At 45.5% G+C, this 72,089-nt stretch overlaps 2 protein-coding genes across 2 annotated transcripts in view; both read left to right on the plus strand.

The window, feature by feature from the left end:
* Positions 1-29,491: 29,491 nt before the first annotated feature.
* sem1 (SEM1 26S proteasome subunit) lies at positions 29,492-37,945 on the plus strand. Its single transcript, XM_046327589.1, has 3 exons — positions 29,492-29,650; positions 30,092-30,185; positions 37,693-37,945. The coding sequence occupies exons 1-3, from the start codon at positions 29,575-29,577 to the stop codon at positions 37,736-37,738; spliced, it is 216 nt and encodes a 71-aa protein (XP_046183545.1). The 5' UTR covers positions 29,492-29,574; the 3' UTR covers positions 37,739-37,945.
* A 21,852-nt stretch (positions 37,946-59,797) lies between these two features.
* The window catches only part of LOC124012837 (calcium-binding mitochondrial carrier protein Aralar2), an 89,750-nt gene continuing 77,458 nt past the window's right edge, over positions 59,798-72,089 (plus strand). Inside the window, exons 1-3 of the mRNA XM_046326830.1 lie at positions 59,798-59,924; positions 67,800-67,847; positions 68,460-68,602. Coding sequence (XP_046182786.1) covers positions 59,835-59,924; positions 67,800-67,847; positions 68,460-68,602 — 281 coding nt within the window. The 5' untranslated portion in view covers positions 59,798-59,834. The remainder of the gene's footprint in view (positions 59,925-67,799; positions 67,848-68,459; positions 68,603-72,089) is intronic.

Genomic DNA, 72,089 nt, shown 5'->3' on the forward strand with positions numbered 1-72,089 from the left:
TCTCATGACTACTACTACCCCTCTCCCCTCTCATGACTACTACTACCCCTCTCCCCTCTCACGACTACTACTACCCCTCTCCCCTCTCACGACTACTACTACCCCTCTCCCCTCTCATGACTACTACTACCCCTCTCCCCTCTCTCTCACCCCTCCACGACTACTACTACCCCTCTCCCCTCTCTCTCACCCCTCACGACTACTACTACCCCTCTCCCCTCTCTCTCACCCCTCACGACTACTACTACCCCTCTCCCCTCTCTCTCACCCCTCACGACTACTACTACCCCTCTCCCTCTCTCTCACCCCTCACGACTACTACTACCCCTCTCCCTCTCTCTCACCCCTCACGACTACTACTACCCCTCTCCCTCTCTCTCACCCCTCACGACTACTACTACCCCTCTCCCCTCTCATGACTACTACTACCCCTCTCCGGACTGTCTCACCCCTCACGAATACTACTAGCCCTCTCCCCTCTCTCTCACCCCTCACGACTACTACTACCCCTCTCCCCTCTCTCTCACCCCTCACGACTACTACTACCCCCTCTCTCACCCCTCACAACTACTAACCCTCTCGCCTCTCTCTCACCCCTCACAAATACTACTACCCCTATCCCCTCTCTCTCATGACGACTACTACCCCTCTCCCCTCTCTCTCACCCCTCACGACTACTACCCCTCTCCGCTCTCTCTTCCCCCTCACGACTACTACTCCCCCTCTCTCTCCCCCTCACGACTACTACTACCCCTCTCCCCTCTCACGACTACTACTACCCCTCTCCCTCTCTCTCACCCCTCACGACTACTACTACCCCTCTCCCCTCTCTCTCACCCCTCACGACTACTACTACCCCTCTCCGCTCTCTCTCACCCCTCACGACTACTACTCCTCTCCCCTCTCTCCCCTCTCACGACTACTACTACCCTCTCCCCTCTCTCTCACGACTACTACTACCCCTCTCTGCTCTCCCACCCCTCTCGACTACTATTACCCCTCTCCGCTCTCTCTTCCTCCTCACGACTACTACTCCCCTCTCTCTCCCCCTCACGACTACTACTACCCCTCTCCCCTCTCACGACTACTACTACCCCTCTCCGGACTGTCTCACCCCTCACGACTACTACTACCCCTCTCCCCTCTCTCTCACCCCTCACGACTACTACTACCCCTCTCCCCTCTCTCTCACCCCTCACGACTACTACTACCCCTCTCCCCTCTCATGACTACTACTACCCCTCTCCCCTCTCTTACCTCTCACGACTACTACTACCCTCTCCCCTCTCATGACTACTACTACCCCTCTCCCCTCTCATGACTACTACTACCCCTCTCCCCTCTCACGACTACTACTACCCCTCTCCCCTCTCACGACTACTACTACCCCTCTCCCCTCTCATGACTACTACTACCCCTCTCCCCTCTCTCTCACCCCTCACGACTACTACTACCCCTCTCCCCTCTCTCTCACCCCTCACGACTACTACTACCCCTCTCCCCTCTCTCTCACCCCTCACGACTACTACTACCCCTCCCCTCTCTCTCACCCCTCACGACTACTACTACCCCTCTCCCCTCTCTCTCACCCCTCACGACTACTACTACCCCTCTCCCCTCTCTCTCACCCCTCACGACTACTACTACCCTCTCCCCTCTCTCTCACCCCTCACGACTACTACTACCCCTCTCCCCTCTCTCACCCCTCACGACTACTACTACCCCTCTCCCCTCTCTCTCACCCCTCACGACTACTACTACCCCTCTCCCCTCTCATGACTACTACTACCCCTCTCCGGACTGTCTCACCCCTCACGAATACTACTAGCCCTCTCCCCTCTCTCTCACCCCTCACGACTACTACTACCCCTCTCCCTCTCTCTCACCCCTCACGACTACTACTACCCCCTCTCTCACCCCTCACAACTACTAACCCTCTCGCCTCTCTCTCACCCCTCACAAATACTACTACCCCTATCCCCTCTCTCTCATGACGACTACTACCCCTCTCCCTCTCTCTCACCCCTCACGACTACTACCCCTCTCCCTCTCTCTCACCTCTCACGACTACTACCCCTCTCCCTCACCCCTCACGACTACTACTACCCCTCTACCCTCTCTCTCCCCTCTCACGACTACTACTACCCCTCTCCGGACTGTCTCACCCCTCACGACTACTACTACCCCTCTCCTCTCTCTCACCCCTCACGACTACTACTACCCCTCTCCCCTCTCTCTCACCCCTCACGACTACTACTACCCCTCCCTCTCATGACTACTACTACCCCTCTCCCTCTCTTACCTCTCACGACTACTACTACCCCTCTCCCCTCTCATGACTACTACTACCCCTCTCCCCTCTCATGACTACTACTACCCCACTCCCCTCTCACGACTACTACTACCCCTCTCCCCTCTCGACTACTACTACCCCTCTCCCCTCTCATGACTACTACTACCCCTCTCCCCTCTCTCTCACCCCTCACGACTACTACTACCCCTCTCCCCTCTCTCTCACCCCTCACGACTACTACTACCCCTCTCCCCTCTCTCTCACCCCTCACGACTACTACTACCCCTCTCCCCTCTCTCTCACCCCTCACGACTACTACTACCCCTCTCCCCTCTCTCTCACCCCTCACGACTACTACTACCCCTCTCCCCTCTCTCTCACCCCTCACGACTACTACTACCCCTCTCCCCTCTCTCTCACCCCTCACGACTACTACTACCCCTCTCCCCTCTCTCTCACCCCTCACGACTACTACTACCCCTCTCCCCTCTCTCTCACCCCTCACGACTACTACTACCCCTCTCCCCTCTCATGACTACTACTACCCCTCTCCGGACTGTCTCACCCCTCACGACTACTACTACCCCTCTCCCCTCTCTCTCTCACCCCTCACGACTACTACTACCCCTCTCCCCTCTCTCTCACCCCTCACGACTACTACTACCGCTCTCCCCTCTCTCTCACCCCTCACGACTACTACTACCCCTCTCCCCTCTCACGACTACTACTACCCCTCTCCCCTCTCACGACTACTACTACCCCTCTCCCCTCTCACGACTACTACTACCCCTCTCCCCTCTCTTACCTCTCTTACCTCTCACGACTACTACTACCCCTCTCCCCTCTCACGACTACTACTACCCCTCTCCCCTCTCTCTCACCCCTCACGACTACTACTACCCCTCTCCCCTCTCTCTCACCCCTCACGACTACTACTCTCCCCTCTCACGACTACTACTACCCCTCTCCCCTCTCACGACTACTACTACCCCTCTCCCTCTCTCTCACCCCTCACGACTACTACTACCCCTCTCCCCTCTCTCTCTCACCCCTCACGACTACTACTACCCCTCTCCCCTCTCATGACTACTACTACCCCTCTCCGGACTGTCTCACCCCTCACGAATACTACTAGCCCTCTCCCCTCTCTCACCCCTCACGACTACTACTACCGCTCTCCCCTCTTTCTCACCCCTCACGACTACTACTACCCCTCTCCCCTCTCACGACTACTACTACCCCTCTCCCCTCTCACGACTACTACTACCCCTCTCCCCTCTCACGACTACTACTACCCCTCTCCCCTCTCTTACCTCTCTTACCTCTCACGACTACTACTACCCCTCTCCCCTCTCACGACTACTACTACCCCTCTCCCCTCTCTCTCACCCCTCACGACTACTACTACCCCTCTCCCCTCTCACGACTACTACTACCCCTCTCCCCTCTCTTACCTCTCACGACTACTACTACCCCTCTCCCCTCTCACGACTACTACTACCCCTCTCCCCTCTCACGACTACTACTACCCCTCTCCCCTCTCACGACTACTACTACCCCTCTCCCTCTCTCTCACCCCTCACGACTACTACTACCCCTCTCCCCTATCTCTCACCCCTCACGACTACTACTACCCCTCTCCCCTCTCATGACTACTACTACCCCTCTCCCCTCTCTCTCACCCCTCACGACTACTACTACCCCTCTCCCCTCTCACGACTACTACTCTCCCTCTCATGACTACTACTACCCTCTCCCCTCTCTCTCACCCCTCACGACTACTACTACCCTCTCCTCTCTCTCACCCCTCACGACTACTACTACCCCTCTCCCCTCTCACGACTACTACTACCCCTCTCCCCTCTCACGACTACTACTACCCCTCTCCCCTCTCACGACTACTACTACCCCTCTCCCCTCTCTCTCACCCCTCACGACTACTACTACCCCTCTCCCCTATCTCTCACCCCTCACGACTACTACTACCCCTCTCCCCTCTCATGACTACTACTACCCCTCTCCCCTCTCTCTCACCCCTCACGACTACTACTACCCCTCTCCCCTCTCACGACTACTACTCTCCCCTCTCATGACTACTACTACCCCTCTCCTCTCTCTCACCCCTCACGACTACTACTCTCCCCTCTCATGACTACTACTACCCTCTCCCTCTCTCTCACCCCTCACGACTACTACTACCCTCTCCCCTCTCTCTCACCCTCACGACTACTACTACCCCTCTCCCCTCTCACGACTACTACTACCCCTCTCCCCTCTCACGACTACTACTACCCCTCTCCCCTCTCACAACTACTACTACCCCTCTCTCCCTCTCTCTCACCCCTCACGACTACTACTACCCCTCTCCCTATCTCTCACCCCTCACGACTACTACTACCCCTCTCCCCTCTCATGACTACTACTACCCCTCTCCCTCTCTCTCACCCTCACGACTACTACTACCCCTCTCCCCTCTCACGACTACTACTCTCCCCTCTCATGACTACTACTACCCTCTCCCCTCTCTCTCACCCCTCCACGACTACTACTACCCTCTCCCCTCTCTCTCACCCCTCACGACTACTACTACCCTCTCCCCTCTCACGACTACTACTACCCCTCTCCCCTCTCACGACTACCTCTCTCCCCTCTCACTACTACTACCCCTCTCCCCTCTCATGACTACTACTACCCCTCTCCCCTCTCTCTCACCCCTCACGACTACTACTACCCCTCTCCCTCTCTCTCACCCCTCACGACTACTACTACCCCTCTCCCCTCTCTCTCACCCCTCACGACTACTACTACCCCTCTCCCCTCTCTCTCACCCCTCACGACTACTACTACCCCTCTCCCCTCTCTCTCACCCCTCACGACTACTACTACCCCTCTCCCCTCTCTCTCACCCCTCACGACTACTACTACCCCTCTCCCCTCTCTCTCACCCCTCACGACTACTACTACCCCTCTCCCCTCTCTCTCACCCCTCACGACTACTACTACCCCTCTCCCCTCTCTCTCACCCCTCACGACTACTACTACCCCTCTCCCCTCTCATGACTACTACTACCCCTCTCCGGACTGTCTCACCCCTCACGAATACTACTAGCCCTCTCCCCTCTCTCTCACCCCTCACGACTACTACTACCCCTCTCCCTCTCTCTCACCCCTCACGACTACTACTACCGCTCTCCCCTCTCTCTCACCCCTCACGACTACTACTACCCCTCTCCCCTCTCACGACTACTACTACCCCTCTCCCCTCTCACGACTACTACTACCCCTCTCCCCTCTCACGACTACTACTACCCCTCTCCCTCTCTTACCTCTCTTACCTCTCACGACTACTACTACCCCTCTCCCCTCTCACGACTACTACTACCCCTCTCCCTCTCTCTCACCCCTCACGACTACTACTACCCCTCTCCCTCTCTCTCACCCCTCACGACTACTACTCTCCCCTCTCACGACTACTACTACCCCTCTCCCCTCTCACGACTACTACTACCCCTCTCCCCTCTCTCTCACCCCTCACGACTACTACTACCCCTCTCCCTCTCTCTCTCACCCCTCACGACTACTACTACCCCTCTCCCCTCTCATGACTACTACTACCCCTCTCCGGACTGTCTCACCCCTCACGAATACTACTAGCCCTCTCCCCTCTCTCTCACCCCTCACGACTACTACTACCGCTCTCCCCTCTCTCTCACCCCTCACGACTACTACTACCCCTCTCCCCTCTCACGACTACTACTACCCCTCTCCCCTCTCACGACTACTACTACCCCCTCTCCCCTCTCACGACTACTACTACCCCTCTCCCCTCTCTTACCTCTCTTACCTCTCACGACTACTACTACCCCTCTCCCCTCTCACGACTACTACTACCCCTCTCCCCTCTCTCTCACCCCTCACGACTACTACTACCCCTCTCCCCTCTCACGACTACTACTACCCCTCTCCCCTCTCTTACCTCTCACGACTACTACTACCCCTCTCCCTCTCACGACTACTACTACCCCTCTCCCCTCTCACGACTACTACTACCCCTCTCCCCTCTCACGACTACTACTACCCCTCTCCCCTCTCTCTCACCCCTCACGACTACTACTACCCCTCTCCCCTATCTCTCACCCCTCACGACTACTACTACCCCTCTCCCCTCTCATGACTACTACTACCCCTCTCCCCTCTCTCTCACCCCTCACGACTACTACTACCCCTCTCCCCTCTCACGACTACTACTCTCCCTCTCATGACTACTACTACCCTCTCCCCTCTCTCTCACCCTCACGACTACTACTACCCTCTCCTCTCTCTCACCCCTCACGACTACTACTACCCCTCTCCCCTCTCACGACTACTACTACCCCTCTCCCCTCTCACGACTACTACTACCCTCTCCCCTCTCACGACTACTACTACCCCTCTCCCCTCTCTCTCACCCCTCACGACTACTACTACCCCTCTCCCCTATCTCTCACCCCTCACGACTACTACTACCCCTCTCCCCTCTCATGACTACTACTACCCCTCTCCCTCTCTCTCACCCCTCACGACTACTACTACCCCTCTCCCCTCTCACGACTACTACTCTCCCCTCTCATGACTACTACTACCCCTCTCCCTCTCTCTCACCCCTCACGACTACTACTCTCCCCTCTCATGACTACTACTACCCTCTCCCCTCTCTCTCACCCCTCACGACTACTACTACCCTCTCCCCTCTCTCTCACCCCTCACGACTACTACTACCCCTCTCCCCTCTCACGACTACTACTACCCCTCTCCCCTCTCACGACTACTACTACCCCTCTCCCCTCTCACGACTACTACTACCCCTCTCCCTCTCTCTCACCCCTCACGACTACTACTACCCCTCTCCCCTATCTCTCACCCCTCACGACTACTACTACCCCTCTCCCCTCTCATGACTACTACTACCCCTCTCCCCTCTCTCTCACCCCTCACGACTACTACTACCCCTCTCCCTCTCACGACTACTACTCTCCCTCTCATGACTACTACTACCCTCTCCCCTCTCTCACCCCTCACGACTACTACTACCCTCTCCCCTCTCTCTCACCCCTCACGACTACTACTACCCTCTCCCCTCTCACGACTACTACTACCCCTCTCCCCTCTCACGACTACTACTACCCCTCTCCCCTCTCACGACTACTACTACCCCTCTCCCCTCTCTTACCCCTCTCCCCTCTCACGACTACTACTACCCCTCTCCCTCTCACGACTACTACTACCCCTCTCCCCTCTCTCTCCCCTCACGACTACTACTACCCCTCTCCCCTCTCTCTCACCCCTCACGACTACTACTCCCCTCTCATGACTACTACTACCCCTCTCCCTCTCTCTCACCCCTCACGACTACTACTACCCCTCTCCCCTCTCATGACTACTACTACCCCTCTCCCTCTCTCTCACCCTCACGACTACTACTACCGCTCTCCCCTCTCTCTCACCCCTCACGACTACTACTACCCCTCTCCCCTCTCACGACTACTACTACCCCTCTCCCTCTCACGACTACTACTACCCCTCTCCCCTCTCTTACTACTACCCCTCTCCCCTCTCTTACCTCTCTTACCTCTCACGACTACTACTACCCCTCTCCCCTCTCACGACTACTACTACCCTCTCCCCCTCTCTCTCACCCTCACGACTACTACTACCCCTCTCCCCTCTCTCTCACCCCTCACGACTACTACTCTCCCCTCTTATGACTACTACTACCCCTCTCCCCTCTCTCTCACCCCTCACGACTACTACTACCCCTCTCCCCTCTCATGACTACTACTACCCCTCTCCGGACTGTCTCACCCCTCACGAATACTACTAGCCCTCTCCCCTCTCTCTCACCCCTCACGACTACTACTACCGCTCTCTCCCCTCTCTCTCACCCCTCACGACTACTACTACCCCTCTCCCCTCTCACGACTACTACTACCCCTCTCCCCTCTCACGACTACTACTACCCCTCTCCCCTCTCACGACTACTACTACCCCTCTCCCTCTCACGACTCTTACCCCTCTCCCCTCTCACGACTACCCCTCTCTCCCTCTCTCACCCCTCTCACGACTACTACTACCCCTCTCCCCTCACGACTACTACTCACCCCTCTCCCCTCTCTTACCTCTCACGACTACTACTACCCCTCTCCCCTCTCACGACTACTACTACCCCTCTCCCCTCTCTACTACCCCTCTCCTCTCACGACTACTACTACCCCTCTCCTCCCCTCCTCTCACGACTACTACTACCCTCTCTCCCTCTCTACCCCTCTCCCCTCTCTCTCACCCCTCATGACTACTACTACCCCTCTCCCCTCTCACGACTACTACTACCCCTCTCCCTCTCTCTCACACCTCACGACTACTACTACCCCTCTCCCTCTCTCACCCTCACGACTACTACTACCCCTCTCCCCTCTCACGACTACTACTACCCCTCTCCCCTCTCTCTCACCCCTCACGACTACTACTACCCCTCTCCCCTCTCTCTCACCCCTCACGACTACTACTACCCCTCTCCCCTCTCACGACTACTACTACCCCTCTCCCTCACGACTACTACCCCTCTCCCCTCTCTTACCTCTCACGACTACTACTACCCCTCTCCTCTCACGACTACTACTACCCCTCTCCCTCTCCGACTACTACTCCCCCTCTCTCACCCCTCACGACTACTACTACCCCTCTCCCTCTCTCACCCCTCACGACTACTACTACCCCTCTCCCCTCTCTCTCACCCCTCACGACTACTACTACCCTCTCCCCTCTCTACTACTCCCTCTCTCTCTCACCCCTCACGACTACTACTACCCCTCTCCCTCTCTCTCCCTCACGACTATTACTCCCCTCTCTCTCACGACTACTACTCCCTCTCTCACCCCTCATGACTACTACTACCCCTCTCCCCTCTCTCTCACCCCCTCACCCCTCTCACGACTACTACTACCCCTCTCCTCTCTCTCACCCCTCCCCTCTCTCTCACGACTACTACTACCCCTCTCCCCTCCTCTCACCCCTCACGACTACTACTCTCCCCCTCACGACCCCTCTCCCCTCTCTCTTACCCCTCACGACTACTACTACCCCCTCTCCCTCTCACGACTACTACTACCCCTCTCCCCTCTCACGACTACTACTACCCCACTCCCATCTCACGACTACTACTACCCCTCTCCCCTCTCACGACTACTACTCCCCCTCTCTCTCACCCCTCACGACTACTACTACCCCTCTCCCCTCTCACGACTACTACTCCCCCTCTCTCTCACCCTCACGACTACTACTACCCTCTCCCCTCTCACGACTACTACTACCCCTCTCCCTCTCACGACTACTACTACCCCTCTCCCCTCTCACGACTACTACTACCCCTCTCCCTCTCTCTCACCCCTCACGACTACTACTACCCCTCTCCCCTATCTCTCACCCCTCACGACTACTACTACCCCTCTCCCCTCTCATGACTACTACTACCCCTCTCCCTCTCTCTCACCCCTCACGACTACTACTACCCCTCTCCCCTCTCACGACTACTACTCTCCCTCTCATGACTACTACTACCCCTCTCCCTCTCTCTCACCCTCACGACTACTACTCTCCCCTCTCATGACTACTACTACCCTCTCCCCTCTCTCTCACCCCTCACGACTACTACTACCCTCTCCCCTCTCTCTCACCCCTCACGACTACTACTACCCCTCTCCCCTCTCACGACTACTACTACCCCTCTCCTCTCACGACTACTACTACCCCTCTCCCCTCTCACGACTACTACTACCCCTCTCCCTCTCTCTCACCCCTCACGACTACTACTACCCCTCTCCCTATCTCTCACCCCTCACGACTACTACTACCCCTCTCCCCTCTCATGACTACTACTACCCCTCCCCTCTCTCTCACCCCTCACGACTACTACTACCCCTCTCCCTCTCACGACTACTACTCTCCCCTCTCATGACTACTACTACCCTCTCCTCTCTCTCACCCCTCACGACTACTACTACCCTCTCCCTCTCTCTCACCCCCTCACGACTACTACTACCCCTCTCCCCCTCTCACGACTACTACTACCCCTCTCCCCTCTCACGACTACTACTACCCCTCTCCCTCTCACGACTACTACTACCCTCTCCCCTCTCTTACCCCTCTCCCTCTCACGACTACTACTACCCCTCTCCCCTCTCACGACTACTACTACCCCTCTCCCCTCTCTCTCACCCCTCACGACTACTACTACCCCTCTCCCTCTCTCTCACCCCTCACGACTACTACTCTCCCCTCTCATGACTACTACTACCCCTCTCCCCTCTCTCTCACCCCTCACGACTACTACTACCCCTCTCCCCTCTCATGACTACTACTACCCCTCTCCCCTCTCTCTCACCCCTCACGACTACTACTACCGCTCTCCCCTCTCTCTCACCCCTCACGACTACTACTACCCCTCTCCCCTCTCACGACTACTACTACCCCTCTCCCTCTCACGACTACTACTACCCCTCTCCCCTCTCACGACTACTACTACCCCTCTCCCCTCTCTTACCTCTCTTACCTCTCACGACTACTACTACCCCTCTCCCCTCTCACGACTACTACTACCCCTCTCCCCTCTCTCTCACCCCTCACGACTACTACTACCCCTCTCCCTCTCTCTCACCCCTCACGACTACTACTCTCCCCTCTTATGACTACTACTACCCCTCTCCCTCTCTCTCACCCCTCACGACTACTACTACCCCTCTCCCCTCTCATGACTACTACTACCCCTCTCCGGACTGTCTCACCCCTCACGAATACTACTAGCCCTCTCCCTCTCTCTCACCCCTCACGACTACTACTACCGCTCTCCCTCTCTCTCACCCCTCACGACTACTACTACCCCTCTCCCCTCTCACGACTACTACTACCCCTCTCCCCTCTCACGACTACTACTACCCCTCTCCCCTCTCACGACTACTACTACCCCTCTCCCTCTCTTACCTCTCTTACCTCTCACGACTACTACTACCCTCTCCCCTCTCACGACTACTACTACCCCTCTCCCCTCTCTCTCACCCCTCACGACTACTACTACCCCTCTCCCCTCTCACGACTACTACTACCCCTCTCCCTCTCTTACCTCTCACGACTACTACTACCCCTCTCCCCTCTCACGACTACTACTACCCCTCTCCCCTCTCACGACTACTACTACCCCTCTCCCCTCTCACGACTACTACTACCCCTCTCCCTCTCTCTCACACCTCACGACTACTACTACCCCTCTCCCCTCTCTCTCACCCCTCATGACTACTACTACCCCTCTCCCTCTCACGACTACTACTACCGCTCTCCCTCTCTCTCACACCTCACGACTACTACTACCCCTCTCCCCTCTCTCTCACCCCTCACGACTACTACTACCCCTCTCCCCTCTCACGACTACTACTACCCCTCTCCCCTCTCTCTCACCCTCACGACTACTACTACCCCTCTCCCCTCTCTCACCCCTCACGACTACTACTACCCCTCTCCCCTCTCACGACTACTACTACCCCTCTCCCCTCTCACGACTACTACTACCCCTCTCCCTCTCTCTTACCTCTCACGACTACTACTACCCCTCTCCCCTCTCACGACTACTACTACCCCTCTCCCTCTCACGACTACTACTCCCCCTCTCTCTCACCCCTCACGACTACTACTACCCCTCTCCCTCTCTCTCACCCCTCACGACTACTACTACCCCTCTCCCCTCTCTCTCACCCCTCACGACTACTACTACCCCTCTCCCCTCTCACGACTACTACTCCCCCTCTCTCTCACCCCTCACGACTACTACTACCCCTCTCCCTCTCTCTCCCTCTCACGACTATTACTCCCCCTCTCTCACCCCTCACGACTACTACTCCCCTCTCTCTCACCCCTCATGACTACTACTACCCCTCTCCCCTCTCTCTCACCCCTCACGACTACTACTACCCTCTCCCTCTCTCTCACCCCTCACGACTACTACTACCCCTCTCCTCTCACGACTACTACTACCCCTCTCCCCTCTCTCTTACCCCTCACGACTACTACTACCCCTCTCCCTCTCACGACTACTACTACCCCTCTCTCCTCTCACGACTACTACTACCCCACTCCCATCTCACGACTACTACTACCCCTCTCCCTCTCACGACTACTACTCCCCCTCTCTCTCACCCTCACGACTACTACTACCCCTCTCCCCTCTCACGACTACTACTCCCCCTCTCTCTCACCCCTCACGACTACTACTACCCCTCTCCCTCTCACGACTACTACTACCCTCTCCCCCTCTCACGACTACTACTACCCCTCTCCCCTCTCACGACTACTACTACCCCTCTCCCCTCTCTCTCACACCTCACGACTACTACTACCCCTCTCCCCTCTCTCTCACCCCTCATGACTACTACTACCCCTCTCCCTCTCACGACTACTACTACCCCTCTCCCTCTCTCTCACACCTCACGACTACTACTACCCCTCTCCCCTCTCACGACTACTACTACCCCTCTCCCTCTCTCTCACCCCTCACGACTACTACTACCCCTCTCCCCTCTCACGACTACTACTACCCCTCTCCCTCTCTCTCACCCCTCACGACTACTACTACCCCTCTCCCTCTCTCTCACCCCTCACGACTACTACTACCCCTCTCCCCTCTCACGACTACTACTACCCCTCTCCCCTCTCACGACTACTACTACCCCTCTCCCCTCTCACGACTACTACTACCCCTCTCCCCCTCTCTTACCTCTCACGACTACTACTACCCCTCTCCCCTCTCACGACTACTACTACCCCTCTCCCTCTCACGACTACTACTACCCCTCTCCCCTCACGACTACTACTACCCCTCTCCCCTCTCACAACTACTACTACCCCTCTCCCTCTCTTACCTCTCACGACTACTACTACCCCTCTCCCCTCTCACGACTACTACTACCCCTCTCCCTCTCTCTCACCCCTCACGACTACTACTACCCCTCTCCCTCTCACGACTACTACTACCCCTCTCCCTCTCTCTTACCTCTCACGACTACTACTACCCCTCTCCCCTCTCACGACTACTACTACCCCTCTCCCCTCTCTCACCCCTCACGACTACTACTACCCCTCTCCCCTCTCACGACTACTACTACCCCTCTCCCCTCTCACGACTACTACTACCCCTCTCCCTCTCACGACTACTACTCCCCTCTCTCTCACCCCTCACGACTACTACTACCCCTCTCCCCTCTCTCTCACCCCTCACGACTACTACTACCCCTCTCCCTCTCTCTCACCCCTCACGACTACTACTACCCCTCTCCCCTCTCACGACTACTACTCCCCTCTCTCTCACCCCTCACGACTACTACTACCCCTCTCCCTCTCTCTCCCCTCTCACGACTATTACTCCCCCTCTCTCACCCCTCACGACTACTACTACCCCTCTCCCCTCTCTCTCACCCCTCACGACTACTACTACCCCTCTCCCCTCTCTCTCACCCCTCACGACTACTACTACCCTCTCCCCTCTCACGACTACTACTACCCCTCTCCCTCTCCCCCCTCTACTACTTCCCCTCTCACGACTACTACTACCCCTCTCCCCTCTCACGACTACTACTACCCCACTCCCATCTCACGACTACTACTACCCCTCTCCCCTCTCACGACTACTACTCCCCCTCTCTCTCACCCCTCACGACTACTACTACCCCTCTCCCCTCTCACGACTACTACTCCCCCTCTCTCTCACCCCTCACGACTACTACTACCCCTCTCCCCTCTCACGACTACTACTACCCCTCTCCCCTCTCACGACTACTACTACCCCTCTCCCCTCTCACGACTACTACTACCACTCTCCGGACTGTCTCACCCCTCACAACAACTACCCCCCCTTCCCTTTCCCCTCTGCCTCACCAAGTCAACTATCCCAGTAATGGCCGTAGTACTGCCCCTACGGAAGGAGATGATTGTATGGACACACTTAACAAAACATAGACTACTGCTTTTCTCTTGTGGCTCTCTGTCTAAGCTGAGAAAAAGAGGCACTCCACTTTTTGTCTTCCACAGTGTCTCTCTGCGCCTCTGTCTGCTTGTGCCCAGGACGTTGAAAATATACTAAAGAAAAATATAAACGCAACATGCAACAATCTCAATGATTTCACTAAGTTACAGTTCACGTAAAGAAATCAGTCAATTGAAATAAATTCATTAGGGCCTAATCTATGGATTTCAGGGGCACAGCCATGGGTGGGCGCAGCCAATCAGAATGAGTTTTTCCCCACTAAAGCATTTTATTACAGACAGAAATACTCCTCAGTTTCATCAGCGTTTGGGTGGCTGGTCTCAGATGATCCCACATGTGAAGAAGCCTGATGGGGAGGTCCTGGGCTGGCGTGGTTACACGTGGTCTGCAGTTGTGAGGCCTGATGGGGAGGTCCTGGGCTGGCGTGGTTACACGTGGTCTGCAGTTGTGAGGCCTGATGGGGAGGTCCTGGGCTGGCGTGGTTACACGTGGTCTGCAGTTGTGAGGCCTGATGGGGAGGTCCTGGGCTGGCGTGGTTACACGTGGTCTGCAGTTGTGAGGCCTGATGGGGAGGTCCTGGGCTGGCGTGGTTACACGTGGTCTGCAGTTGTGAGGCCTGATGGGGAGGTCCTGGGCTGGCGTGGTTACACGTGGTCTGCAGTTGTGAGGCCTGATGGGGAGGTCCTGGGCTGGCGTGGTTACACGTGGTCTGCAGTTGTGAGGCCTGATGGGGAGGTCCTGGGCTGGCGTGGTTACACGTGGTCTGCAGTTGTGAGGCCTGATGGGGAGGTCCTGGGCTGGCGTGGTTACACGTGGTCTGCAGTTGTGAGGCCTGATGGGGAGGTCCTGGGCTGGCGTGGTTACACGTGGTCTGCATTTGTGAAGCCTGATGGGGAGGTCCTGGGCTGGCGTGGTTACACGTGGTCTGCATTTGTGAGGCCTGATGGGGAGGTCCTGGGTTGGCGTGGTTACACGTGGTCTGCAGTTGTGAAGCCTGATGGGGACGTCCTGGGCTGGCGTGGTTACACGTGGTCTGCAGTTGTGAGGCCTGATGGGGAGGTCCTGGGCTGGCGTGGTTACACGTGGTCTGCAGTTGTGAAGCCTGATGGGGAGGTCCTGGGCTGGCGTGGTTACACGTGGTCTGCAGTTGTGAGGCCTGATGGGGAGGTCCTGGGCTGGCGTGGTTACACGTGGTCTGCAGTTGTGAAGCCTGATGGGGAGGTCCTGGGCTGGCGTGGTTACACGTGGTCTGCAGTTGTGAGGCCTGATGGGGAGGTCCTGGGCTGGTGTGGTTACACGTGGTCTGCGGTTGTGAAGCCTGATGGGGAGGTCCTGGGCTGGCATGGTTACACGTGGTCTGCAGTTGTGAGGCCGGTTGGACATACAGTACTGCCAAATTCACTAAAACTATGTTGGAGGTGGCTTATTCAATTCTCTGGCAACAGGCTCTGGTGAACATTCCTGGAGTTAGTATGTTAATTACAAGCTCCCTTAAAACATGAGACATCTGTGGCATTGTGTTGTGTGACAAAACCACACATTTTAGAGTGGCCTTTTATTGTCATCAGCACAAGGTGCAACTGTGTAATGATCATGCTGTTTAATCAGCTTCGTGATATGCCACACCTGTCAGGTGGATGGATTACAGTATCTTGGCAAAAGAGAAATGCTCAAGAACAGGGATGTAATAACAATTTCTTTGCACAACATTTGAGAGAAATAAACTTTTTGTACGTATGGAACATTTCTGGGATCTTTCATTTCAGCTCATGAAACATGGAACCAACACTTTACATGTTGCGTCAATAATTTTGCTCAGTACAGTTCCCTTTTCCTTTCTTTGTTTGCTGTTGTTGTGGGTCATTATACACAAAACAACACGATGTTGCCTACAAATAAACACTTAACAGAGAAACTATGAGTCATAGTCACAGGTCCATAAAACACTCTCTAAGACGGTTACCACACTCATATAAAGTAAACACAAATATTTGTGTTTATGGATGTTCCAGGAAATAAAGTGAGACTATTTCTACTTTTAGACCACATACACTCTAATTCTAGACTAGAATGAAGTTTATATGTCAATAACAACTATGGACATGGTCAATAAAGAGCTAAGGTTTGTCATAAACTGACAACTCAGGAGCATTATGCTGTAGTTACTAAATGTCACCAATTCTATCTAGCACACAATCGTCAAGCCTGTTGTATTCATGACTACGTCAAAGCAAGCTCGGAAACTGCATTCAATCAGAACTACCTTTTAAATATCACTGCACAATTAATAGAACTACGAGGAGAGCAACTGTAGCTAACAAAAACACAGCATGAAGTGCTTTACACTCATATAGGGTGGTGCAGAACCCCCGCAGGAATTATCACTGTGAATCATTGTACTGTTTGTTTGTGTCAAATCATAAGAGATGGGGTTTCCAACTGGCGATTTGTAACGGAAATCAAATATAATTCATTCATTCACACACACAGAAAGCCCATCAATGTCAAAACAAAACGTCTGATGTCATGGATGGATGGAAGTGTCATCAATTTCCCCCTTGACCCCCATGTAGGGCCTAGGATGCATCCCAAATGACACACTATATGACAAGGGCCCATAGGGTAGTAGTGCACTATATAAAGAATAGGCTGCCATTTGGGAAGCAGGCATGGTGTTCTACAGGACCTTCCTCCTCGTCCCTCTACAGCCAGCTAAGAGGAGCTGCCCTGCCCAGGGGGCAGAAAGGACATATTTGTACAAACACCCCAAATGAAAGTCTAGGCTTGTTCCTCTGCCTTCTGCTCCGCCTTGGAAACAAGTGAAGCACAGTGCTGGGAGTGTGTCTTTTGGACCAGACTGGTCACGCTATCTCCTCCAAGCCCCGACAGACACAGTCCCAGCTCCCCAGACAGCCAGCTGCAGAACTGCCTGGGGTATACAATCAAGAGAGGGTCAACATCATAGAGGCCAATAAGGATATAAGTGGACGTGTGTGTGTGTGTGTGTGTGTGTGTGTGTGTGTGTGTGTGTGTGTGTGTGTGTGTGTGTGTGTGTGTGTGTGTGTGTGTGTGTGTGTGTGTGTGTGTGTGTGTGTGCGTGTGCGTGTGTGAGAGAGAGAGAGAGATAAGAGCTTGGACACTAGAGAAAATGCCACTCTGTTACAGGACTGTTTTGCTAACACAGACTGGAATATGTTCCGGGATTCCTCCCCTGCCCTATTGAGGAGTACACCACATCAGCTAACGGCTAGAGCTGCCTCTTCAAGGAGCGGGACTCTAACCCGGAAGTTTATAAGAAATCCCGTATCGCCCTCAGATGAACCGTCAAACAGGCAAAGTGTCAATACAGGATTAATATCAAATCGTACTACACCGGCTCTGATGCTCGTTGGATGTGGCAGAGCTTGCTAACCGTTACAAACTACAAAAGGGAAGCACAGCTGAGAGCTTCCCAGTAACACGAGCCTACGAGACGAGCTAAACTACTTCTATGCTCGCTTCGAGGCAAATAACACTGAAACATAAATGAGAGCTCCAGTTGTTCCGGAAGACTGTGATCACGCTCTCCACAGCCGATGTGAGTAAGAGATTTAAACAGGTCAACATTCACAAGGCCACAGGGCCAGACGGATTACCAGCACGTGTACTGCGAGCATGTGCTGACCAACTGGCAAGTGTCTTCACTGACATTTTCAACCTCTTCCTGTCCGAGTCTGTAATACCAACATGTTTTAAGCAGAACACCATAGAATACTAAGGCAACCTGCCTAAATGACTACCGACCCGTAGGACACACGTCTGTAGCCATGAAATGCTTTGAAAGGCTGGTCATGACTCACATCAACACTATTATCCCAGAAACCCTACACCCATTTAAATTTGCATACTGCCCTAACAGATCCACAGATGATGCAATCTCTATTGCACTTCACACTGCCCTCTCCCACCTGGACAAAATGTGAGAATGCTATTCATTGACTACAGCTCAGCATTCAACAACATAGTGCCCTCAATTACACAATATCAGAATTGGCATTTTAATATTTTAAATTCAAATGGATTCAACCGCTAAGCAGAACAATTTCCACAACTTCGACCACTTGGTCTCACGCAACTTTATTTGCCCAAAAATAATTTTATAACATCCCATTCAAAAAGTAAAATGTTTGATTCCAAATGGTTTAATAGAACATGTTTCACACAGCCTCGGAAGCCAAAACAAACGATTACCTGGCAGACAGACAGAATAAGCCCCCCACACACACACTGTATTACAGAACTCAACACCAGCATTCATTTAAAGCCAGAATAGATGACTAGCGTAAAGGACAACAGCTGCCAGGTATACAGTACAACAGCATGAGAAAAATTAAAGAAATAATGTGCCCAAATAAATGAAGCTCTTCCAAATGGGACTCTGCTCAGTCGATTTAACTACAGTTAACAAAGGCAAGCCTTTCATAGGCCTATTAAGGTATAATAAAAATAAAATGTGTTTGTTTTGGAGAATATGATTGATATCTTATTTTCTAAATCAGTTTAGAATTTGCCCTTTTGATGTACTTTTTGTCAAATATACAAAAACATTGAACATCTAACCTCCAATTGTGTATTTGTTAGCATTCAGTTAAACAATGAGAGAAGTAGCCTGAGTCAAGACTTATTTTCAGAGTGGGAAGAAAACAATTATAATAAGCATAAATTGGACCCTTGGCATTCTCCTTTCTTTGAAAAGTCTTAATGACAAATAACCACTTTCCTTCCATCTCCTAGTGTTTCAGCTGCAGTCTACCCAGGGTGCTCGGGCCTGCCTAAACGCTTGTCATTGGCTGAGCCGTTTAAGCTTCGCCTTCGGCCATATTCAAAAAATGATTCTTGGTTTCTTACCCTGGACTTTCATGCACACAAGTGGGGCTTGGTACTCCCCCTCTGTTATCAATCTGAGAAACCAGACAGAGCCGTTTCCACAGTTTAGGTCTATGTGGGCTGTAGTAGGTTCTGCAGCGATGGAGGGGTTGGTTCAGTGTTACTAATGTCTGTGCACACAATCTGGCCAACACAATTAATCATAAACTTTCCACCTTCACTGGGTTGCAGTGTGAGAGAAATCATAATTCTCAGCCTTAAAAATAAACATTAATAGCTGTACATTGCAGGTCATAATAATATGAATATTATAATGGTGTCAGAGAGGATGGCTGCAGTTTTACGGTCTCCTAACCAACGGTGCTATTTTGTGTGTTTTTTTCGCATTGTTTGTGACTTATTTTGTACATAATGTTAATGCTACCGTCTCATACGAACGAAAAGAGATTATGGATATCAGAACAGCGATTACTCACCTCGAACTGGACAAAGACTTTTTCTTTAATGAGTCCGAAGCGAAGGATATACTGCTTCTCTGAGATCAGGCCCAAATCCCCTTAATTCGCGTGAAGAAAATAAGGTAATACAGGGGGAGGAGATCGGGGTGCCTTGTGAGAATTCGTCAGCGAGTGAGTAACCCGCCTCTACCATCCGTTTTATTGGCCAACGTGCAATCACTGGAGAATAAACTGGATGATGTCCGTTCAAGACTATTCTACGAACGGGACATTAACAACTTTAATATCTTATGTTTCACCGATTCGTGGCTGAACGGCGACATGGATAATATACAGTTGGCTGGGTTTTCAGTGCATCGGCAGGACAGAACAACTACGTCTGGTAAGACGAGGGGTGGTTGTGTGTGTCTATTTGTCAATTACAGTCGGTGCACGATGTCGAACATTAAGGAGTTCTCGAGGTATTGCTCGCCTGAGGTAGAATACCTCATGATTAAACAATGTTATACTTAACAAGGCAAGTCAGTTAAGAACAAATTCTCATTTACAATGACAGCCTACCCTGGCCAAACCCGGACGATGCTGGGCCAATTGTGCGCCGCCCTATAGCTGTAGACCACACTATATATTTTGTAGATGTCTATTTACCACCACAAACCGATGCTGGCATTAAGACAGCACTCAAAGAGCTGTATTAGGCCATAAGCAAACAAGAAAATGGTCATCCAGAAACAGTGCTCCTAGTGGTCGGGGAATTTAATGCAGGCAAATTTAAATCCGTTTTACCAAATTTCTATCAGAATGTCACCTGTGCAACCAGAGGAAAAAAAACTGTAGACTACCTTTACTTCACACAGAGACACATACAAAGCTCTCTCTCGCCATCCATTTGGCAAATCAGACCATAATTCTATCCTCCTGATTCCTGCTTACAAGCAAAAACTAAAGCAGGAAGTACCAGAGACCCACTCATTGCAGTAGTGGTCAGATGACGCGGATGCTATGCTACAGGACTTGCTAGCAGAGACTGAAATATGTTCCGGGATTCATCCAATGGCATTGAGGAGTATACCACTTCAGTCACAGGCTTCATCAATAAGTGCATCGACGACGTCGTCCCCACAGTGACCGTACGTACATATACCAACCAGAAGCCATGGATTACAGGTAACATCCGCACCAGGCTAAAGGCTAGAGCTTCCGCTTTCAAGGAGCGGGACACTAATCCGGACGCTTGTAAGAAATCCCGCTATGCCCTGAGACGAACCATCAAACAGGGAAAGTGTCAATACAGGATTAAGATTGAACCCTACTACGCCGGCTCTTATGCTCGTCGGATTTGGCAGGGCTTGAAAACTGTTACAGACTACAAACGGAAACCCAGCCATAAGCTGCCCAGTGACGCGAGCATATCAGACGAGTGAAATGCCTTTTATTTCTTCGCTTCAAGGCAAGCAACACTGAAGCATGCATGAGAGCACCAGCTGTTCCGGACGACTGTGTGATCACACTCTCCGTCGCCGATGTGAGCAAGACCTTTGAACAGATCAACATTCACAAGGCCACTGGGTCAGACCGATTACCAGGACGTGTACACAGAGCATGCGTGGACCAACTGGCAAGTGTCTTCACTGACATTTTCAACCTCTCCCTGACTGAGTCTGTAATACCTACATGTTTCAAGCAGACCACCATAGTCCCTGTGTCCAAGAAAGCGACGGTAACCTGTCTAAATGACTACCGCCCCGTAGCACACACGTCGGTAGCCATGAAATGCTTTGAAAGGCTCACATAAACACCATCATCCCAGAAACCTTAGACCTATTCCAATTCGCATACTGCCCCAACAGATCCACAGATGATGCAATCTCAAATCGCACTCCACACAGACCTTTCCCACCTGAACAAAAGGAACACCTATGTGAGAATGCTGTTCATTGACTACAGCTCAGCGTTCAACACCATAGCGCCCACAAAGATCATTACTATGCTAAGGATCCTGGGACTAAACACCTCCCTCTGCAACTGGATCCTGGACTTCCTGACGGGCCTCCCACCGGTGGTATGCTGATCCTCAACAAGGGGGCTCCTCGGGGATTCAAGCTTAGTCCCCATCGTTGTACTCCCTGTTCACCCACGACTGCGTGGCCAAGCACGACTCCAACCCCATCATTAAGTTTACTGATGACACAATAGTGGTAGGCCTGATCACTGACAACAATGAGACAGCTTATAGGGAGGAGGTCAGAGACCAGGCTGTGTGGTGCCAGGACAACAACCTCTCCCTCAAGGTGAGAAAAACAAAGGAACTGATTGTGGACTACAGGAAAAGGAGGGCCGAACACGCCCCCATTCACATCTACAGGGCTGCAGTGGAGCGGGTCGAGAGTTTCAAGTTCCTTGAGGTCCACATCACCAACAAATGATCATAGTCCAAACACACCAGGACAGTCATGAAGAGGGCACGACAACACTTTTTCCCCCTCAGGAGACTGAAAAGATTTGGCATGGGTCCCCAGATCCTCAAAAAGTTCTACAGCTGCCCCATCGAGAGCATCCTGACTTGTTGCATCACCGCCTGGTATGGCAACTGCTCGGCATCCGACAGTATGACGCTACAGAGGGTGGTGCATATGGCCCAGTACATCACTGGGACCAAGCTTCCTGCCATCCAGGACCTACATACTAGGCGGTGTCAGAGGAAGGACCAAAATATTCTCAAAGACTCCAGTCACCCAAGCCATGGACTGTTCTCTCTGCTACCGCATGGCAAGAGGTACTGGAGCGCCAAGTCTAAGTCCAAAAGGCTAATTTCAAAGCTTCTACCCCCAAGTCATAAGACTGCTGAATAATGAATCAAATGGCCACCCGGACTATTTACATTGACCCCCTCCTTTGTTTTTACACTGCTGCTACTTGCTGTTTATTATCTATGCATAGTCACTTTACCCCTACCTACATGTACAAATGACCTTGGCTAACCTGCACATTGACTAGGTACCGGTACCCCCTGTATAGGCTGCTGCCTACACTGAGACCCAATCACTGGACACGTTAATAAATGGATCTCTAGTCACTTTAAAAAATGCCACTTTAAATAATGCGACTTTAATAATGTTACATTTCCTAAATTACTCATATCACATGTATATACTGTATTGAGACCCAATCACTGGACACTTAAATAAGTGGATCACTAGTCACTTTAAACAATGCCACTTTAATAGTGTTTACATATCTTACATTTCTCATGTCAGGTAGTTGTTGGGGAATTGTTAGATTACTTGTTAGATATTACTGCACTGTTGTAACTAGTAGCACAAACATTTCGCTACACTCAAATTAACATCTGCTAACCATGTGTATGTGGCTAATAAAATTTGATTTGATGAAGCCTCTATTGTTATTTTATTGTGTTACTTAAATTTTAAAAAATCACCTAATTTATTCAGCATGTGACAAATAAAATTTGATTTGATAATATGAATCTGAAAGTTAATTCTATTCTCCACACTTAAAGACACACACAGCGCATCTTGGCGCAGAAACTCAATGAAGGAGAAGAAATAATTATTGAGCAGTAATGACCTTGCTGCGCTGGGAGAAGCTCCTTCTGTGCATGCCTACTCTTGCATACTTCCTATTATTTTTAACATTAACCACCACAATGCAAATAACCATAATTGTGAGGTGAATCCAAATTGATATGTTAAACTTTGACAATTGACATATTGTTTGCAACATACAAATCTAGAGGTAAACACACTACTTGCGTTCACTCGATGCCTGCAGACCGCCCTCAACAACATACAATACCTGCAAGTACTCTAGAGGGACAGGGATAAAAGTACATTGGTGACATGGAGAGGTGTAAAATACTAATAATTACAACTCTGTAAATAACCCATCCAAGCTGTGAAAACAGAGAAAATGAAGAAGAGAAGAGACAAGACTAGAATCCGACCAATGGGATCTGGATGCTGGGGCAAACCCGAACCCAGGTGATCACCACCATCAGTCTCTGCACCCTCTGCCCTCTCGCCGTCTAGTGGGTCTAACTACTTAATAAGTAGCTGTTAGAGGTTTCCTGGACATAGTCCAGACCCCATAGAGGCCCTCAGAACTGTTGCAGACCCCCAAGAACATAAGGAGAGCTTCATTTATCAATCAGACCAATCAGGAGGCCACTTCCTGGGTTAGGGACGAATGGGACGGCCACATGTTGGGGATTATGCCTGAATTCCATACTGATGTAAAACCACCTGATTAACACTAACAGTTACAAAGTTATTGATTAGAAGCCAGAGTTGCATCGAAGTTAGCTATTAAAACACAGTATATATATATATTTCATGCCACGACTAAAGCCAGCAACATAAAATGCTTGAAATGTTTAAAATATTTGACATCATATTCAAATGAGGGATTGTCTGAAGTATGGCTAATGGGATAATAATGATGTTAACACTGTAGGCTGATGGGTGAATCCTCTCACGCTGGTGACAAGTCAACGTAGGTAAAAGAGGGTACATCCCAAATAGCACCCTATTCACCATTTAGTGCACTACGTTTGACCAGGGTCCCATGGTAGTGCACTATGTAGGGAATAGGTGCCATTTAGGACACATTCGATACATAGCAAAGAGAGCAGTCACCTGAAGCATGTTGTGTCATTCATCCTTATTTTTCCCCTGCGATGACAAATGACAGGTAGGAGGGTAGCATGGTAGAGGGTAGAAGCAAGTGTTAGAGCCAAGCAGCTTGTCACCCCTTCACTGGGCCCCATGCTGAGGGACGACCTCTTTACACGGTCATACCAGGTCATATACCAGGACCCAATAGGAGAGAGAGAGAGAGAGAGAGAGAGAGCGAGCGAATGTGTGTGTGACAGTGAGAGGGAGAGATTCTCCACAGTCATGAGCACTAGACCACAGGAAGAATTGTCGTATCCAGGTAGCCAGGGCTTCTCCATAGACATGTGACACGTCACCACACACACAGCACCATTGTACTGGTGACCATGGGACATGTCATCTTACAACTGATAGACTTCTGTCTGAGATCAATGCTGTCTGAGTAGAGGGAGAATAAAATCATTTTACCATTATTTTTTGTTTGACCACTCTTTAGAGGAATAGTGGCAAAATAGTCAATTAGATAAGACTTTTCAGTTTAAAAAAAAAGTCATATATATTTTCATAATTCAATAAATCTTTTTTATTGTGCACGTGATTTCATACAAAATATTGCCTCTCTACTCTCTTTATAGAGTAGGATCTAATGCATTTCAAATGTAACATTCATATTTGCATGGACATGAACCAAAACCCAGGGAATGCCTCTAGAACAGTACGAGAACCTGTTGCTTAATGGGTACACTCACTGAGAGCACCGCTCACAGAAGGTAAGATGGTAAGAGTGTCCAAGTGCTTTTCACATATTCCAGAGCAGACTTGTCTGGGATCATAGGATAGCAGTATGGATGTAAAGTCAATGTGAAACTACAGGCTATTAGTAGTTTCTCATTCATCATTGGAATAAATAGCATTTTGTAATGTTGGAGACACCATATCATGGTGATTGAATTGACAAAAACAGTAACAAATGGGATGTAATGAGAAACCATTGTTATTTAAAAAGTAAATACGTAATATAGGTCCACACGTGTATTTGTATAAATGTTGAATGTAATTAATGTGCTGTCGTAAACATCCCATTTTTTCACATTTATTTTAATCAATATTATTAAAACACTAATCACATGAACTGTACAAGATGTGAATTGTAAACTGCATATTGTCTCGGTACTAACACATTGGAAAAGGGAACCCCCTGTGATAGAGGTGTCATTGTTCCCCCTGTGTTCACAGATCTGAAACAAGGAACCGGGGGTATTCCTGTACCTCTGTCTGTTTTTGGAACTCGAGATAGACGACCCCGCCCCCACAACATATTTAATTTCTACCTTGCTGATAGTATTTATCAGCGACGTCCTGATAAAAACAAAATATGCAATTTAAGCCTGAGCAGGGCTAAGCCGCCTAGGAGGACAGGATTACTTGGGGGCTGGTTGGGACAGACATCAGATTGTATTGTCATAAAGGGGCCATTGGCCTCTTGGCAAACTGTACCTCAAGCCCCAGATGACAGACCTTTTCAAGGCAGACAGTGGGAGAAAATATGAAACTTAAATTCTCCATGACAGACAAATTAATGAGTCACAAAATAAGAGAATAAAACAGAGAAAACTAACATTTATGTTAACCTCTCTCGCATACATTTATTCAAATTGATATTTTTGTTCCTTATTTGATCATCGTATTCATATTTCCCTTCAAAATAACTGGTCTTTTCTTTTATTAATGGAGAGAGGGTTCACCATACAAAACACAATGGCCCAGACATAGTGACTGGATGGGATTAAGTTTAATACCAAATCTTGACAGACATATCCTGGAAGCATATAAATCCCATCCAATTTTGGAAGAGAGCAAAGCTGACATGTTTTTCTGGGATTTACCTTATTAATTGGATGGTTAAGTCCATCTAATCCACTCTGATCGCTTACTTTGTCTCAGGGCTTTTTTTCTTCATTTTATATTCTACTGATTTTTTGCCACATTTAGGCTACCACATATCTAGGAACGTCTAAACAAAAAAATATATGATTCAACTGAATCGATATTGCAACAAATCTGTTATTTTATTTACACAAAAGACAGATGGAAATGAAAGAGAAATGACTTCATATGCAGACAAGGCAAAAACAAGTCAGAAGTCCCCCCGGCATTTTCCTACTCAGCTTTGAGTTGGTCTATTCTATGGGAAGAGGAGTATTTCTGGCATGTGGCACAATGCATGTCTGCAATGTCTGAATGACTGGAGGGGATGGAGTGATGGTCAGACAAAGGGCCCCGGGACAGGTCGACTAGACTGCTTCATCATCCTGTGTCGTCACTTTCCCTGGCATGGAAGAAGAGGTCTTGTCTGTCCCTAATCTGAAAGGGTGATCAGTCAGGTGAGAGCTGGGGGGGGACGGGGGGGGACGGTAGAGTAGGTGATGATGGTCTAGACTCTCTATGCACACCCTCAGGGCCATATAGTGATCTGGGTCAGGATAAAGGTCCAGGCAGCGACAGAGACAGACTGCCAGACTGGCTGGGCAGGCAGGGTTGGAGTCAGACTCCTCTGTCTCTGTGAAGACTTAGGGCCAGCCAGTCTGTCCTGAAGGGCTGTACGAAAGTCATGTATTTTCAGAGACGCAACACAGAGGAGAAAGTCTTGGAGTCTGGGCAACCCTTCAACCCTCTCTCCCTCCCTCTCTCCCATACCTGGGAGACTCCAGGCGCCACAGTGTAACTGCAGTCTCAGGTATGCTGCTGCAGGACACTACTACACTATCTTTCCAGGGTTCTATAGCCTGCCTGGAATCAGAAGAGTCATCCTTCTAGTGCATTCCATTCGATTCCTCTAATCTATTATATTCATTGTATGTGGTGTATGACGGTTTTTGGAAAAGCATTTTTTGATGGTTTTTCCCCAATCCCGATGCAGTATTCTCACATCAAACAAGAATTATCACATCAAATCTAACATGAAAGTATTTCCTCCAACTTGTTGCTGTGTAGTACAGCAGTGGCCTCTTCTTTTCCTTGTTCTGTTCTCCCTCCCTCTAATCCCCTTCCTCTTAATGTTGTGGCATTGTCATCATGTGTAAGGATTTAGGATGATTACAAAATAATTTGAAAATAGAATAAGTGAGCAGCCTACGTTGAGGTTCATCGTCTGTCAGCATGGTGACATCTGCAGGGGCAATTTTCATTGTGGTGAGTGTGGTTTTGTGGTCGATGTGCTCTCATTTATCTAAACTACATACTAAGCTGTGGCTGCTGGTTCATTATTCAAACAGGCAACATGGACAAGAATGCACATTTGTTCCTCAATGAAAAATATTCACTTAAATTTGGGTGATTTCTGTGTATTTTTTTGTGGGACCGAAGGACTGCGCAGGGCTTTGTGTTTTAAGTAAGAAGGATTTGAGTGTGATTATGCTTTGACAATGCTGCATTTACTTTTTCACAAATCATAAGTTTGACTGACTGATATTAAATAGTCTGAATTAGTTTAATTTTTACATGATTGTGAGCTACAGTTGACAAGATCATTTACCTGGTCCTTGCCTAAAAAATGACACAGTCTGGAACAAAGTACTGCAAAACAACCTGGAATGTTTCTTTCCAAGCCAGAATGTTGAATACGATTACATTTGAACTTACTCTCCACTCTACCAGTTGTCTGTGCGGTAGGTCCGTCAGATGGTCGACATTTTTTACAAAATATCCACAGGAAAGTATTAATTAGGCCACTTTTTAATAATAATAATATAATAACACATTTTATTTAGCGGACACATTTCAAGGTACTCAAGGACATCTTACATTAACAGTAGGCCTACATGATTGGTAAATAATGTATTGTGTCATTTTGGAGTCACTTTTTCACTAAATAAGAATAGAATACATTTGTTAACACTTCTACATTAATTATCCATGATTTCAGATAATCCTGAATGAATCGTGAATAATGATTAGTGTGAAAGTTACAGACACAAAAATATCATACCCTGAAGACATGCAAACCTCTCACCATTACAATAACAGGGGAGGTTAGCTTTTTTTGGGGGAGGGGGTGATATTTGTGAGTCTATCATTTTTTCAGTCATCATTATTCACGATTCATCCAGTAACATCTGTAATCATGGTAGCACCCACATTCATGTAGAAGTGTTTAGAAATATATTATATTCTTATTTACAATGAAAGTTACCCCAAAATTAGACATTACATTATTTACCATTCCTTTCTATTAGGCACAAAAATAATCTGAAACACACAGCAAACGGATCCAGCACATGTGGTGAGTCACAAGCTTGACATAGTAATTTCATGCAATGATTATGGAACCAAATACAAATCATTGTTTAATACACATGAACGTTTGTCCCAATACGTTTAATTTCAAATCTGTATGTACAGTATACTGAGAAGACACAGAAGGGGGGTAGGCCAGTAAATCATAGACCATAGGCTATAGATTATAGGCATCCTTGAAGAGGTGTGGGGGGGGCATTTCAGTTTCCTGGTGGCAGAGCAGCTGAAGGCCAGGACACCCACGGCGGAGAGGCGGAATGGGGGAGTGACAAGGAGACCATCAGAGTTGAAGCGGAGGGGGCAGGAGGGGGGATAGGCTGGGAGAAGGTCAGAGAGGTAGGTGCGTGGTTGGTTGTGGAGGGCTTTGTAGGTGATGAAAGGTCGCTGGTTGGAATATCCGAGTCGATGTATCAATGTGCCCTTGATGCCAAACTCTAACAATTGTTCGTTCTGATATTTATTTATGTATTTTTACCTTTGGATTATGTGTGTATTGTTTCGTTTTCTAGATATTATTCCTACACTGTTGGAGATAGAAACACCAGCGATAACATCTGCAAATCTGTGTACGCGACAAATAACCTGATTTGATTTGAGCACTTAAACCCTATTTTATCCCAGGGGTGCAGTACTACTATGGCTGACCCTGTAAAACAAACAACACATTTCACTGCACCTATCCGGTGTATGTGAAAATCAAAATAAATAAAACATGGTCTATTTTAGCCTATGCAAAAAACAGACACGAAAAATAACTCAACATAGCTACACATCAACATACAGTATGCTGATTTAAATTGTTTACCGTCGTGCAGAATCAGGAGCACCGTGTGACATGGGATTCTGTTGGCAGAGCAGTCTGCTCATGAGCAACCAGCCTTCTCTTGAACCTCCACTATCCCATAAACCCTTTCGCTGGAAGTCCATTTGTTCACGATAGACCCGCGCAACGAAAAGGCAGTGAACATGTCTGACAAGAAACAGACCGTAGATTTGGGATTATTAGAGGAGGACGATGAGTTTGAAGAATTCCCAGCCGAGGGTAAATTAATTCTAGTTCTATATGTTACTAATGTTAACCCGTTTTCACTGAATTTTTTTAATTTAGCGACTACTTCTCAGACTGGGCCCAACAGTGACTCGGCTAGCTAGTTTAGCAAGCTTGCTAGTTATGCTAACATGTAACTAGCTAGTGTGCTAGCAGCTAACCAGCTAGCTAGACACTTATGTTCACTGATAGCTTATTAGCGATTGTACTGGCGACAACTTTACATATTTAAACGTTAGCAAACTAAGGTCAACTATAAAGTAAACAGCACATAACATATAAAAGCCAGTTAATTAACTGTAACGCTAGTTAGCGTGCTACGTTGGCTAACTAGCTAGCGTAGTAACTAGTTGAGTAAGAGTTACTTGTTCGGTAGTTGCTTGTCAACTAACGTTTTATAATTTGTAATTCTCATAATTGTATTTATGTGTTCAGATTGGACTGGGTTGGATGAGGATGAAGATGCCCACGTGTGGGAAGACAACTGGGATGATGACAATGTAGAGGACGACTTCTCTAATCAACTAAGGTAAGCCACCTCCTTTTACTACCTTTTACTTATGACAAATCATTGTACCCCACTCAGCATCTCATCCCTAGAAATGAGAAGTACCACTCCGTTTAAGGGACACGATGCTTTGATTTTTGAGTAGACCTATATGATTTGACATTATATGGCAATGGTATCTAAAACAGTAAAAATGGTTATGCTAAATGTTTAGCCACAGCAGATTTCATCAGGCTTTAGATGGAGAGTCTGGGAGGAGAGGAGAGTACTTGGTAGTTGTAGGGTGTCCAATAAAAAATGCATGTTTTGACCAATGGGTAAAATAATGTTAATTGTGTAGATAATCCTCTAAGAAAACCAATGTTCCAAACCCTGCACCATTGAGAGCATATTGACTGTGTATCACAGCATGGTATGGCAACTGCTACAGAGGGTAGTACGTACATCACTGTGGCCGAGCTCCCTGCCCTAAAATGGTCAGATTCCAGTAGGGCGGTCCAAAACGTTAAAAAATTGTCTGTTCTTTTGACCAATCGATTGGTCTAAATGTTAAAACGTGTATTTTTCCTTATGTGTTTTAATCAAATCAACTATATTAACTGAGCTTGTGTGATGCTTTAAGCACACTGTTTGATTAAATATTTTAGACACACAAATGAAGAGGGAGCCTGACCGGTAATTGATTTGATTGTGCCAGGTGGGGCTCAGACTTACTGCACTGTGTAAGTGACTGTGACTAGCATCAGTTGCCTCTGTCCTCCCTGCTGCAGTGACCATCAGTGTTAATTGTGCTGTACGTGTTGCTGAATCTGCAACATAATTACAGCCATTTCTGACTTATTGAAAACTTTCCCTATTCCCTCAACCCTTGCTCTCAATAGGGCCTGACCTATAGCATATCATAATCACTACAATAAATTAGTTATAACTAACTCTGAACACCGTAACATAGAAATGGATGCAGGGGGCGTGACAAATAAACTCGAAACGGGGGAATGTTTATGCTACTGGTTGAGGTAAAGGGGAAGTCAGATATGTGTAATACATTTGACTAGTTGTGGATAATACTGGAGATCAAGAAAAATAAGGCAAGGAGCAAGCGCTGTGTGCATATTATATGCCAAACAGGTGCTGTTAGATTACAATATCAATTTCTGACCGTTTGGAACAATGTAAACAACACTAAATACATTTGAAATCGTACCAGAGGTTTTTATGTTCAGCTTTTATTATAGTATAATGACGACAATTGATCACATTCATTCGTGAATGCAATTTCCAAATGGGAAATGTTTTATTTATAATTTAAGCTAATCAGTGGTAAGTCATCATTCAGGGCAGGTAGGGCAGAGCTCATATTTTTTGTACATAAAAAAAATTGCCTGGGGGGTTGCTGGTTTTGCATGTAATTTTGGTATTAATACGTGTCACATATCAGTTTGCAAACAATGTGAAGATGTATATATATATATATATATTATATGAAATCATTGAGTTAATAAAGCCTCCATAAAAACATGGTCTTTTTTTTTGTAAGGCAGGTGTTTCAGCCTAGCTCGATCCTGACTAGTCTCCCAGTCCCTGCCTCAAATAAACATCCCAACAGCATGATGCTTCCACCACCATGCTTCACCGTAGGAATGGTGCCAGGTTTCCTCCAGACGCTTTGCATTCAAGCCAAAGAGTTCAATCTTGGTTTCATCAGACAATAATCTTGTTTCTCATGGTCTGAGAGTCCTTTAGGTGAAAGTTATTTGTTTCTGGCCATTTTGAGCCTGTAATCGAACCTGCAAATGCTAATGCTCCAGATAGTCAACTAGTCTAAAGACTAGTTTTATTGCTTCTTTAATTAGAACAACCGTTTTCAGTTGTGCTAACATAATTGCAAAAGGGGTTTCTAATGATCAATTAGCCTTTAAAATTATAAACTTGGATTAGCTAACACAACGTGCCATTAGAACACAGGAGTGATGGTTGCTGATAATGGGCCTCTGTATGCCTATGTAGATATTCCATTAAAAAAATCAGCCGTTTCCAGTTATAATAGTCATTTACAACATTAACAATGTCTACACTGTATTTCAGATCAATTTGATGTTATTTTAATGGACAAAACAATGTGCCTTTCTTTCAAAAACAAGGACATTTCTAAGTGACCCCAAACTTTTGAACGGTGGTGTATATATTTTTTTCTATTGCACGACTAAAGATGTCTCGGTGGACCCAACAGCCCGTCGACTAAATGGGGTCAGCCCTAGACTCAAGCCACCCTAGTCATAGACTGTTCTCTCTGCTACTGCATGACAAGCGCTATCGATGCACCAAGTCTGGAACCAACGGGACCCTGAACAGCTTCTACCTCGATGCCGTAAGACTGCTAAATAGTTAGTCCCGGTAGCTATTGGTTATCTGGATTGACCCTTTTTATATATATTTTGAGTCCTCATACACTGCTGCTACTGTTTATTATCTCTCCTGTTTCCTCGTCAGTTACCCATATGTACATATCTACTTCAATTACCTCGTACCCCTGCACATCGACTTGGTACTGGTACCCTGTGTAAATAGCCAAATATCCTTATTCATTCTATATTTCGTTGTCTTTTTTACTCTGCTTTGTTGGAAAGGTAAGCATATCACTGTTAGTCTACACCAGTGGTCACCAACCTTTTCTGAGTCAAGATCACTTTCGCAGTCAAAAAGAAAGCTGAGATCTACCGCACAGATTCAAATAAAAAATAAACATCTTAAGTATAACCTAATAACAGTTCTGTAGGAAGGAGGTTTGTGCAGTAGGCCTCGTACATTATTACAGCATATTGGCTATCTGCCTGGCCTGCCAATATTGTTCTTTTCAAACTCGATTAGATTTCAAAACTCAAGCTTTGATAAGAAAATAGATCAGTTGGTGTATCACTTCCGAGGTACAGCTGAGACTAAATTGAAGTAATTTTCAAATTGGCTTTTTTATTTTTCCTGTGCTGATGGTACCTGCATCTGATGGTCATGGTGTTTTCAAGACAACTGGGAACTCGCAAGCTCAACAAAGATGCCAGAGTTTTCGACTTGGAATTCTGAGTTGGAGGACGTTCAGAACGAATTTTCCCAGTCTGATCAATTTTTTATTTGACTTCCCAGTTGTCTTTAACACTTGGAAGTTGAAGATTTCCGAGTTCTCACTTGTTTTGAGCACTACGTTAGTAGTAGAGGTCGACCGATTAATCGGAATGGCCGAATAATTAGGGCCGATTTCAAGTTTTCATAACAATTGGAAATCAGCGTTTTTGCACACCGATTTGGCCAATTAAAAAATAAGTATTATATATATATTTTTTTACACCTTTTATTTAATCTTTATTTAACTAGGAAAGTCAGTTAATAAGAACACATTCTTATTTTCAATGACGTCCTAGGAACGGTGGGTTAACTTCCTTGTTCAGGGGCAGAACGACAGATTTTTACCTTGTCAGCTCGGGGATTCAATCTTGCAACCTTACAGTTAACTAGTCCAACACTCTAACCACCTGCCTCTCATTGCACTCCACGAGGAGGCTGCCTGTTACGCAAATGCAGTAAGCCAAGGTAAGTTGCTAGCTAGCATTAAACTTATCTTATAAAAAACAATCAATCAATCATAATCACTAGTTAACTACACATGGTTGATGATCTTACTAGTTTATCTAGCTTGTCCTGCGTTGCATATAATCGATGCGGTGCGTATTCGTTAAAAAGGACTGTCCTTTCTTCAATGTGTACCTAACCATAAACATCAATGCCTTTCTTAAAATCAATACACAGAAGTATATCTTTTTAAACCTGCATATTTCGCTAAAATAAATCCAGGTTAGCAGGCAATATTAACCAGGTTTAATTGTGTCACTTCTCTTGTGTTCATTGCACGCAGAGTCAGGGTATATGCAACACTTTGGGCCACCTAATTTGCCAGAATTTTACGTAATTATGACATAACATTGAAGGTTGTGCAATGTAATAGGAATATTTAGACTTATGGATGCCACATGTTATATAAAATACAGAAAGGTTCCGTATTTCACTGAACGAATAAACGTCTTGTTTTCGAGATGATAGTTTCCGGATTCGACCATATTAATGACCTAAGGCTTGTATTTCTGTGTGTTATTATGTTATAATTAAGTCTATGATTTGATAGAGCAGTCTGACTGAGCGATGGTAGGCACTACCATCGTTTTGCCAGCAGCTCTTCGCAATGCCGTTTATGACTTCAAGCCTATCAACTCCCGAGATTAGGCTGGTGTAACCGATGTGAAATGGCTAGCTAGTTAGCGGGCTGCGTGCTAATAGCGTTTCAAACGTCACTCGCTCTGAGACTTGGAGTAGTTATTCCCCTTGCTCTGCATGGGTAATGCTGCTTCGAGGGTAGCTGTTGTCGATGTGTTCCTGGTTCGAGCCCAGGTAGGGGCGAGGAGAGGGAGGGAAGCTATACTGTTACACTGGCAATACTAAAGTGCCTATAAGAACATCCAATAGTCAAAGGTATATGAAATACAAATGGTATAGAGAGAAATAGTCCTATAATTCCTATAATAACTACAACCTAAAACTTCTTACCTGGGAATATTGAAGACTCATGTTAAAAGGAACGACCAGCTTTCATATGTTCTGAGCAAGGAACGTGAACGTTAGCTTTCTTACATCCCACATTGCACTTTTACTTTCTTCTCCCACACTTTGTTTTTGCATTATTTTAACCAAATTGAACATGATTTATTTGAGGCTAAATTGATTTTATTGATGTATTATATTAAGTTAAAATAAGTGTTCATTCAGTATTGTTGTAATTGTCATTATTACAAATAAATAAAAAATGTCAGATTAATCGGTATCAGCTTTTTTTTTGGTCCTCCAATAATCGGTATCGGCATTGAAAAATCATAATTAGTAGTGTCTTTCACAGTCTCTGCTCTCTCCTTCCTTTCCTCCAGTGAGACTGACCAGAGAGAGGGGACACTGTCTTCCACCTGATGGTGGAATTCTCGTCGCACCGAACCAGCCTCAGGCACAAATTCATGTTGTTCCTATTACCAGAGAAAGGGAAATATTCCTCCATATTAAAATGAACACGTCAAGCTGTTAATATTTATAAAAGCGCAGGGCTATCGATACACTTGGCTACTCAGTCATTGCAGCTGCAGCGCAAGTTTTATGCTTTGTAATAGTGTTGAACTAAAACAATGACTGCTTTTAACTTGAACTCACTCATAGAAACAGCAGCTCTTTGCGGTATTCATTGACAGTCTCTCTGGTCATGGTTATAAAAGTTAGGAAATCTCACGTAGGCTAGTAATCAAACTTCTGTGGCCATGGTCGTCGAAGCTGTAGGAACGATGATTTGAGCTATCCGATTGGCCAGCGCAGTAGGCGAATTAGATTTAGCCACAGCTCTCCTGGTCCATTGGGCAGACAGTTATTTATTTACATTTTTTTCATACAAATTATGTTTCCAAAATAGAACACTTTGTGCCTACCCGGTGCGCAGGGCTTCTGAATCAACTTCACTTACTGCCAACAGAGGAAAAAACTAAAGGAGTGCAAGCCTTTGACTTTTCTACAGAAATGTTTGGTGATTGACTAGGAATGCCTTGAAGATCAACCACTGATCTACACCTTTTACAACCTTTTTTTAATGTCTATCATAATCCATTCAAAAGTTTTGGGAGTTTTTGCCCTTGTATGATGGTCAGAATTAGGGTGACTAAATCAAAAAAGAGGTTAAAAACCCTGGAAAACTGCATCGCATCAGCTGGGCTGGATTCTGTGCAAGAATTAAGGCTGCTGGCTACCTGACAGGCTCACTTCCCTGTTGAACTCGTCATATTTCTTATCCAATCAGCTGGACATAACAATATAGAGGCAAGATAGATATCAATTTTGAGACATGGCATAGTATTTTCATATTACAAAATGCTTTTCATATTTGAAATTCTTGTTATTTTTCAAAGATTTCTCACGCTTGTTTTTGTATCTCTGAAATGTCAATGAGCACTGAGCATATACCAAGCTTTTACATTTAATTCAGCTCGTTTCATGCTAATTCTGTTTTTTGCGACCCGCGGTAACAACTTTGACGTGGACGGCCACAAAATGTGAAATCCTCAAAAGTTGTTAAGAGAAACCTGCACCGCTATGTCAACCGAGCTCAGTGTTTATTATCTAATGTATTAGTTTACGAAATCTGACATTTAGGGCATAATGTTAATGTTACGTCAGAGAAAATCCCCACTGAATCATTCAGAACATAAAGAATCACATTTGTCTTGGTAAAATGTATTTTATGACATAAGGGAGTGAAATTTCATCACCAAAATGTGTTTTCATGTAGTCTTTTTATCAATGCTTCATGAATGGTGAGTGGTGATCTGATTCTTGAGTTGATAGCATCCAAGCGTACCAGGACCATTCAATCGGACACTCTCGTAGAAATTCGACTTCCCGAGTCGGAAATAGCCGAAACCTCTATAAATGACCCTCCTAAATCAGAGTTCTAAGTGGGAAACTCAAACCAGAATGATGATACCAGAGTTCACGAGTTGTGACGTTTCATCACTGAGCTTTCACCTTCCTTTCCAAGAAGATGGTAAAACGCAGCCATTTACAACCTTGATGATATAGCCTACTTAATTTGATCCATCCAATCTATTGTTTGACATACTGTCAAAGTAAGCAAGCCAATTGAATAACATTAGCCATCCTATTCGTCTAGCTAAATTCAAGATTAAATCTCATTTGGTAGAAGTTGTTCCGATTTCAAAAGAACCTCTGATGCTTTCGTGACATGTTTCAGAGTTCACCAACTGAGCGTTAGGAGAATGCATCGTTTCAGGTGGATGAGGCATTCTGTTGTCTGGATAAGCCTGATGAAGGCTCCTGCTTCCAGCTGTTCATCTTCGTGGTGTCTCTTTTCTTACATAGAGAGACATTTGTCAGCATAATTGCGTGTAATTTGTTAATGATTATGCAGGCTTTGAATAATACAGACAGTCTACAATGTGTGCTTCTCGAGTAATTGTCAGCAATATGTGTTTTTATTTATGGACATGTTTAGGCTACTCTTGTTGAATATTCAACTGTTGTATTGACTTGAAGTGGCCAGTCTGTTTTCATTTTTGAGTGTAAGCTACTTCAGACAATTATATTGCATTGTTTTATTCAAACCTTTGATGGCTGCTATTAAGACATTTATAGAAGACCTCATATATGATTATGTTATAAGTCTATAACCTAAGTACAAGTAGGCCGTAGTTGCCTGCGTTGTATTTCTTCAGTTGTATATTAAGAACTCTTTTCTCAATCAACATAGATGGCCACTTGTACTTTAACCTCCGGCACTGCTTAGATGTGTTCCAAATGGTATCCCTTTCCTTACTTTTGATCAGGGCCCATAGGGTTCTGGTTAAAAGTAGTGCACTAATTGGGGAATAGTGGGCCATTTGGGACATAACCCTTGTAATCACCTCAATTGGCTGATCCTTTTTTTTTCTCTCTGCAGAGCGGAGCTGGAGAAACATGGGTACAAGATGGAGACGTCGCAGTAGCCGCTGAGTCCACACGGCTGTTGAGATTGGATAGGGATGGACTTGATGTTTTTTATATTTATAACATCATACTTCAAATGGAGCATGTTTAACATGCTAAACTCGCACACATTTTTGTACGAAACCTTAGCAAGAATAAGGTGTTTCACGAGTAAATCCCCCCCCCCTCAGAGTTATGTACACATTAAAGATGGTTCTGTTCAAGTACCCGTTCGTTCACATACTCTTATTTATGCACATTTTCCATCTCTTTATATATAATCAGCTGGTCAGTTACTGCTTTAATATAAATCCATATTTTACAGTGTTATGTTTTTACTATAAAGACCACTTTGGTCCAGGGCTTTGGTTTAACATCCATTTAAATACCACTTTTTGTTAGAGCCATTGATTTAAAATGTAGCTTTACTGCCTGCGCAACACTTAACCTACGTTTTAATGGTCCAGTAATTATTGGCCTGTGTGACACACTCCATCTATTTTAATCCACAATATGAATGTTGCATGATGTTAGTAAAGAGTCAAGTGCTGCACTGCACATTTTTCCATTGTAATGCTCTTAGTTTGAAAACTACCACCCATTTTTCACATGGTCACTCTCCAATATTAAACCATTCAATGAACAGGTGTGTGTCAGTCAGAAGTGGATGGAGAGACACACACACACACATGCAGTGAGATTTGTGCATAAATTGTGTGCACAGTGTGTGGGTGGGTGTGTGTAGGATGATCCACACACAGGGATGCGTGTTCCCCTCTGCTGTCTACATGCCCTTTGAGCTCATGGCGTTGGGCTGGGTCTCAGTCTCAAGGAGAGATTATCCACTGCCGTGTTTGTCAGGGGCAGGGAGGTGGTCTCAGCATGGGGGCCCCTGCCCTGCCTGGGCCTGCCCTACTCCCGACCAGGCCCTGCTTTTCTGGCTCCGTGCAGCAGGGACCCCCGCACTGAGCCGGAGGACAATTTAGCCCAGCCACACTCGCCCCAGCAAAATGATTTCGCTGCATTTGTGGACTCTCAGTCCCACAGTCTTAATGAGAAGAAATGGATGTCAATATAACCTGCTGCCTGCCAGCCTGCTGTGGAGTGGAGAGCTGCTTCCTCTCCTCCAGTGTTGCTCCCTCTGCTCTTTATATGTTGCTGGTAGACCTGCGATAGCTTGTTAGAATAGCCATTAGGAAAGTCTTTTACACATACTGTTTTCCAGTGTTTCTCTACATATTATTGATTATGGTTGTATTATTAGATACAGTCCTGATTTCCTGTTCAAACCAAAATGGGTTAATTTATCTAATCTATCCTCCACCACTGTAGGCAAAACAGACCATCCTGTTCCCTGTCTTTGCCAGATGATTTTACATCTGATCTATTGCTCATGGCTGCTGTTTGTAATGGCGTGTCTCTTTTTACGGTATGTTCTCTGATATTTGTGAAGTTGCACAGGTGTAAGTCCTCAAGATGAGAGGGTATCTCCCCAGAGGTTATAGCTCCCTCTTCACCAGTGATTATGCCAAACACTCGTCTGCAGACCACAATCCAACCGCTCCCTTGTGTGTAAAGCCCTTATGACACTTTCTGATTTCGCCAACTGTTCAGAATGGAATTTCAATTAGTCCAAAATTAACATTTGCTGTCTTTAGACTTTATAGACCCCATTTGAACTTGCAGTTGTGGGTACTACTAGTGCAATATAAAATGTATACATTTTTTAATTTAGGATGTAGGACTAAGATTGACACATTACAAAGATGCTCACGTTTACTTCTGCATTTAAGCTAAGTGCCAAGAGCCGGATCATTATTTTAATTGTTGGAAAGGCAACGGAGTGAGAGAATCGGTAAGTGCGAGAAATGGAGAACACAGCCATTTTGTTTGTGCTGAGAGTGGCAGGTTGTCTCACTGTGTTGGGGTTTGAGCAGGGCCTCTGCCCCTCCCCCCAATTGCTTTTCATTTACCTAACTTTTGTCATTCATTTATAACCCACATAATTCACCTTGACATGGGCAGTCTGTCCACTTTGACCACTATTGATGTGTCAACAATCACATTTCTTCTTTGAACTGAACCCCAATGAGGATTTATTTTTGGACGGTAACATGATTTCAAATTGGTCCACTGTTTCATCAATAGACTGCTCCAGTTGCTTTTGTCCACATTGGCAAAAAAGAGCATCTGTACATGAAACCCTGGATCATGGTTTGACCATTGTCTTATGTGCTGGCAATATAACCAGCAAGAGGTCTCTATAAAAAGTGAAAATACTACTGAATACAACACATTCTGTAACATTACAGTTCTATTGTTCCTCTGGCCTGGTGGCTGTGGGTGATGTATGGATCCATCCCACTGTGTCAACACTGTAGAGAGGGGACACACAGCATCCTCCCAGGCTATACTTTACTTCCTTCAGACCCTGGTTGGTACTGCTGTCGTTCCAGGGTTCTGCGACCGCAGCAGGCCTCTCCACCACCAGCCAAGAAAGACGGGGGCCGTTGTAGTCGTGCAGGCAGGGGACACGCAGCTGCTACAATAATAGGCCTAATTGCACGTTTCTTTTGTGGGGCTGAAATTAGTGGCAGACACTGCTATATACAATCCCCCCCCCCCCCCCCAAAAAAAAACCTTGTAAATTTTTTTTTTTAAAGTGACACGAGGGGGCGAGTCATTCACCAGAGAGAGAGAGACCCATCAACGCCCACGGCCAAGCGTCGTCCCACACCTGCACTCACCCTCGCTAAAGTAAACACAGATAATAAGGTGTAATTACTTTAGAAAATAATAGCGAGGAGGGCTCCCTCATGTGACAATGTCTGGCCTGTTTATTGTGGGGCTGAAACAACCTCAGGATAGGGTAGAAAGAATGAGTGGCCCCAGAGCAAGGCAGACACATCACTTTCAATGAGGACCCTGCTTTTTTAATGTCTAGCCCGAGTCATTTGTGTGCTTCGTCACCTCAATGGGGATTGACCTTCAGAGTGTGGGCCGGGTGGGTTTTCAGTATGGCGATAAGTTGGACATTAAAGTGAGGTAGCCCTGATAAATAGTTTTGTTTTGTTCCATGTGTTTTACTCTACAACCAGTCTAGTTCCCATCTGTTTCTCCATCACACATATTAAAGTTAAGTTCAAAAGGGATAGACTCGTCATAGACCATAGAACATGACACTGGACAGTTCAGACAGTAGGATCATACTGGAGCTTCAGTTTCGTTCAAGAGCGGACAGGCCTTAAACACATCTGACGTGTTCTCACACAGAGAGAAAGAGAAGGGAATGTTTCTTTTTAACGCCATCAGTGGAGGTTGATCACTATGAAAACACAGACTTTAGTTTGATGTCAGTGTGGATTATGGACTTCCCTGCTGCAGCAGAGCAGTTTGACATTCCTTTTCTCTTTGGTCTGGGAGGAATTTTGAGGGAATGAGTGTAAAATCTCTCAAAGACATTGAGCAAGAGGTCACTCTCAGCCTAATGTGATATGGACATGCATGGTCCTGCATAGACAATGGTAGAAAACAGTGTCCCCCAAATGTGACTATATTCCCTATATAGTGCCCTACTTTTGTCATTTGCTATGCAGCCAGTGAAATTCAGTGTGAGCATCATGGAGCTGCTGATGGTACTACTATACTTTACCTTATATGAAGACTTGACTGCAAGGGCCGAATCAAAACTACAGTAATAAAACAACGTGGAAAGGACAGCCAGTATTCATTACTCACTATATGTTATGCTATAGCTCTGTCACGTCTGCCTACAATACAGTAAAGAACACGCCATGGTAAAATTGAGAAAAAGTGGAAAATAGAAGTGTCTAATCCAAGTGAAAAAATAAATAATTGCCCAACATCTGGGTGACATTTTGTCACATACTGTTACTAACGAATCACTGCAGTCGTATTGACTGATTCGTGTAATCATGACTCAACCTATTACTGCCGGGTCACTACAGTCGTATTGACTGATTCGTGTAATCATGTCTCCACCTATTACTGACGGGTCACTACGGTCGTATTGACTGATTCGTGTAATCATGACTCAACCTATTACTGACGGGTCACTACGGTCGTATTGACTGATTCGTGTAATCATGACTCAACCTATTACTGCCGGGTCACTACAGTCGTATTGACTGATTTGTGTAATCATGTCTCCACCTATTACTGACGGGTCACTACGGTCGTATTGACTGATTCGTGTAATCATGACTCAACCTATTACTGACGGGTCACTACGGTCGTATTGACTGATTCGTGTAATCATGACTCAACCTATTACTGACGGGTCACTACGGTCGTATTGACTGATTCGTGTAATCATGACTCAACCTATTACTGACGGGTCACTACGGTCGTATTGACTGATTCGTGTAATCATGACTCAACCTATTACTGACGGGTCAATACGGTCGTATTGACTGATTCGTGTAATCATGACTCAACCTATTACTGACGGGTCACTACGGTCGTATTGACTGATTCGTGTAATCATGACTCAACCTATTACTGACGGGTCAATACGGTCGTATTGACTGATTTGTGTAATCATGACTCAACCTATTACTGACGGGTCACTACAGTCGTATTGACTGATTTGTGTAATCATGACTCAACCTATTACTGACGGGTCACTACAGTCGTATTGACTGATTTGTGTAATCATGACTCAACCTATTACTGACGGGACACTACAGTCGTATTGACTGATTTGTGTAATCATGACTCAACCTATTACTGACGGGTCACTACAGTCGTATTGACTGATTTGTGTAATCATGACTCAACCTATTACTGACGGGTCACTACGGTCGTATTGACTGATTCGTGTAATCATGACTCAACCTATTACTGACGGGTCACTACGGTCGTATTGACTGATTCGTGTAATCATGACTCAACCTATTACTGACGGGTCACTACGGTCGTATTGACTGATTTGTGTAATCATGACTCAACCTATTACTGACGGGTCACTACGGTCGTATTGACTGATTTGTGTAATCATGACTCAACCTATTACTGACGGGTCACTACGGTCGTATTGACTGATTTGTTTAATCATGACCCAACCTATTACTGACGGGTCACTACGGTCGTATTGACTGATTTGTGTAATCATGACTCAATCTGTTACTGACGGGTCACTACGGTCGTATTGACTGATTCGTGTAATCATGACTCAACCTATTACTGACGGGTCACTACGGTCGTATTGACTGATTCGTGTAATCATGACTCAACCTATTACTGACGGGTCACTACGGTCGTATTGACTGATTTGTGTAATCATGACTCAACCTATTACTGACGGGTCACTACGGTCGTATTGACTGATTCGTGTAATCATGACTCAACCTATTACTGACGGGTCACTACGGTCGTATTGACTGATTCGTGTAATCATGACTCAACCTATTACTGACGGGTCACTACGGTCGTATTGACTGATTTGTGTAATCATGACTCAATCTGTTACTGACGGGTCACTACGGTCGTATTGACTGATTTGTTTAATCATGACCCAACCTGTGTCAATGACAGCAGTAGTATGAGGACAAAATGTAGAAGTAAATAGAAATAGATAAAGCCAATCACTTTAGAGCAGGGGTGTCAAAGTCAAATGGACGGAGGGCCAAATAAAAAATGTAGCTACAAGCCGAGGGCCGGACTGTTCGAATGTTCATTGAACATTTTTTAAATGACGCATATAGTCTAGTGAACCTAATTGAACCTACTGAAAACCTAACAAATATATTCCAATATGATCAGATAAATAAAGCAATATTTTCTTATGGCTCTGTCAGTAATCTTTAATTTTCAACAGACACAAAAGACAAATTTCCTTTATATAAAAATCCCCATAACATGAACATTAAATGAAAGAAACCGGTATTCAAGGCACCATCAGTAGCCTATATTTTCTATTTTAGCAAAAGTGGGCTAAATTTACTTCAAAGAAAAAAACAATAATAGCAATTTTCTATCATCCACTCAACTGAAATATTTTTAAAATATAATTGGATTGAAATACAATAAAATAAAGTGCAAAAATCTATTAATCAAAAACAACACTTTGTTTAAGGAGAAGTAACATGCAGTGAAAACAAATATTAAACTTTAACTTTTAAACTTGAACTGAGTAAAAACTCTAAATATGTGATTGCACAGTAATGTTCACTTGTTTGAGGTTGAGGGTGATACTTGGTGGTGTCCCATCTTTTCCACAAGTTCATCAATGTTCGGGGTAAGGCTCTGAGCTGAGGAAATCCTCAGAATTGAGTGGAGGTGTTCAGCAGTAAGTCGACTTCTGTGTGATGTTTTGTTCAAGTTCATCAAAGAAAACAGTTGTTCACACAGGTATGTGCTGCCAAACATAGACAACGTTTGAGCAGCCTGGATGCGCAGCTGGGGCATTGTGTCGGGGAGGAAACGGGCGAACTCCGCAGCACCCACTGCCGCATATTTTGCCCTCAGTGCATCATTGCATTGGAGGTCAATCAACTCCATTTGGAGGTTTGGTGGTGAGCTTTCCACGTCAACAGCAAATGGGTTACCGAGCAGTTCCAACCTGCTTTTTGTGCTTCAAAGTCAGCAAATCGGCGTCGAAAGTCAGCGGCAAGCATACCTATTTTATCAGCCAACTGTGCGCTCGGGAACGCACTGGTAGAGAGCTTCTCTTTCATGGTCTGGCAGCTGGGAAAGTGGCTCAAATTTTCTTTCCGCATCTGCGTCTCCCACAGAGTCAGTTTGGTTTTAAATGCCTTCACTGTACTGTACATATCAGAGATGACACGATCCCGACCCTGCAGCTGCAAGTTCATTGCATTCAGATGACTCGTAATGTCACACAGAAAAGCCATTTCACACAGAAACATTTCGTCTCGGAGTTGTGTTGTGTCTTTCCCTTTGCTGTCCAAGAACAGACAAATCTCCTCACGAAGCTCGAAACATCTTTGAAGCACCTTTCCCTGGCTTAGCCATCGCACCTCTGTGTGATAAGGCAAATCACCATGCTCCGTTTCTAACTCCGTCAGAAATGCCTTGAACTGGCGGTGATTCAAACCTTTGGCTCTGATAAAGTTAACTGTGCGCGTGATGATGCTCATTACATGCTCCATTTTCAAGGCTTTACCGCACAACGCTTCCTGGTGTATGATACAATGATAAGCTGTCAGCTCACCTGTCGCGTTTTCCTCTTGCATCTTTTCCCGTATCTTCGTCACCAGTCCGCTCCTGTGTCCACACATCGCAGGTGCTCCGTCGGTTGTCAAACCCACGAGTTTTTCCCAAGGTAGCTCCATCTCATTTACACATCTTGACACCTCTTCATACAAATCATGCCCCGTAGTTGTGCCATGCATAGGACGTAAAGCCAAAAACTCCTCTGTCACGCTTAGGCTGGAGTCCACTCCGCGGATGAAAATTGACAACTGGGCAATGTCAGAAATGTCGGTGCTCTCATCCACAGCCAAGGAATATGCAATGAAATCCTTTCCCTTTTTCACAAGCTGCTCTTTTAGATTGATGGACAACTGGTCTACTCTCTCGGCAATGGTGTTTCTGCTCAGACTCACATTTAAAAAGAGTTGCCTTTTTTCTGGGCAAACTTCGTCACAAACTTTAATCATGCAGTTTTTGATGAAATCCCCCTCCGTAAATGGCCGGGCTGATTTAGCGATCTCTTCTGCCAAAATAAAACTGGCCTTGACAGCAGCCTGGCCTTGTGATTTGGCTTTTTTGAACAGAGCCTGTCGAGATTTGAGGCCTCGTTTTAATTCCTCTGCCTTTTGTAGCCTTTGTTCCATGTCCATATTCTTGTTTTTGTCCGCGTGTTTCGTTTCATAATGTCGTCTCAGATTATACTCTTTCAGTACCGCCACACTTTCTCCACACAGAAGACACACAGGTTTTCCAGCTACCTCCGTGAACAAATACTCCGACTCCCACCTTGTTTGAAACCCCCGGTTCTCAGTGTCCACCTTCCGTTTTGCCATTTTTGATGGGTATCTGAAAGTTAATTTTACTGTGATGCTGACAACTGCTGTGCCAATAAATATTGAAATGAAGCAGCCTACTGCTCGGTGCGTCACCGTTGCATTGTGGGAAATGTAGTATTGGTGCGTGTAAAAGATCTGCGGGCTGCCGGCTTGCTGCGGTCTGCGGGCCGGTTCTAATAATAAATCAAGATCATCCCAGGGGTCGTAAAAAACCTTCTCGCGGGCCGGATGTGGCCCGCGGGCCTTGACTCTGACATATGTGCTTTAGAGGATCTCTCTACAATACCCTCAGCACGTAGGCCTATCATATTCCTTTAATGATAGTATTAATATCATTCTTATGGAACACTGGTTAAGAGTTTATCAGTTCACCCTTAATTACATTTGATCCTGTGTAAAGAAATAAACCTCAATGTGTTACGCTAAATGAGTGAATAGGTGTGGAGTCAGGCGCAGAGAGCAAAAGATGTGGGAAAAAACACGCTTTAATGTACAGGAAATATAACATGAACAAAAGTAGGAAAACAAATTAACAGAAATATAAACGGACAGCGCGAAACCCAAAAAGCAAACAATATACACTCAAACACAGAACAGACGAACAAGCCCGCACGAAACAGAAGCGGGCTGAACAGACTATATATAACCCTACCCTAACAACCAAACAAGAAACAGGTGATACGAATCAGACAAAACCAATGGAACACAGAACAACGGATCGGTGATAACTAGTAGACCGGCGACGCCCGCCGAGCGCCACCCGAACAAGAAGGGGAGTCACCTTCGGTAATATTCGTGACACAATGTGCAATAAGCCTTAAAGGGCTTTCCGAAGATTTTGAGTTTACAGTGACGTCCTCAACAAGCTCCCCACTGTGACTCCATGCACTGTCCTTACAGACACCAATACCCAGCAATTAGGTTTTGTTTTCTATTTTTACTCCAATCCCCCCCCCACTGACCATCTTTGTAAACATTTATAGCTCCCATATCAAGCCATCCATTCTACTGAGCCTAATAGCATTGGACAGTGAAGGAAGAAACATTAACAGAACAATTTAGAGAGAGGCTTTTGCAGGCTAATTAGGCACTTGTGTTATCATCATCGCTGGTGACTTATTATCAGTGCTCTGATCATTGTAATTAATCAATCATCTGAGTCACTCATGCGCTCCTACACACTGGAAATGGGAACTAGAGCATCGGTGACCTATAAGAAGAAGGGGATGCATTTGTTTTAGCCCATATCAATTGTGGTAGTAATGTGATATACCACGTCTGTCAGCCAATCAGCATTCAGGGCTCGAACAAGCCAATTTATAATCTGCAGTTGTCCACTCCCATTTGAATAACCAATTTATTCATAAATATACAGTGGGGAGAACAGGTATTTGATATATTGCCGATTTTGCAGGTTTTCCTACTTACAAAGCATGTAGAGGTCTGTAATTTTTATCATAGGTACACTTCAACTGTGAGAGACCTAATCTAAAACAAAAATCCAGAAAATCCCATTGTATGATTTTTAAGTAATTAATTAGCATTTTATTGCATGACACGAGTATTTGATCACTTACCAACCAGTAAGAATTCCGGCTCTCACAGACCTGTTAGTTTTTCTTTAAGAAGCCCTCCTGTTCTCCACTCATTACCTGTATTAACTGCACCTGTTTGAACTCGTTACCTGTATAAAAGACACCTGTCCACACACTCAATCAAACAGACTCCAACCTCTCCACAATGGCCAAGACCAGAGAGCTGTGTAAGGACATACAGGGATAGAATTGTAGACCTGCACAAGGCTGGGATGGGCTACAGGACAATAGGCAAGCAGCTTGGTAAGAAGGCAACAACTGTTGGTGCAATTATTAGAAAATGGAAGAAGTTCAAGATGATGGTCAATCTCCCTCGGTGTGGGGCTCCATGCAAGATCTCACCTCGTGGGGCACCAATGATCATGAGGAAGGTGAGGGATCAGCCCAGAACTACATGGCAGGACCTGGTCAATGACCCGAAGAGAGCTGAGACCACAGTCTCAAAGAACCACGAGTAACACACTACGCCGTCATGGATTAAAATCCTGCAGCGCACGCAAGGTCCCCCTGCTCAAGCCAGCGCATGTCCAGGCCCGTCTGAAGTTTGCCAATGACCATCTGGATGATCCAGAGGAGGAGTGGGAGAAGGTCATGTGGTCTGATGAGACAAAAATAGAGCTTTTTGGTCTAAACTCCACTCGCCGTGTTTGGAGGAAGAAGGATGAGTACAACCCCAAGAACACTATCCCAACCGTGAAGCATGGAGGTGGAAACATCATTCTTTGGGGTTGCTTTTCTGCAAAGGGGACAGGACGACTGCACTGTATTGAGGGGAGGATGGATGGGTCCATGTATCGCGATATCTTGGCTAACAACCTCCTTCCCTCAGTAAGAGCATTGAAGATTGGTTGTGGCTGGGTTTTCCAGCATGACAACGATCCGAAACACACAGCCAGGGCAACTAAGGAGTGGCTCCGTAAGAAGCATCTCAAGGTCCTGGAGTGGCCTAGCCAGTCACCAGACCTGAACCCAATAGAAAATCTTTGGAGGGAGCTGAAAGTCCGTATTGCGCAGCGACAGCCCTGAAACCTGAAGGATCTGGAGAAGGTCTGTATGGAGAAATGGGCCAAAATCCCTGCTGCAGTGTGTGCAAACCTGGTCAAGAACTACAGGAAAACTATGATCTCTGTAATTGCAAACAAAGGTTTCTGTACCAAATATTAAGTTCTGCTTTTCTGATGTATCAAATACTTATGTCATAAAATGTAAATGAATTACTTAAAAATCATACAATGTGATTTTCTGGATTTTTGTTTGAGATTCCCTCTCTCACAGTTTAAAAATGACAGACCTCTACATGCTTTGTAAGTAGGGAAACCTGCAAAATCGGCAGTGTATCAAATACTTGTTCTCCCCACTGTATGTTGACATATAGGCCTGATTACAATATCAACAAATAAGTAATGCCACTAAGCAGACTTAGTTATCATACAATTTATACCAAATCACAAAAGTATGATATCCTATAGGAATCACACACAACTGATTTATGTTATTGAAATACGATTAGATGTTTGACCACTTCCCTGTGTTCAATCTAAAAGCTATCACATATGTACTGAGGAGGATCATCCCACTGACTGACAAACACATCAAATGGGAGAAAAACACAGGCAAATTATGAACAGCCAGCGAGCGGCAGTGGATTGGAGAGCCTGGGAGGCCTGGCACAGCCACAGTCAATTGTACTGCGTCCAACAAGGAAACTATTAATCATGTGTGAATGGCTGTCTGCTTGCAAGACAACAGCAACGCTCCAAATCTCTGCCTGAGCCTGAGGCAGGACACACATCCAGCTGAATATGTAGGCATGCGGTCTCTCACACACAGACACACAAATACTGATGCACACAGTCACAAAAACTGTCTGGCATAAAGACAGACAGCCATAAACAAATGCAAGCATGCACACCAGTGGCGGTCAGGACCAGTTAAGATGAGGGAGGACGATACATTTTGTATGAGCATGGCCTTATTTCTATTACAGCATATTGGATGACTGTCATTCATTTTCCATTCACCCAGCTCAATGTAGCATGGAGAGGGTTAGGCTACTATGTGATACTCTAACTTTCCCTGTACCCATCATGAGGTTGCTACAACTTAGTCTATGAATGAAAGTTTACAACGTACAGTTGAAGTCGGAAGTTTACATACACCTTAGTCCAATACAGTTAAACTCAGTTTTCACAATTCCTGACATTTAATCCTAGTACAAATTCCCTGTCTTAGGTCAGTTAGGATCACCACTTTATTTTAAGAATGTTAAATGTCAGAATAATAGTAGAGAGAGTTATTTATTTCAGCTTTTATTTATTTCATCACATTCCCAGTGGGTCAGAAGTTTACATACACTCAATTAGTATTTGGTAGCATTGCCTTTAAATAGGTTAACTTGGGTCAAATGTTTTGGGTAGCCTTCCACAAGCTCCCCACAATAAGTTGGGTGTATTTTGACCCATTCCTCCTGACAGAGCTGGTGTAACTGAGTCAGGTTTGTAGGCCTCCTTGCTCGAACACGCTTTTTCAGTTCTGCCCACAAATTTTCTATAGGATGGGGGTCAAGGATTTGTGATGGCCACTCCAATACCAAGACTTTGTTGTCCTTAAGCCATTTTGCCACAACTTTGGAAGTATGATTGGGGTCATTGTCCATTTGGAAGACCCATTTGCGACCAGGCTTTAACTTCCCGACTGATGTCTTGAGATGTTGCTTCAATATACTGTATGCACATAATTTTCCTACCTCATGATCCATCTATTTTGTGAAGTGCACCAGTCCCTCCTGCAGCAAGCACCCCCCACAACATGATGCTGCCACTCCCGTGCTTGGGATGGTGTTCTTCTGCTTGCAAGGCTCCCCCTTTTTCCTCCAAACATAACGATGGTTTATTATGGCCAAACAGTTCTATTTTTGTTTCATCAGACCAGAGGACATTTCTCCAAAAAGGTACGATCTTTGTCCACATGTGCAGTTGCAAACCGTAGTCTGACTTTTTAATGGCGGTTTTAGAGCAGTGGCTTCTTCCTTGCTGAGGGGCCTTTCAGGTTATGTCGATATAGGACTCGTTTTACTGTGGATATAGATACTTTTGTACCCATTTCCTCCAGCATATTCACAAGATCCTTTGCTGTTGTTCTGGGATTGATTTGCTCTTCTCGCACCATAGTATGTCCATCTCTAGTAGACAGAACGTGTCTCCTTCCTGAGCAGTATGACAGCTGCGTGGTCCCATGGTGTTTATACTTATGTACTATTGTTTGTACAGATGAACGTGGTACCTTCAGTGATTTGGAAATTGCTCCCAATGATGAACCAGACTTGTGGAGGTCTACAATTTGTTTCTGGGGTCTTGGCTGATTTATTTTGATTTCCCCCATGATGTCAAGCAAAGAGGCACTGAGTTTGAAGGTAGGTCTTGAAATACATCCACAGGTACACCAATTGACTCAAACGATGTCAATTAGCCTATCAGAAGCTTCCAAAGCCATGATGTCATTTTCTGGAATTTTCCAAGCTGTTTAATGGCACAGTCAACTTAGTGTATGTAAACGTCTGATTTACTGTAATTTTGATACAGTGAATTATAGGTGAAATAATCTGTCTTTAAACAATTGTTGGAAAAATTACTTGTGTCATGCACAAAGTAAATGTCCTGACCGACTTGCCAAAACTGTAGTTTGTTAACAAGAAATTTGTGGAGTGGTTGAAAAACGAGTTTTAATGACTCCAACCTAAGTGTATGTAAACTTATGACTTCAACTGTAGGTTCACAGGTCGAGATTAATTTTTGTAATCAAAGTGAAAGACATTGACACATTCAACACCGCCTTGCACACGCTTGCCTGCATCTACCTGGGGTGTAATCATTAGTCCAACAGTTGCAAACGAGATTGTAGAAATCTATTGGACAAATTCAGGTATGTTTATCTCCTTTTCGTTCCATTTAAGAATTTATCAATAGAATCGTAGGACTGAATATACATCCCTGATCAGTACACTTTCATACAAGCCACATACAAACAGCATGATCCCTTTGATCATTTCATAATTGCTTCTCGCATCTACGCGCTCTCCTCCTCTCAACTTTTCCCTTCGCTTGTGGACTTCAGTGCACAACACATCAGCTGTCTGTGATGAGGCAAAAAAAACTTTCCAAGCCCAACCTTCATATCTTGACCGCTAACCACTACACACAGCCTACATCGGTGTCACCATATTAACATCATAGTCAACATAGCTACTAGAACTAATGCTTTAGTAAACCAGCTAAAATCATGCAGTACAGTGTACAGTCAGCAAAGAATTTAGGAGTTACACCGGCGGGCCCTAGTGGCAATAAATTAATAAAACCAATAGCTTACCTTGTCTTGGAAGTGTTCCCGTGTTGGATAGCCATAGCCAGCTAGCTAACATAGCATCCCTCTCTGTTTGAGCCGGGTGACTGAGTAGGTTGAACTAGCTAGCTGCATTCGCCAGCTAAGTAAGCAAAAGTGAAAAAATAAATACAAAGAAGTATAGCTAGCTCTCTTTCTCCATCTTGCTTTTCCTTCACCTTTAAAGAAATGAACTTGTTAAAAACTGTTCAACTATTGTTTTTCTCTCTTTGAGTCAACTACTCACTACATTTTATGCACCGCAGTGCTAGCTAGCTGTAGCTTTTGCTTTCAACATTCGGTGGACAACATGTCAGTTCATGCTACAAGAGCTCTGATAGGTTGAAGGATGTCCTCCGGAAGTTGTCATAATTACTGTGTAAGTCTATTGAAGGGGGTGAGAACCACGAGCTACTTAGGGTTTTTATTCAAATCAATGTACCCAGAGGAGAACGGAAGCTAGGTGTCCTCCGGCTACATCATGGTGTTACCGTACAGAGTGTTGTTGAGGCTACTGTAGACTTTCATTGCAAGACTGTGTTTCAATCAATTATTTGGTGACGTGTATATATTTAGTATAGTTTAATCTAAAAAAGGATTGTCCTCCCCTTCCTCTACTGAAGAGCCTCCACTGATGCACACATACACATGCACACACATACGCACACACACACGCACACACACATGCCTATGCTACATCAGATCTATCAGACAAATATCATCAGGACTTGCTCGCTGTCATGACCTGAGTGTTGAAGTCCGACTCACTTTTCAAGTCTCAAACAGATCTTAATCACCTAGCAAGTCCTTACATTCAATAGAAATGGATGGATATTGCCACATGCATTCACTGAGCAATTTCAAACGTTTGAGGCCTACTATATATTTATTGCTGCTCTGAATCGCAATAGAGAGTTTTTGACATTTCTATTACTCTCTTTCAAGATGACAGATGGACAAAACCTGAAATGAGCTTTTTCATTTCACATTTAGGCGCACTTCATTGAACTATTTGTCTTCTGTGTGGCAAAGCAGTTTTGGTATGAGCTAAAGCAGGTGAGGGCTTACTGAAATGAAATAGGAGATGTGTTGTTTATTCCCTCAATGCAACCCCTGCTTGGGATTGGGGGAAAGGGGACGTGGGGAGTTCAAACTCAAGCAAACAAAGAGCGGGTGTGTGTTTCAGGATGGGGTGTCTGGATGGCATCAGGCGAGGCAGACCAATTAGGGCCGACACAGGTTACTCCAGGGTCTTTACTGAGAAACAGCCCTAAAGCCTGCTGGGAAAAAGGAGCTTTGAATCCCGGGCTAGTAGCGGATGTACACATGGGTATTCCCTTATTTTTCAAAATGTTCTGTTTGTTTCTAAAATCATACCACCCCACTATTGGTGGTAGCAGAGCTGTGTCTTGCAGGTTGTGACAAAGTGTTTCATATGTGTTGCATAAGGGACAGTTTGACATGTACTGGGGTGAGAATGCTGGTCCAAAATAGGTTAGGTTGTCAAACTTTTTTGTTTGTGTGATGTTTGGGATTCTATGTATGTATATACTATATTGGTGACTATTTTTCAATGAGCCTTTTTGCAGGTTTGACTATATAATGTGTTCCATATAGCCTCATTTCCATCTGCTTGCATTCACCTCCCCTATCAAGGGGTTTTGGTACGTCCCTTATGCACTAAACTTTTCTGCACGATTACAAATCCACAGGTCAATATAGTCTACCAGTCAACTGTCTATCCTGCCCTCTATCCATAGAGACAGTAGTGGTAGTTGGATCGTTTGTCCAAATCTGGTATTGGTTAACTGGCAATCATACTACAAATAAAAGCATTAAAATCTGCACCAATTTTCAAAATAAATCCACAGGATAGAGTAACAGTTGATAGGCAGTGGAGAGGCCTGGCCTCATTGAGAATGAAAGAACAGCGAAGGCACGCAGCTCAGAAAGCTCCCCTATTTTCCTACCTAGACCAGTTTACAACACCACAATACACTCATCATTGCATTATTGTTTTTAAATTTGTACAATTGAGTACAATTCTACTCTAGCCTGTAAACTGCAGTGAAAATGTCATTTGAATGATGGCGCAAAAGCCCTGTTATTTGAATGTTTCATTCCATTCATTTAATTGGGATCCATTGTGGGTCTAATCTCGACAGGTTATAGAAAGGCACAGTACTGGACAGTCTGGCTCTATTTCTGACTTCTGATACTGTTGCGCTGTCTGTTGCCGATCATCATTCTCCCAAGTCATCTATATAGCGTATTCACATAGGCATATGCTCCCAGCAGGCCCAGTTATTCAGGAAAGCTTAACATGCCTCCATTAATCGAATGGCTATTGCGCAGGTTGGATGCTGGAATTATATTAGAGTGGAGTTGATGAACGTGCGCAGGTAGCCTACAGGAGACTTTTGAAATAGCCTAATCAGATTAAAACAATGTGACTAGTTGTGTTTATGCCACACATAAAAGGTAATACATTTTAAACGTTAAATGACAAATAGGGTATATTGAAGTGCTAGGTTCTAGGTTGAAGAAAAGCAGCTCGGATCTGAAAGGTGGCAGAACGCTGTTAAACTTCACTGAATAACTGGACCTGTTATGACACCTCGAGTTGAACCAGCCCTGTCCCCAATCAACCCTGGCCATTGACATCCTCCTCAATCAATCGTGATTGCAGATCAATATCTCCTTTCCCTGGTTTAATCCCCTTAAATCCAAGATGTAATCACTGTGCTGGCCGCAAACGCGCATGGACACGCACACACACATTCCGCACCCTAACGGCCAGGTGGCAACTCCTCAGGAAATGGAAAATACTTAAAGATTTGCTGGTGTACTCGTTTGGTTCAAAGACAAACTCCCCTTTGATAATTCCCCACAATGCTCCTTGGCAGCCCCTGTGATCAGCAATTATGAGAAAAACCAGAAATCTGAGAGACAACTACTTAAACTGAGGGGAGAGAAAGCCCCCCGACCCCTCTCCTCCTGTCTAATTCTCCTGCTCCCTCCATCCCTCTCTAACCAGAATGCCTCAACCCTGTGTTTGTAGGAAGCATCTGGGTTCATTTAGCCAGGCCTAGGAGGGGGACCAATGTCCTCTCAGGTTGCAGGCTTGAGTGTGGGGCCTTGTTGTTTTGGAGAGGGGCTCAAGCCCCACTGCCCGCCTGGACCTTCTCAAACCGCCCAGGCGGGAGCATCCGCCCAACCCTCCAGAGGACCAATTCCAGCCCATCCCAGATGCCCCTGAGCATGTTTAGTGCAGCTCTTTATCTGAACTGAAAGATGTTAAACAGATTCATCCAGAAGCCAGCAGTCTCATTGAGGTTTGGAGAAGAAGGAGTGGGTGGACGGTGGTGATGAGGGCAAGGGGAGGACTGAGTCTGCAAGTGTGTGTGTGTATGCCTGAGTGTGTGTGTATAGTTAGTGGAGTATGGAATGAGTAGAAAAATAAATAAATAAAGGTATAGTGAATCCATAATGCAAGAATCAAATCCCCAGTGATGTAGGTCAATTAACTTTATCATCTCCCTCTTATAGTCTCTAAAAAGCTCCTTTAATCTGCTCTGGGGTCAGGTTTTAGCAACGAATCTCTATGAGCCAGACATCTGTAAGTGTAAACGTTCCTATTCGATCTTCTTTCCCATGTCTAACGTCAGAACTATTTATCAGTCTGGTCTTTGAATGGAACCAGAGTGAGTTTGATTGGTTAAGTAAGTTGTTGATGTTATTCTAACACATAATTATTTCAGCGTAAACAAGAAAGCGCTTGTCATGGTCTATTACACATAAAGCACTGCATGTTACAGATGATATTCCTGCATTATGTTTGACATCCCCCTGATTGGATAGATATGGAGACAGATGGAGAGATACATTGTTGGTTGCTAGGCAGAAAGATGTGTACTTATTCTTTGGGAGACCAAAGTATTACACAAATCAATGAATGTTTTTAGATTAAATGTTTTTTTAACCTTTATTTAACTAGGCAAGTAAGTTAAGAACAAATTCTTATTTACAATGATGGCCTACCAGGGAACAGTGGGTTAACTGCCTTGTTCAGGAGCAGAACAACAGATTTTTACCTTGTCAGCTCGGGGATTCGATCCAGCAACCTTTTGGTTACTGGCCCAACACTCTAACCACTAACCACTGTCGCCCCAAAATGTAGATCCTGTACTCATCTTAAATGTGGTTTTAGATTTATAGATACCGTAAACAACATTTTATAACGATTATAAAATAAGTAATTTCATAAATTGCCTTCAAATGGCGATTATAATCATATTCTTAATTTAATGCAAAGCACATTTATTTCTCTCAGTCCTCCCATCCACACTATCTGGCAGCTTGTTTGTATTGTGGTTTGGTACAACAAAGTTATATAAAACCTATTTTTGCATGCTGTTGGTTTGCAGGGTTTGTTGTTGTACAATGCAAGGCTTAGCAGTTTGCAGACACTTGATGTTTGCATTGCATGTCACATAGCTAACACAACTGGAACTGGTGAGGCCTTGGCTTACAGAGGGTTTTAAAAACTTTTTCTCTGTGATAGTATGCTAGGCCTTAGACAAATTCATCTGGACTTGAATATTCACTTTAAAGGTCCAATGCAGCTGTTTTTATCTCAATATCAAATCATTTATGGGTAACAATTAAGTATCTCACTGTGATTGTTTACAATTAAAATGGCCCAAAAGAAGAAAAATAGCTTCTAAGCAGAGAGCAATTTTTTCTTAGCAAAATCATTTTGCTAGGACTGTCTGGGAGGGGTCTGACTGGGGAGAGGGAAACTGAAAACTAGCTGTTATTGGCAGAGGTTTGGAACTCTCTGTTTCTTATTGGTTTATTAACTACTTTACCCTTGGTGATGTCACCAGGCAGACCAAAACTTCATCCCACCAATACAGGTTGAAATTTCAGGCGGTCTTTTCAAACAGCTCTTACACTAAAGGGGCATTATAATTTTCACAATTTCACAGTGTTATTCCAATCTCAAAGTGGGAAAGTATATATAAAACACACAAAAAATATTTTGACTGTGCTGGGCCTTTAACAAAAAATGTTGGGGTATCTTTTAAATACAAGTTAGGCTATGCAAGCTCTGACTGGTAGAGATTGTGTTAATGTGATGATTTATATTTATATCCAGAGGCCGTTCAGGTGTACCAAAAATGGTTCTATAACTTCATTAATGGAAAATTGTGAAGCTGCTGCCAAAAGGTGACCCTTTCCTTCAGGTCAACAACGTCCACATGACCACATCCACCACACTCCCCTCTGATCTTCCATGATATCTTTCATCCTAAAAATGCAATCGAAAGGCACATCCTACAAGAGAAAAAAACACAAGGGAGAGACAATAGGAGAATAAAGTCTTCAACAAGTGACTTATACAAGCAGAACTATGTGAATACACTTAAAGATAAATAAAAATACATTTGAGTGACTGACAGACGACGGCAATAAGTAAGCCCAAACTGGTCATTTACAGCGCTATTTGAGAGGCCGCCACTAACCTATCAGCATTTCAAACCCAAAACACAAATTTTCAAGAACACATCTCCTTTCCTCTGTTACTTTTAATAGAAAGTCTTTAACCCCCTTTGACCTCTAGGGTCTACAGTTATGGACCGTTAATTGGGACTGTGTAGTCGGTGGAGAGGCCCAAAGTGGTATAATAATTTGTTTATAACTCTGGGTCTATTTTTGAAATGCTGTGTTTAGATGGTTAAAATTAGAAGATTGTCGTCCATCACTCATCGCTCATTCCGTCAGGATGCGTGGTTTCTCTGGGACTGAGAGGCCGGGAGAGGTGACCCCCCAGGTCAGGAGGTTTCAGAGGTTCCAGAGTTTATCCCCATTATTCAATCATTCATGGGACCTTGGACGAAGAACAGTCAGGCTTTTGGATTTGTTTTTGTCATGCAATTCTGTTCCTAAAAATAAAACAGAGAAACCAGACCATGGAATTTAATGATTTAGTAACATTGTGTTTCTCAAAGGCCTATTTCTCATGTAAAATCACTCACAATTCGATTATAGATCAATTATTTTTAAATGAACAAATAGTGGATGTAGGCCTGTACGCAAAACAGCGCAGTCTCACAGCTCACAAATGCTGCAAATCATAACAGCAACCGGTTATAACACACCTCAGTGTTCTACCTACAGTAAATGTCACAAATAAGTCATTTAATACAAAACTGACAGAGATAGATAATGCCGTGTCAAAGGACCAAATCATTCATGTTTAAATCTTTTCAAATATTGTCCTACAACCAAATTTAATACAGGTTATGAGATTGCATTAGCTCATAAAACGTTACTCACAGCCATTTTTCCAATAAACGATAAACTGTGTGCCATCAATATTTGGGAGGGATGTGGGCTATGCCCTGGCGAAGGCCATTTTGAGAGGAGCAGACAGCCTGCTGAGAAAAGTACAGGGGTTCATGCTGGTGATCGGGAATCCGAAAAGCCACTGGCAAAAAGCTATGAATTATTTTAAGCGCAAAATGCATTTTCTTTGAAGACCATGTGCCATTAGGGCCCTTTTGCTCCCTTTTAAATTGTTTTTATGCTATGAGTAATGTTAACCTTTGCTTTTGTAGTCATGTAATTCTCTCTCTCCCTCTCTCTTTCTCTCTTCCCGACACAAAGCATAGATGGAGGGATGGAATGGCTGGAAATAAAGTAGCGAAACCATTTACTGTGGGGAAGAGAAGGAGAAACCTTGTATGCTCTCTTCCATAAATGCCCCCTTTCTGCCTTAGATCTATAGGAAAGGTTCTTTCTCAGAAGCTATACGTCTGATGTTGAAAATAATTGAAGAACTGCTCTACTCACTGGAGAAATACAAAAGACCATTACAACAGTGCCTTCAGGAAGTATTCATACTTTAGTGCCTAATTGCAAACAGGATGCATGTTTTGGAATATTTGTATTCCTTACAGGCCTCCTTGTTTTCACTCTGTTATTTAGGCGAGTAATGTGGAGTAACTACAGTGTTGTTTTCTTCTATCACAGCCATTAAACACTGTAACTGTTTTAAAGCCACCATTGGCCTCATGGTGAAATCCCTGCACAGTTTCCTTCCTCTCTGGGAACTTAGTTAGGAAAGACACCTGTAACTTTGTAGTGACTGGGTGTATTGAGACATCATCCAAAGTGTAATTAATAACTTCACCATGCTCAAAGAGATATTCAATGTCTGCTTTTAGATTTTTTTAGCTACCTACCAATAGGTGCCCTTCTTTGCCAGGCATTGGAAGACCCTGGTCTATGTGGTTGAATCTGTATTTGAAATTTACTGCTCGACTGAGGGACCTTACAGATAATTGTGTGGGGTACAGATGAGGTAGTCTTTCAAAAATCATGTTGAACACTATTATTGCACGCAGAGTCCATGCAATTTATTATGTGACTTGTGAAGCACCTTTTTTCTTCCTGAACTTATTTAGGTTATCCATAACAAAGGAGTTGACTCAAGACATTTAATCTTTTCATTTTTTAGTTATTTGTAATCATTTCTAAAAACAATCTCACTTTGACATGATTGGGTATTGTGTGTAGGCCCGTGACACACAATCTCAATTTAATACATTTTAAATTCAGGCTGTAACACAACAAAGTGCGGAAAAACTTAAGGGTGTGAATACTTTCTGAAGGCTCTGTACATAGATATGGATGGAACAAGGTTTTTACATTCTTCACTCAATGGCAGCCAGGAAAGGTACATAAGCCTATTACCAAAATGAATAGTATCAGATCATGTTTAACTAAATGCGTCATAGGTTGTGTAGGCACAGAGCCAATGTCAGTCATATCCTAGTATAGGTGTACTAGGAGGATACAGAGATCTTATGATGATGATAAGCTTCATAAGAAAGACAGAGAACTTTGAAATAAGGAATGATTGCCAACACCTTACTCTAATACCTGTGTAGTAACAGCGTATTCATGTATATGAATAGACTGTAATACGGATGGTTAGTAATGTGGATGGTTACATAACGATGCCTGCCACTGACTACCTCTCTACCGCTCCATACCACGTGAACACTTTAGCTGCCTTGATCTCCTCTATTCACTGCACCGTTAGACAACCGCGCGTGATTTCCATGGGAACGTCGTCACGCAAAAGGAAATTACCGGGTTTGCTTGGTCAGTGGGCTTGGTTGGTTGACAGTAATCTTGCTATGGCTTCAAAGGTAAGCTCACCTTTTCGAGGAAAAAAATACAGTTTTTGTCAGTAGGTGAACTAGACAATGTCGGAATAGATAACGACACCTTCGAACGCAGGGACGACTTTCTCACATACGGGCCCCCTCCCATCTATTGATAGATGGCTAGCCAGCTAGCTACTAGTTAGCCTGCTAAGAGGATGTTCGAGGTTAACATTAGCCAGTGGCAATGACATTGGGCTTTACAGTGTACGAGGACGGGGCTACTTGCAGAAGTCAAGGTTGTAATGGGATGCATCTTTTCCCTGTGATGCACTATGCGGAAGCCGGTTATCAGACCAACCTGTCAGTGAAACCAGTGGTCTCTGTCTCTCCCTTTCCCCACGTCCCGTGTGGCCGGCTGATTAGCATGTCATTGATTTAAAGCCGGCTGTAGCCTAGTAACCTTGGTTAGCATAATGCTACATGAGCTTCTCCCCGTACACATACACTACAGTAATATAAGGCTTCTGTTGTTGCTTGCTCCAGTGGGGCCAGTTATTAATTCACGTGATCAAATTCTACAATGTAGATTAGGCACGTGCCCCGTGTCTTAAAAAAAAAATATATATAAATATTTTAAATAAATGAATGGCGTTTAACAATTGTATTTTTTAGTACAACAGTTAAGTCAACGAGTAACATCTATTAAGAATCCAAAGTGTATTCCTCATTTGCATTCCATGTGTAGACAGACCCACTTCCAGTAACATCCTAGATGATTCAAAGTGTGGCAAAGTTACTTTATTGCCATACAACAGCACTAAGTCATGTGCTTTGAGACAAAACTCCACATTACAAACTCCTAAAATCTGCAGTGGCACAAAGATTAGATTTAGGGTGTGTCTGAAATGGCACCCTATTCCATATAGTGCACTACTTTTGTGTAGTTTAATAGGATCAGGATGCCATATCAGCCCTAGTTTTGTAAAGAATTCATCTGAAGAAACATAGAAATCCCCAAATCATAGAAAATCAAACATAGACTGCCCACCCCAACTCACGCCCTGACCATACTAACTAAATACAAAACAAATGAAATAAAGGTCAGAACGTGACAGGTAGGCCAGTTGAGAACAAGTTCTCATTTACAACTGCAACCTGGCCAAGATAAAGCAAAGCGACACAAACACAGAGTTACACATGGAATAAACAAACATACAGTCAATAACACAATATAAAAAAAATCTTTATACAGTGTGTGCAAATGAGGTAAGATTAGGAAGGTAAGGCAATAAATAGGCCGTAGTGGCGAAGTAATTATAATTTAATTGCTAAACACTGGAGTGATAGATGTGCAGAAGATGAATGTGCATGTAGAGATACTGGGGTACAAATGAGCAAAAAAACAATATGCGGATGAGATAGTTGGATGGGCTATTTACAGGTGCAATGATCTATGAGCTGCTCTGACAGCTGATGCTTAAAGTTAGTGAGGGAGATATGAGTCTCCAGCTTCAGTAAATTTTGAAATTCGTTCCAGTCATTGGCAGCAGAGAACTGGAAGGAAAGGCGGCCAAAGAGGAGTTGGCTTTGGGGGTGACCAGTGAAATATACCTGCTGGAGCGCGTGCTACAGGTGGGTGCTGCGATGGTGACCAGTGAGCTGAGAAGGCGGGGCTTTACCTAGCAAAGACTTATAGATGACCTGGAGCCAGTGGGGTTGGCGACGAATATGAAGCGAGGGCCAGCCAACGAGAGCATACAGGTCACAGTGGTGGGTAGTATATTGGGCTTTGGTGACAAAACGGATGGCACTGTGATAGACTGCATCCAGTTTGTTGAGTAGAGTGTTGGAGGCTATTTTGTAAATGACATCGCCAAAGTCCAAGATCTGTAGGATAGTCAGTTTTACGAGGGTATGTTTGGCAGCATGAGTGAAGGATGCTTTGTTGCGAAATAGGAAGCCAATTCTAGATTTCATTTTGGATTGGTGATGCTTAATGTGAGTCTGGAAGGAGAGTTTACAATCTAACCAGACATCTAGGTATTTGTAGTTGTCCATATATTCTATGTCAGAACCGTCCAGAGTAGTGATGCTGGACGGGAGGGCAGCGATCGGTTGAAGAGCATGCATTTTGTTTTACTTGCATTTAAGTTGTATGCCATTGAAACTCGTCTGGAGGTTAGTTAACACAGTGTCCAAAGAAGTGCCAGAAGTATACAGAATGGTGTCGTCAGCGTAGAGGTGGATCAGAGAATCAACAGCAGCAAGAGCGACATCATTGATGTATATAGAGAAAATAGTCGGCCAGAGATCCGATTTGACACACTGAACTCTGTCTGAGAAGTTGGTGATCCAGGCGAGGCAGTCATTTGTGAAACCAAGGCTGTTGAGTCTGACAGAGTAGAAAGCCTTGTCCAGGTCGATGAATACAGCTGCACAGTATTGTCTCTTGTCGATGGCGGTTAGGATATCGTTTAGGACTTTGAGCATGGCTGAGGTGCACCCATGACCAGCTCGGAAACCAGATTGCATAGCGGAGAAGGTATGGTGGGAATCGAAATGGTCGGTGATCTGTTTGTTAACTTGCCTTTCGAAGACCTTAGAAAAGCAGGGTAGGATAGATATAGGTCTGTAACAGTTTGGGTCTAGAGTGTCTCCCCCTTTGAAGAGGGCGGGATGACCGTGACAGCTTTCCAATCTTTGGGGATCTCAGACGATATGAAAGAGATGTTCAACAGGCTAGTAATAGGGGGTTGCAACAATTGCGGCGGATAATTTTAGAAAGAGCTGTCTAGCCCAGCTGATTTGTAGGGGTCCAAATTTTGCAACTCTTTCAGAACATCAGCTATCTGGATTTGGGTGAAGGAGAAATGGGGAGGCTTGGGCAAGTTGCTGTGGGGAGGGGGGTGCAGGGCTGTTAACGGGGTAGGGGTAGTCAGGTGGAAAGCATAGCCATCAATGGATTTATTGGCGGTGACATTGTTTCCTAGCCTCAGTGCAGTGGGCAGCTGGGAGGAGGTGCTCTTATTATCCATGGACTTTACAGTGTCCCAGAACATTTTGGAGTTTGTGCTAGAGGATGCAAATTTCTGTTTAAAAAAGCTATCCTTTGCTTTCCTAATTGCCTGTGTATATTGGTTCCTAGCTTCCCTGAAAAGTTGCATATCGCGGGGGCTATTCGATGCTAATGCAGTACGCCACAGGATGTTTTTGTGCTGGTCAAGGGCAGTCAGGTCTGGAGTGAACCAAGGGCTATATCTGTTCCTAGTTCTACATTTTTAGAATGTGGCCTGCTTATTTAAGATGGTGAGGAAAACACTTTTAAAGAATAACCAGGCATCCTCTACTGACGGGATGAGGTCAATATCCTTCCAGGATACCCAGGCCAGGTTGATTAGAAAGGCCTGTTCTCTGAAGTGTTTCAGGGAGCGTTTGACAGTGATGAGGGGTGGTCGTTTGACAGCAGACTCATTACGGATGCAGGCAATGAGGCAGTGATCGCTGAGATCACTGAAGGCGCTGCAAAGATCCACAGCGGGTTTGGATTTTCATAGGACCACTTTAATCTGTACACTCCACAGAGCTGGGATTTACGGAAGAGTGGTCATAAAAAAAGCCAATTCTTTAAAAATAAAATAAGCAAACACATTTGGTGTTCACAAAAAGGCATGTGGGAGACTCCCCAAACATATTGAAGAAGGCACTGTGGTCAGATGAGACAAAAATGTAGCTTTTTGGCCATCAATGAAAACACTCTCTGGCATAAACCCAACACTTCTCATCACCCTGAGAATACCATCACAGTGAAGCATGGTGGTGGCAGTATCATGCTGTGGGGATGTTTTTCAGAGGCAGGGACTGGGAAACTGGTCAGAATTGAAGGAATGATGGATTGTGCTAAATACAGAGAAATTATTGATGGAAACATGTTTCAGTCTTCCAGAGATTTGAGACTGAGATGGGAGGTTCACCTTCCAGCAGACAATGACCCGAAGCATACTGCTAAAGCAACACTTCAGTGGTTTAAAAGGGGAAACATTTAAATGTCTAGGAATGGCCTAGTCAAAGCCCAGACCTCAATCCAATTGAGAATCTGTGGTATGACTTAAAGATTGCTGTACACCAGCGGAACCCATTCAACTTGAAGGAGCTGGAGCAGTTTTGCATTGAAGAAAGGGCAATAATCCCAGTGGCTAGATGTGCCTGTAATGAATACTCCTGACGACCCAACGGCACCGGAGGGTGGAGTGGGCGGAGGAGCAGAGGTGGCCGCATACCTCAAGGGCGAGGTCAGGCTTGTTCGACAAGGTTGTGGACTGACCCGATGTTCTGCGTCGAGGCTGATGTCCAGTGGGTCTGTTCAGGGGGGTGGGTTGACCCAGAGGTCAGGGAGCGGGACCATCACTGTGGAATGCCTGAATTATCTCTGGGTTGGGGACCCGGGACCGGTCTTCTGGCCCATAACCTTCCCAGTCCACTAGATAGTGGATGTGACCTCTCAGGTATTTAGAATCAAGGATGGCCTGAGGGGGTGTCCCCTCCGACGTACAACGGTGTTGGTGTACTGCGGGTTGAGACTGGAGGATGAAGAGGACTGTAGGTGACCGGTTTTAACAGAGACATGAAAGGACGAGGAGATTTTATACTGACAGGGTAACTGGAGGTGGTACGTGATAGTGTTATCTTGAAGGAACCAATGAAACAAGGACAGAACTGTTTGCAGGAGAGGCAGATGTCTCTGGTAGAGAACCACACACATTGTCCGGGGTGAAAGAGTGGCGTAGGTCTGCTGCGTCTGTCAACAAAGCGTTTCTGGGTATTAGAGGCCTCCTGCAGATGTCGGTGAGCGGTCTCCCATACCCGCTCACTACCCCGAAACTAGTCGTTGACAGCTGGGACAGTACCAGGCTCCACCTCCCAGGCAAACATGGGGGGTTGGTAACCAAGTACACACTGAAACAGAGTAAGGCCGAGGGATGAATGCATGAGTGAGTTATGAGCGTATTCGGCCCAGGCCATATACCGACTCCAGTCGTGTGGAAAGGCAGAATATTGTTGGCGGAGGTACTTCCCTATTTTTTGATTCAGGCGTTCCGTCTGCCGGTTGGTCTGGGGACGGTACCCGGAGGAGAGGCTGAGGGCAACCCCCGGTCGGGTCACAGAAGGCTTGCCACACCCAGGTGACAAACTGGGGCCCGCGGTCAGAGATGATGTCCCCCGGAATCCCATAAGACGGAACACCTGCTGGAACTTACACTCAACCAATTCCATGGTGTAGGGTAAATGAGGAAGAGGAACCAGATGACACATTTTTGAAAAACGGTCTACTATGACAAGGATGGTGGTGTTACCAGAGGATTCAGGAAGGTCTGTGATGAAGTCAACAGCTATGTGGGACCAGGGTCTGTGAGGTATTGGCAAAGGTTGAAGCTTACTGGAAGGGAGAAAACGAGGGCTTTTGGTTTGGGCGCAGAATGGACAGGAGAGCATGTAATCCCTTACGTCAGATGCCAGTGAGGACCACCAGAACTTACGGGCTAGATGTTTGGTGGTTTGTGTAATGCCCGGATGTCCCGACCCAAATGACATGTGACACCATTGCATCAGTTGGGGCCTAACAGCTGCTGGTACGTAACTCCTCCCAGCTGGTGTCTCAGGAGGAGCTGTGTCTGAGGTGAGGGCTTCTTGTATGGCAGAGTGAACCTCACACTGTACCGGCCCCATAATGCAAGAGGAATGAAGAATGGGTGTTGGACCGGACTTACTGGTCGGAAGGTCAAACTGGCGGAAGAGAGCATCAGCTTTTACGTTTCTTGCCAGGGATGTAAGTAACATGAAAGTGTGTGAAGAGGAGCACAGCAGGCTTGTATGGGGTTTAACCTCTTGGCCCCTCTGATATATTCTAGATTACAATGATCTGTTAGGAAGAGAAAAGGATGTTGTGCGCCCTCCAACCAGTGGCGCCACTCCTCGAGGGCTGGCTTGATGGCGAGGAGTTCTGTTCCCCACATTGTAATTCCTCTCAGTGGAGGATAACTTCCGGGAGAAGAAGGCACAGGGATGTGATTTTGGAGGTGTTCCCACCCGCTGAAAGAGTATGGCTCCTACTCCTACTTCAGAAGCACCTCCAGGGTGAAAGGAAGGGTCGGATCAGGTTGGAGAAGGACAGGAGCTGAGCTGTAGCGACATTTCAAGTTGTTGGAAATATTCAGGGCTGTATCAGTCCATTGAAAGGTCTGGCTCTTTTTGGCTGGTAAGGGCAGTGATGGGAGCGGCAGTGGAACTGAAGTTGAACCGGCGATAGTAGTTGGAGATCCCAATGAAACGTTGGAGTTCCTTAGCAGTGGTGGGTTTGGGCCAGTTACTGACGGCAGGGACTTTGTTCTCATACATGCTGACCCCTCCAGGTGTCAGTACGAACCCGAGGAAGTTTACACGGAAGGTGCTCTTTTCAATCTTCACATAAAGGTTATGGTCAAGGAGCTGTTAAAGTACCTTTTGCACATGCTGTATGTGTTCCTTTAGGGAGTAAATCAGGATGTCATCAATGTAGACGATGAGAAAGCTGTTGATCATATCCTGGAAAACCTTGTTCATAAAGGATTGGAAGACGGCGGGGGTGTTAGTAAGGCCATAGGGCATGACCAGGTATTCGTAGTGCCCTCGTGCGGTGATAAAGGCTGTCTTCCATTCGTCGCCTTCACGTATACGGACAAGGTTATATGCACTTTGCAGGTCGAGTTTTGTTTAGATGTTGGCGCGGTCCACTTGTTCAAGGGTTGCTGGGATCAGAGGAAGACGGTTCTTGACATCATTCAGAGAACGCTAATCAATACATGATCGGAGACCACTGTCCTTTTTTCCATGAAGAAGAAGCTGGACTCAGTCGGGGAAGAAGGACGAATGAAACCGTTTGAGTGTTTCATCAAGGTAGTTCTCTATTGCCTCATTTTTCGGGATAGATAGGGGGTAAACTCGGCCCTTCGATGGGGACCTTCCAGGGAGTAAGTCAGTAGCACAGTCCCCTGGGCGATGTGGTGGCAGAGTGGAGGCCTTGATTTTGCTGAAGACATTGCTGTACTGTGCGTATTCAGATGGTATGCTGGGTGTATAGTTATGCACACTCAAGTTTTTCATTTTTTTGTCTTATTTCTTGTTTGTTTCACAATAAAACATATTCTGCATCTTCAAAGTGGTAGGCATGTTGTGTAAATAAAATGATACAAATCCCCCAAAAATCTATCTGAATTCCAGCGTGTAAGTCAACAAACAGGAAAAACGTGAAGGGGGGTGAATACTTTCACAAGCCACTGTATGTCTACTATGAAAGGTATAAACAAAAAGAGACATTCAGGAATTCATTGAGTCATAAATATCAAAGGTCTCAATAAGGCTGCATATCCTAATACATTTTTTAAAACTTTTTTTTCCTACAGTAATTATTAACAGTTTAACAGGGGGATGTTATTATAAGTACAAGATTAGCGTTTCTTACTTTTATTGCAAAGTGGGGAAAACATCTTACTGTAACAAGAAAACATTATCCTAGTAGCCTATGCCTATAGGCCTATCCATTTTATTTAGTATTTTTATTTATTCGCACAAAAAAAGACAAGTTACAAAGATTATTTTTATTTATTGAACCTTTATTTAACTCAGTTAAGAATAAATTATTATCTACAATGATGGCTTACCAAAAGGGAAAAGGCCCCCTGCGGGGACAGGGGCCTGGGATTAAAAATAACAGTGCAGATAAAAAAACAGATAAGATGGTGTGCAGGTGAAGACACCCAAGAGGGCTTTAATGAGTGCTTCAACAGAATTGCAAATTAAAGAAGTGTATTCGTTTCAGGTTATTACCACAGAGCTTGGTTGTTGATTATGTGATGATAATGTGTATGTAATTTCTTTCTCCAGGGACAAAAGAGGGCTGACCCTACTGAGCTGAAAGCTATTTTCATAAAGGTCAGTTGTATAAGAATCAATTTGCCTATGGATCAACAACATTTCCTTAGCTCACTGGATACAAGCCAACTTTGTGTACTGGAAAGCCACTACTAATATTGCATTTATTTGTAGGCTTCTTCTGGTTCAAGTCACAAAAACAAGAGTCAATAGCACATTTCTGGTTTTCTCCATTGAGGTCTGAATCCTAACTTGAGATCCCTGCACACAGCTTGAATTTCTACCATTGACATCATTGCATGATTTATGCCTATTAAAGTCTTGAGTTACGTATGAATGATTGCAAGTTAGGTGTCTGCCCAAAGGATTGAAACAGTCAGCGTCAGTGTCTTTCTTGACCAATAGATCACTTATTAACAGATCAATTATGCTGTCTGTCTGTCTGTCTGTCTGTCTGTCTGTCTGTCTGTCTGTCTGTCTGTCTGTCTGTCTGTCTGTCTGTCTGTCTGTCTGTCTGTCTGTCTGTCTGTCTGTCTGTCTGTCTGTCTGTCTGTCTGTCTGTCTGTCTGTCTGTCTGTCTGTCTGTCTGTCTGTCTGTCTGTCTGTCTGTCTGTCTGTCTGTCTGTCTGTCTGTGCGTGTGTGTGTGTGTGTGTGTGTGTTTGCTGTTGCAGTATGCCAGCATCCAGAAGAACAATGAGGCCTTCATGTCTCCAGAGGACTTTGTGGCGCGGTTTCTCTATGCACACACTGACATCAGGCTGTCTGACGAGGCCACCTCACTGCTGGCTGGGGTGGTGGACCAGAAGAAAGATGGGTGGGTATGATGGACAGACGACCAGGGCTCGTATCACAAAGCTTATCAGAGAATGTGTGCTGATCTAGGATCAGTTTGGCCTTTTAACCATCTCACAAAGCTTTGTGAATACAGGCCCTGACCAGGAAAAAGTCCAGGCTTTATGCCTAGCTAAAGGTTGGTTACAACAATAACCTGGAGTACTGCTAGGGTTATATCAAGGGTCTGTATTACATATATGGTTACAGATATTGCCTGGAGTACTGCTAGAGTAATAGATAGGGCCTGGAGTACTGCTAGAGTAATAGATAGGGCCTGGAGTACTGCTAGAGTAATAGATAGGGCCTGGAGTACTGCTAGGGTTATAGATAGGGCCTGGAGTACTGCTAGATTAATAGATAGGGCCTGGAGTACTGCTAGGGTTATAGATAGGGCCTGGAGTACTGCTAGAGTAATAGACAGGGCCTGGAGTACTGCTAGGGTTATAGATAGGGCCTGGAGTACTGCCAGAGTTATAGATAGGACCTGGAGTACTGCTAGGGTTATAGATAGGGCCTGGAGTACTGCTAGAGTAATAGATAGGGCCTGGAGTACTGCTAGAGTAATAGATAGGGCCTGGAGTACTGCTAGAGTAATAGATAGGGCCTGGAGTACTGCTAGAGTAATAGATAGGGCCTGGAGTACTGCTAGAGTAATAGATAGGGCCTGGAGTACTGCTAGAGTTATAGATAGGGCCCGGGGCACTGCTAGGGTTATAGATAGGGCCTGGAGTACTACCAGAGTTATAGATAGGGCCTGGAGTACTGCTAGGGTTATAGATAGGGCCTGGAGTACTACCAGGGTTATAGATAGGGCCTGGAATACTGCTAGGGTTATAGATAGGGCCCGGGGTACTGCTAGGGTTATAGATAGGGCCTGGAGTACTGCTAGGGTTATAGATAGGGCCTGGAGTACTGCTAGGGTTATAGATAGGGCCTGGAGTACTGCTAGGGTTATTAATAGGGCCTGGAGTACTGCTAGGGTTATAGATAGGGCCTGGAGTACTGTTAGGGCTATAGATAGGGCTCGGGGTACTGCTAGGGTTATAGATAGGGCCTGGAGTACTACCAGAGTTATAGATAGGGCCTGGAGTACTGCTAGGGTTATAGATAGGGCCTGGAGTACTGCTAGGGTTATAGATAGGGCTCGGGGTACTGCTAGGGTTATAGATAGGGCCTGGAGTACTGCTAGAGTTATAGATAGGGCCTGGAGTACTGCTAGGGTTATAGATAGGGCCTGGAGTACTGCTAGGGTTATAGATAGGGCCTGGAGTACTGCTAGAGTTATAGATAGGGCCTGGAGTACTGCTAGGGTTATAGATAGGGCCTGGAGTACTGCTAGGGTTATAGATAGGGCCTGGAGTACTGCTAGGGTTATAGATAGGGCCTGGAGTACTACCAGGGTTATAGATAGGGCCTGGAATACTGCTAGGGTTATAGATAGGGCCCGGGGTACTGCTAGGGTTATAGATAGGGCCTGGAGTACTGCTAGGGTTATAGATAGGGCCTGGAGTACTGCTAGGGTTATAGATAGGGCCTGGAGTACTGCTAGAGTTATAGATAGGGCCTGGAGTACTGCTAGGGTTATAGATAGGGCCTGGAGTACTGCTAGAGTTATAGATAGGGCCTGGAGTACTGCTAGGGTTATAGATAGGGCCTGGAGTACTGCTAGGGTTATAGATAGGGCCTGGAGTACTGCTAGGGTTATAGATAGGGCCTGGAGTACTGCTAGGGTTATAGATAGGGCCTGGAGTACTGCTAGAGTTATAGATAGGGCCTGGAGTACTGCTAGAGTTATAGATAGGGCCTAGCCCTTATTTTCTAATGCACAGGATGCAACCCAAATATTATATATATTTTTTTGCTCATGATGAATTTATTTACCACTGATTTATTTGATTTATTATGTTTCAAAAATAAACTCTTAGAAATCCTCAAAGGCCCTTTGTCAGGTGTTGTTCTGTTCCTCCTGTTGGTTGTTGTACCCTAATTCATCTCATCTTTCCCCCTCTCCCCTTAACCCCCATCACCCCTGTGTTTTGCATTAATATGTATGTTTTTAATGATACATAATGACGGGCAATAAATTGTTAGAGTAAGTCAAAAAGAAAAAGTGTGTTGCCATGGCAACCACCTGGGCTCCGGCAAAGAGTAGAGTGCATGCGGTCATGTTGCTCACATTATGAAAGCCTGCTTTAAAATGGAGTGGAGGCTGGCTGCACACATGCACTGTAATTGCCCATGCCATTCAGCACTCTTGCATTGTGCGGCTTTGCGAGCCAGATAAATGGCGGCAGCAAAACTGCTATTAAGGGATAAATCTATTAGGAAACCATGGCTTGGTCTCTGTATCTAAACTTAATTTGGTGTGGTCGGGTGGTGGGTAGGGGATACCAAATGATAAGGAAGCAGAAATGTCTCCTTTGATGGTTTGATCAAAGCCACGAAATCAGAAACCTTTGTTTGAATGCGTCCATTTTGTTTACAGTTGGCATCGTAGGTTAGTCGTCATGTATTTTGTTTACAGTTGGCATCGTAGGTTAGTCGTCATGTATTTTGTTTACAGTTGGCATCGTAGGTTAGTCGTCATGTATTTTGTTTACAGTTGGCATCGTAGGTTAGTCGTCATGTATTTTGTTTACAGTTGGCATCGTAGGTTAGTCGTCATGTATTTTGTTTACAGTTGGCATCGTAGGTTAGTCGTCATGTATTTTGTTTACAGTTGGCATCGTAGGTTAGTCGTCATGTATTTTGTTTTAGCTCGTTTTTTATTTCAGGACATTCTGATTTCACTAGACAATGAGATGGATGATTATGCCTAGTGCGGAAGAGTGAACAGACAATGGCTACGCGTGTCAACATCACCCCCTTTTATGTTCACGGAAAACAGGAACGTATTGTTTTTCAAGTATTGGCAAGAACCTGTTGAGTGACCTCCCTGACAAAAAAGAAAGTAAGGAAACAAGCCACTTACACAATCATATTATGATATACTCCCTCTAGTTAAAATTAGAGTCTTTTTCAGGATATGCATACTGCATACATTTTTTCTTGCCAATGCGTCTGCCTCTGTTTTTACCCCAGGTAGGATTCCATTTCACAGAGATGAGTCAGGGCGGGGTAATCGTTTTTGTGAGTAGAGGGGGTTTGGATGTACGTAAACAGTGTAATGCATTTCTTTGCCTCCCTCTGTGACTGTGTAAATCAGGTGATACACTCACTGACAGCCATCACAGTCTCTGCCTGGAAATCACTTTTCTCTCTTGTTATTCACCCTCCCCAGACTTGGCTGGCTGAGATAGATACACTCCCTCTCTATGTCTGCAAATTACTCATTCAGCACATGTAGACATCCCTACTTCTGTCTCAAAGATGTGTCAGAGATGTTCCCTCCCTCCCTCCTCTCTCTCTCTCTCTCTCTCTCTCTCTCTCTCTCTCTCTCTCTCTCTCTCTCTCTCTCTCTATCCCTC

This window comes from Oncorhynchus gorbuscha, linkage group LG24 (assembly GCF_021184085.1).
Source record: "Oncorhynchus gorbuscha isolate QuinsamMale2020 ecotype Even-year linkage group LG24, OgorEven_v1.0, whole genome shotgun sequence".
Taxonomy (NCBI): Eukaryota; Metazoa; Chordata; class Actinopteri; order Salmoniformes; family Salmonidae; genus Oncorhynchus; species Oncorhynchus gorbuscha.

What these genes read in the sequence shown, in the direction of transcription:
- sem1 (XM_046327589.1), top strand. Translation starts at nt 29,575, where the DNA reads ATGTCTGACAAGAAACAGACCGTAGATTTGGGATTATTAGAGGAGGAC. An exon ending in TGAAGAATTCCCAGCCGAGG is followed by an intron (nt 29,651 to 30,091) that starts GTAAATTAATTC and finishes TTATGTGTTCAG; the next exon opens with ATTGGACTGGGTTGGATGAG. An exon ending in GACTTCTCTAATCAACTAAG is followed by an intron (nt 30,186 to 37,692) that starts GTAAGCCACCTC and finishes TTCTCTCTGCAG; the next exon opens with AGCGGAGCTGGAGAAACATG.